The following is a 72,089-nucleotide window of genomic DNA, read 5'->3' on the forward strand; positions in this document are numbered from 1 at the left end:
ATATAGAAGTCCCAGTGTAAAAAAAAAAAATTATTATAGATAAGACTAATCTAGAAATGTCGAAAAAAAATCACGTCTGTACTTTAAAATGTGCACCTACCTGAACTACCGTGGGAACCAACTCAGGTCATTTATTATCTACACTTAATCGAAGTGGCCCGTTTACGAAGCTCGTTACACACTTTATTACTGTATTTGCTACATAAAAGAACCTCCACGTCACCAAGCGACATCAAACTTTACGACTGACGAAATAAAGTTGAAAGTGAGATGATTAAATTTTTAAGGTGTTCAACTTACTCTGTTCGCCCATTATGTACGATATCTTAATTAAATTGTCGTTGGATTAAGACACTTGTAATGGTTATTAGTCGAATAATTGACGTGCGATAATGTGAAGTGACAGCTAATAATGTGGTTTACTGTATTTTATTGCGTGATTTAAAAGTAATTAAGGTATATAATCAATAAATTACAAGTTTCGAATATCATTAATAAGGGAGATGTAAGGAGTACCCGTAATCGTCGAATATGCATGAAAAGAGTAATAAGTATGTAGGAAGCAAGAAATTCACAGTCTCTGCCTACCCCAACGGGAAACAGGCGTGATGGTATGTATGCATGAATAAGGGATCACGGTAAAGAGTAAGTTACGATTAGACAGCCTTTAAGAAATGATTTTATTTTTAAATAGGTATAAAATTAAAAAAAAAAACACGATAGCGACTAGTATCTGTATATTTGTAACCAGTTCATGTCATTTCATTTATTTTTCTTTTTTTAAAGAAGTCCATGATAGATACGTACATACTACGTAATGGTCAAGCCTATATCTCTTGTAAGACAGAGCCAAAAGTCTTGAATATACTAACAGGCCATGTTCATCTATTTGGCTTAATGATAGAATTGAGATTCAAAAAGTGACAGGTTGCTAGCCCATCGCCTAAAAAAGAATCCCAAGTTTGTAAGCCTAACCCTTAGTCGCCTTTTACGCCATCAAAGGGAAAGAGATTGTGTGATCCTATTCTGTTTTCTATGGGTGCCGGGAACCACACGGCACCCGGGAAGCACACGGCACGGCACTGCAATTATTCTTCCAAAGAAATGGTTATCTCAATTAGATAATATGGAAGAAATACTGTTACCAAAACCGCCTGAAGCAATTTTAATCTTTCCGTTCCGCTCCATTAAGAATTAATCGACACACCACCTATTTCAGATCAACCAATGTAAGAAGGCATCTGGCTTATTTAAACCTTGGTCGTGTTTTGCTGAAAATTAGTGTAGAAGGTAGTTCAAGATATACTGGATGTAAGTGTCACTGCTTCGTGTGTTATAAGGCTTTGATGGTATCTCTTTGATTCATAGTTCAGTCTTCAGCTGTATCGTTGATAAAGGTATTTAATTATTGTAGGAGCTAAGCTAAGTTTTGTACAGTTATTTCTAAAATTAAAATCACGTGAGTTCCCGCGGAAATTTCATGAAACCTTATTGTATCTTAGGGAATCACCCCTAGGCCAAGTAAGGGACAAACAAATATCTAGTCAATCAGTCAGTTACTCAATACAGGAACAATGTTACATTCATAGATAATATAGATTAAAATATTGTATATATATATATATATATATATATATATACGGGACAAATTACACGAATTGAGTTAGGCTTATTTTATCAAAAATACTTATATAGATAAACATTCAAAACCCAGGCCAATCAGAAAAAGTTCTCATCATGCCCTGGCCGGGATTCGTACCCGGGACCTCCGGTGTCACAGACAAGCGTACTACCGCTGCGCCACAGAGGCCGTCTATATAACAACGCCTTTAAAGCGCTGTTGCTTTTTCCCGCCTCTGCAGTGCATTTGCTATGTTCACTGAGGCACATACAGTAAGCTGCAACGTCCGCTGGCGATAAAAATCTACTACTAAAAGTGCGCAGGAGTAGCAACAGCATCCTGAAGGCCATTGCAAGCGACCCGCAGTGTTCGGTCATGTATTTCATTAAAAATAAAAAAAGTATTTAAATAAATATTCAATACTTTAGATTAAGTAGGTATTACTCATAATTTTGGACCTTATAGAAGTTGTCGTTAAAAATAATTTATACATATCTTTACTAATATTATAAAGCTGAAGAGTTTGTTTGTTTGAACGCGCTAATCTCAGGAACTACTGGTTCAAATTAAAAATTATTTTTGTGTTGAATAGACCATTTATCGAGGAAGGCTTTTGGCTATACTATAATATCACACATCAACTATTTCACGCAGACGAAGTCGCGGGCACAGCTTGTATAATTATAAAACTCAAAAAAAAGATTTAGAATTCTTCTTTCAAGGGCAGCTCAATGCGATCTTTAATGATGAGCTGACTGAAATAAAGAAGAATCTGCCAATTAATCCAACACAGAAGAAAATCAATCAACACGTGACGCGATTTGAGACTTATGTTATGATATGGGCCTTTCAAAATTCAAAACTCCTACAGCAGCTGAATTCCAGACAAATACATCACCAATATTCAAGCCCCGGAATGATATTGAAATCAGAAAAATGCACTGCTAATAACATATACTTAATTAACACTGTTATATTAAAAACAGGTTTTCACTCAGGGATTTCACCTTATTCCATTTGGATTCATATAACTAGCGGACGTGTCATATTTCGATTCAAATATTGCTTGTAAATTGGTAAGATCAGTCGATCTTCCATTACCTAGTGCCAGATATTATAATCGTGATTACCGAATCAAGTTTGGGTGATTAGTGGAAGTGTTAGAATGTATCGTTTGTTGATTATATTATTTGTTTATGTGGGTGAGTTTCATCTGTTTATAGGTTTTTGTACATACATACATATAATCACGTCTATATCCCTTGCGGGGTAGGCAGAGCCAACAGTCTTGAAAATACATATCTCAATACATATATCAATTATATATATATGTATATCAAATACATATAATAAAACAGTAAAAAATATTTGTCTCTACATTGAGTGTATTTTAAAAAAAAATAATTTATAACGATGAAGAAATAGTAACCGAACATGAATTTGAAAAAAGAGTCTGTCTGTTTGTATGTACGGTCGCGTTCATAATTGCAGTCATAGTTCGCAAAACTTTATAGCTTGCAGTCACCGCTGTCACTCACACATTCACACAAATAACACAATAAACAACAAGCGGTTAAGCGTTGGGTAACGCGCCATCAAGAAGAGGGTAGTGTAAAAAGTCGACCGCTCAGCGACCGTCGTCCGCTAATAAATCAACACAGCGACACGCCACACAGCGGAGATCCATGGTGGAACAGTACGAAAATAATGGCTTCATACCGACCAGAACATTTGCGGAACAGTTCGACACATCAGTGGTTACTGTTCGTCGAGTTTGCACCGTGAGGGACTATTCCACAGACAGCCAGCAAGAAAGCCGTATTTATCCGAAATAAATAAGCAAAAACATTTAGAATTTGCTCGGCAGTATTTGGATTTTGACTGGAACACGGCGATATTTACGGACAAAAAGTTCGTTTACGTCATCACAACACGGTAGGCTTCACTTATGGCGAAGAAATGCAACTCGGTATGAAGAAAAAAATATTGTGCCAAATATGGAGTCTGGACGCATATCTGTAAATATGTGGGGCTGGATGAGTGCTGCTGGACCTGGAGAACAGATGTGGATAGCAGGATGCGCTACAGCTGCTCATTATGTGCAAGTGCTGGAAGAAACCATGTTACCAACTGTGCGGTGTATTTATCCGATTGATGATATGCAATATTATTTGTGCAAGACAACTACCCTGTGTATCGAGTCCATATAGTGCGTGAAAGGTTCTGCCAGTTTATATTAAAACTACTACTTAGATAGTATTTTAAGGACAGCTTCAATATCTTTTCTTTATGAAAACGAATAATTAAGCTGTAACCTTAATAACAGGAGATAGGTAAATTAGTGTAATATGCTGTATGTATACCTTTATATAATCATCAATATGTAAACAAAACTATAGATGAACTGTTTCAATAAAATTTACTAATTTTAATTATTGAGTGTTTTATTTTGCTCCCTCTTGTTTAATATTTCTTGCTGATTTCCGTGTTTGAAGACACGGGTATCGTAATTCTTAGATATCAGTCAGTTAGTTAGCCAGTCAGTTACTTAGTTCAAATGGCACCTTGAAACATTAAAAATTGTCAGTAACAATATATATTTTTTTTAATAGACAGAAATTCCTTGAATAACTTCGGAATCCGCTAGTAACTAGAACAAGCGAGTGTGAGCAAGCGAGATTATCTAGTATATCTTAGATCTCACTTGCACAAACGAAGTAATAAAATTGCTACCCAATAACTTTCAAAGGAACCACTACCTATGTTAGGGTCGTGTGCAGACAAACTTTCAACTTTATTGAAATGACATAAGTCTGGCAGTCGCAGGCTTCCCTCTATAGGCAAATCTTATGCAAATAATGAGAGACGACGATATCTCGATCGACAATTATCGGGCCCAGTTCGGACATCGTTGATTACCCTCTCTTTCTGTTTTGTAATGTTATATGTCATAGAATAATAAACTGTTTTACTTAGTAATCATTGGTATTAAAGGCCGTATTCATTTGAAGGAATATTTATTCTTTTTAAATATGCATGTGTGTGTGTATCTAGTGGAACCACAGTGCACGCTATTTTAACCCGTAAGAATTTTAAAACTATGACTGCAGATATGAACGCGATCGTACACGCTAATCTCCGGAACTACTGAACGGATTTGAATGAAACTTTTTTTGTTGTATAGCTCTTATGCCTGGACAACATATAGGGTATAAAATTATTTTAGAATCTGGTACAGCTGATATCGAACTATCACAACTCAGCTCAACTTTAGGAATATCGTAAATATACAAATAAATATTTTCTTATTTCAGATAGACTGTCCCAATGTAATGGCATTACAAAACGAGTAAGTAAACAACATAATATGTCAAATTCTTGAAGTCAAGTTATTCTTAGATTTAACATCTTAGATTTATGGAACCAACTCAGTTTCATCGTTCAAACATGGTGAAAAAATTTCCGTGACAAATAAAAATTTACTTTAAACATAATATATTTTATTTTGTAGCAGGCTGAAGACCAAAGATGGGATTGGGGTTATGTCGATATTGACATACCAAACAAATCAGCACCCGACACCAATAATTTACTCGTAAGTTTTATATTTTTTCTATAAATCATTTTATTCATAATCATTTTATAAAAATTTGAATTTGAATTTGAAATTTGAATTTGAACTTTGCACAAAAACGTAGCCAGTTGTCATTTCATTTCTATTTTAGCTGATTTCTACTCATTATTTTTAATACTCGATTTTGCCCGCGTCTTCGTGCGCGTGGTTTCTTTTTCCACAATAAAAGCCAATACAACTCTATCTCTGTAACAATTTCATTAAAATCGGTTCAGTGGTTTAGTCGTAGAAGCGTCACATACAAGCATACAGAGTTATTTCCACATTTATTATATTAGAAGGGATATTGGTAAAGAATATTCGCAACATTTCTCTATTTGAATCTCAATTCTAACACTAAGCCATCGGTCTTTTCGAGATTATTGGCTCTGTCTACCCCGCGAGCGATGTAAACGTAATTATATGTATGTTTTTATCATTTTTATCTTACAGAATAACAATCAACAAAACAAAAGTGCAAACCTCGAAGTACCACCAACACGAACCACGATTGTAACAAAAGAACCCACTACCACCACAAGGAAACCTACACCATATTTCTGCTTGGCTTACAACGAAACCAAGCCCAATTTTAATACACCCGGCCGGAGAATTAGCGAAGCAAGTAAGCTTTTCCTTTCCAGAGAAATCACAATAAGCCGATTTATATTGCGGGGTAGACAGAGTTAACAGTCTTGAAGACGCCACATTCAGCTGTATGGTGAAATGATTGAATTGCGTTTCAAATAGTGACAGGTTGCTAGCACGTCGCCTAAAAGATGAATCCCAAGTTTATAAGCCTATCCCTTAGTCGCCTTTTACAACATGGGAAAGAGATAGAGTGGTACTATTATTTTTTCTATTAGTGCCGGAAACCACACGGCGCATCTATAACAATATTTAGCGCAGATATGTAAGTTCATAGGTATAGACTTAAATTAGTAAATAGTTGCTAGTCCGTCGTCTAAAAGAAAAATCCCAAGTTTATAAGCCTATCCCTTAGTCGCCTTCACCAACAATAATAACTATCTAACCACAATAAAATTGAACCGAAACGTTTCATTTCAGAATGCTACGATTACATGTGGGAACTGAACGTGAGGTTGGAATTGGACAGGCGTTTATTAAAATGTAAGTTAATTCCAACTTAAATAATATACATACATATTATCACGTCTATATCCCTTGCGGGGTAGACAGAGCCAACAGTCTTGAAAACAGTGATAGGCCACGTCCAGCTTTTTGGCTTGACGATAGAATTGAGATTCAAATAGTGACAGGTTGCTAGCCCATCGCCTAAAAAAAGAATCTCAAGTTTGTAAGCCTAAAAATAATATGCTACAAAAATTTTATAATGTGAAAGTAAGTTTGTTTGTGTTCTCTTCGCGTAACATCTATAGAATCAATCTTCTTGAAATTTTGTATTGCGTAGGTATACAAAATTAAGATTCTAGTGAAGGTCTTAGGGATCTTTTCGTCCAGATAAATACTAAAGATCCCCATGAAATTTGTGAAAGAATTTTTTTGTAGTGCCGTGTGGTTCCCGACACCAGTACAAAAGAGAATAGGACCACTCATCTCTTTCCTATGGATGTCGTAAAAGGCGACTAAGGGATAGGCTTACAAACTTGGGATCCTTTTTTTAAGCGATGGGCTAGCAACCTGTCTCTATTTGAATCATAATTCTATCATTGAACCAAATAGTTGCGCGTGGCCTATCAGTCTTTTCAAGACTGTTGGCTCTGTCTACCCCACAAGGGATATAGACGTGACCATATGTATGTATTCTTTTGTAGGTGGCGCTAAGAACGCGCGGGCGAAGCTACTTTAAGATAGATCGAAAACAACAGTAAAACTAACATCAAAATAACTGTAATTCCGCCCTTTGTTTAATATCTGCTGGATAATAAATTTGTTTAGCTAAATAGCTAAACGTGGCCATTCATTCATTTCAAGACTGTTGGCTCTGTCTACCCCGCAAGGGATATAGACGTGACCATATATATGTATGTATGTATGTAATAAATTAGTTATAACATTTTTTTTGTTATTAGAGTGAAACATTTGACATTTTCAGGTGTCGATTATAATGCTAAGAAGTATAATCAGTATGCTGCTATAGGGGGGCACGCTACTGGGCCCGGCGATTACCCTCACATGGTAATATACACGTATATATCCCTTGCGGGGTAGACAGAGCCAACAGCGTTGAAGAGACTGATCGGCCATGTTCAGCTGTTTGGCTTTTTGGTAGAATTGAGATTCAAATAGTGACAGGTTGCTAGCCCATCGCCTAAATGAAGAAGACCATGTTTGTAAGGCTATGCCTTAGTAGCCCTTTACGACGATGGGGATTATGGAGACGAGAGATGGTGCAGTCCCTTTTTATTGAATCGAACCAAGTTATTTAAGGATCGTGATAAAACAGATAACTCCTGCATATCACTCCGGGAAAGTTGTGTGTTAAAATATCAAGTTACTCAACTCTTTTCTTTTCTCAAGTCTTTTCAAGACTGTTGGCTTTGTCTACCCCACAAAAGATATTGACGTGACCATATATATTTGTATGTTACTCAACATCTTTTCCCCAGGGCGCTATAGGCTGGAAAGCATCAGTAGGGACATGGGTGTTCAAATGTGGCAGCTCTCTTATAAGCGAGAAATTCGTGTTGACTGCCGCCCACTGCGCAAGGGCATCGGCCAGAGATAGTACCATTGCTGATCCAGTGCCGAAGATAGTGAGGCTTGGTGATAAAAATATTATTGATGTTGTAAGTACTTCTGTTGAAAAAGAAAAGGAAAGAGTTGAGTAACTTTATATTTATGAATGTGGATGAAGCGAAGGAAGTATGCAGAGATCGTGGCAAGTGGAAAGAGGTAGTCTCTGCTTACCCCTCCGGGAAAGAGGCGTGATTTTATGTATGTATGTAAGTACTTCTTTATTCATAGATTTCGATAAAGGTTAAGTAGTTGATTTTCTAAAGTAAGTTAATGTCGGGTAGGAACAACTTGATTACATAGTTTTACATATTTTAAACACCTTAGAAAAACAGGACTTATCCTGGTTTAAGACATTTATCTGATAGTAAATAAGTGACTGAAAAAATATTTCTTTCAATTAAAGCAAAATGGCGGCGCTATAGAATCATAATTGCTATTAAATTTTTTCAGACTTACAATTTTTTACCACCGACAGATGTAAACATATCCAGAATCATTGTGCATCCCAGATATTTGGCTCCGAAGAAATACTTTGACATAGCATTGATGGAATTGGAGATGAAAGTGACATTTTCCAGGTTAATCCAACCTGCTTGCATCTGGAAGAGTTATTCTAGCAGTGAATTTGGAAATGGAGCTACATTAACTGGGTGGGGTGTGGTGGAAACAGGTATTATTTTTATTATTATTAGTGTTCGTGAAAGTAAAAGGTCGGATTGGGAAGACCTAGACGAAGGTATCTTGATCAAATTAAGGACGCCCTGGTAAAGGGTCAGGTCAAGAGTACCCGAAACCGCCGAGCTTGCATGAAGAGAGTTATGAATGTGGATGAAGCGAAGGAAGTGTGCAGAGATCTTCGTAAGGGGAAAGTGGTAGTCTCTGCCTACCCCTCCGGGTAAGAGGCGTAATTTTATGTATGTATGTATTAGTGTGCCTTTGATTCCTATATACCTGATGGGAGTATGATGAGGTATCAGGTGGTAAACGCTAGCTCAAAGAATGCATTTTAGTCCTGGCCTTGAAAATACCAAACCCATTTTGTGTGCGCTGCCTTTTAATTATGGATTTTCCTTTACATTTTGGTTGTTATAGTCCGCCATTGTACATATTCTTCTAAATCTAATGACTGTTTTGTAATTTGTTATATATATTTTTAGCACAGAAGGGATATTTTAATTAAAAAAAAATATATTTCGAGACTATTTAATAATAACAATTGAATTTATTTAATTTAATTAAATTATAAATCACAAGAACAAGAGCGAAAGCATAGAATAGGTATAAAACGGAAAAATATCACCAAGATGACGTGTTGACGGCTTGACGGTCGCGCGGCAAAAGAGGGCGAACCCTGTTGGCAAGCCCTTATATAGGCTACGAAAAATATATCTGCTAACACGGCCTCTCCTGACGTAGGTCGTCCTCGACCTCTTGTGCTTGGATACCTTGGGGACCCAAGTCATCACGTGAGGTTCCTGCTGGTGGATCAATCCTGTCGTCATCAATATCATTATCTGAAAGTAACGAACAGGATTTAGAAACTCTGTAACATTCAAGGCAACTATACATATAAGCATAGTAACAATGAAATAAATTGTAGTATTGTAGCACTGCACGAACTATAAAAACAAGCGGTCTCGTGATCCACGTAGCTCTACGTCTGATCACATAGTCGCCGAATCGTTTAGTAGGCAGTACCACAATAGCTAGGAAAATATATTAGCCCTGTGAACCACGTAGCTCTACGTCTGTTCACACGACCAGTTAGTTTTAGTTATGTAGACCTCGTAGCACTACGTCTGTCTACATAACTGATACTTTGGCAGACCACATAGCACTATGTCTGTAAGCCAAAGGGAAAATAACATTTGACCACGTAGCTCTACGTCTGTCAATGTCAAAGGACCACGTAACTCTACGTCTGTCCAGGACCACGTAACTCTACGTCTGTCCATATAGAGAAGAGAGGACCACGTAACTCTACGTCTGTCCATATAGAGAAGAGAGGACCACGTAACTCTACGTCTGTCCACAGGGAGAAGAAAGGACCACGTAACTCTACGTCTGTCCAGGACCACGTAACTCTACGTCTGTCCGTTAAGGCTCCCTTACTACCTGCTTTATTCCCACAATCATAACGTTATTCATCATACTTCTACAATTCATCAGTCAGTGTGTTTGTCAGTAAATTTGTCAAAAACTGAAAGGGAAAAATGTCATGACTTGCAAGAATTTAAAGGGAGTAAGTTAAAGGGACCCCAAAAGAACCTAATATGACAAAAACGGCTATGATTGCTTTGTAGGAAACAGGTATATTCTGTTGAACTCATTGTCAAAGAAGGCAGCACAAGATTCGGGGCACCACTCGCCTCGCCATGGCACCATATACTCTGCGGCAGCTTGGGTGGCTTTCCATACGACCCAGACAGAGTCGCAGCTCGTACCTTCCACCAGGTAGAACACGTGTCACTTTATAAGGACCACGCATTCCAGAGTCCATTTTGCCTGTTGACTGAGAACTTAATAAAAATTACAAGATAACGCGGTGAGCGTTTGTATTGTTTTGGCGCCTCTCTTTGACGGTTGACATAGGAATCCTGTCAGGCACGATGTGATTGAAGTAAATCATTAGCCTGAGACCTACTTAGTTCACGACGCGCTCCTCTATTTTTATTAGAGTCATTGTGCACGACGTCATATGATAATGACCTTATGACAGGAGTAACAGCCTCTATGCCTAAAAGTTAATTAAGCGCGGAAGTTTGCCTAGTTTTATGTTTTGTAATATTGAGAATGAGTTGTAACTTCCATACCATTTCTGACCACAGGTTCTTCCTGTAGTTCACTTCTATGCTCAGCAGGTTTAAGATTATGTGAGAATAGCGACAAGTTCCTTACGAACCACTTCTTGTTCAGCACCCCATTTAAATTAAACTCCTGACTGAGCTCACCTGATTAGTGTCGTTTTGGTAGGATAGTTATTAGTTAGTTATTGCCTGACTTGCTTCACAATTTCTGGAGTTGGCGAATCTATTAAAGCTTTGACTTTATTAGGGCTCGGTCTAACCTGACCTCGACTGATTCACAACCCAAGTACTCAACTTCAGTTGTCAAGGAGAAATACTTTTTAAGTTTAACAAAAACCTGCTTCCGTGTGAGTTTTCAAAACATCGCTAAGCAAATCCGGGGTATTACTGGTAAGGTTAATGTGTAACTTACCTGTAGTTACAGTTGTAGTAGCTGTACCAGTAATAAAAAGTTTGAATATGTTTTAATTACCTCCATTAGATAATCGCGAACATTACCTTGAAGGGGTGTATTTACTTGAGGTGTCTCACTAACCGCGGCCACGTATCTTCTCATGGATGAATGGGTTCGAGTCAAATATTGTCTATTCCGAGATCGTAATGTTATTCCATCTCTGTTCAAAACATCCGTCCGATAATAATAGTGGTATTCATACACGTCGACGGAACCACCACGAGATCAGCTTCTATAGAGATCTCATCAAATTCGGTAGTTAAAGTAACATACGCAGTTGCAGGTATTTCTTGGTTGCTAATACCTTTTAGTATACACTTGGTTGGTTTTAAGGCGCACGAAAAATATTTTAGTACTTGCGATATGGTAACAGATACGTTCATAGTTCCGCTGTCGATAAGTACATCTATAGGAATACCTTACACTGCCGAAACTAGGTACATCTTGCATTTTATTTGTTTCCAACGAACTTTGAGATAACTCTGAACAGAGATTGACATTTCGTTAATTGCATGACTCTGATCTTTCTTTAGCAAAACACTTATCTTGAGTATGACCGGGCTTTTTACAAAATGTACACGAAATGGCGGTAGATGTAGGTGAATCATTATCAAATTGACGCGGTTTCTTATAACACCGATAACTTTTATGTCCCGCCTGGCCACATAAACTACATTGGAAGGTTGAGAATTTATTGTTTGGATTGTCAGAATATTCACGTTTTCTATTAAATTGAGGCTTAGTATCTGGTTTACCGCGGCCAGGTTTCACGTAAATAGATAAAAACGAGACCAAATTTTCTGGACTCGGATTGGCGTTAGCCGCTGCAGCGCGCACTTGTGCATCAGTTATACCTCGAATGGTTATTTGTGTAATTAATTCTTCACTTAAACCTTTTACTATTCTTAATCTAAGCAAAGTGCAACGCGCATATTCGGCATACGTACTATACTTATCCGATGTAGTATTCATTATGTCAAATAAAATATTAGCGTAGTCTAATTTATTTGGACACAGAGATCGAAAATCTAGCTTGAAATTGGACCAGGACCGGTCATTTGAACCCCACTCGTTTAACCAGGCTTTTGCATCGCCTTTTAAACAACCGGCCACGCGCGATAAGCATTCACGATCATCCCAATTGTTAGCGAGTTTAGCCCGATCCACCTCTTCAAACCAAGACTCTATATCATGTATAGCAGGATCAAAATTCGATACGTAATAATGTGTACGTGGGGGGGCCAATGTTTTGATGGCGTCAACCAGCGCTTGCGCCGTCGACAGAGTGCTGTCGACATGTGACGTATTGTCGTCACAGTCAACCAGGGAAGAGTGTCGTTGTGTATCTACGGGGGCACTGCGCAAGTTAACACGGTCATAGCTATTGCCACGTGATTCGGATTCGTTAGAATTTACGACATTTTCTTTACAAGCGAGGGTAGTACGAGACGGATTATTATTTTCCAACGCATCCAACCGTGACATAATAACATTTAAACTTTGTTGTATTGCATTTAAACCATCACTACTGCTCGTCTCCGGCAAAGGTACATTTCGAGGAGGACTACGTGAAAGCCTCCGGCGCAACGAACGTGACCTACTTTTAGAACGTGACTTATGTCTACGCGACCTACTTTTTGAATGTTTACGTTTGGAGCCGGCCATAATTATTACGGTTTAACACAACTGACAAATAAAATCACTGAACACAAAATACACACAGTAAAAAGATACAAAACTGTAAAAATTATGCTTTCGTTCTTGTTAGCTAAAATAGACAGCTGTGGGCTAAAGGCCTATCCCACTTCTGATTTTAGCACAGAAGGGATATTTTAATTAAAAAAAAATATATTTCGAGACTATTTAATAATAACAATTGAATTTATTTAATTTAATTAAATTATAAATCACAAGAACAAGAGCGAAAGCATAGAATAGGTATAAAACGGAAAAATATCACCAAGATGACGTGTTGACGGCTTGACGGTCGCGCGGCAAAAGAGGGCGAACCCTGTTGGCAAGCCCTTATATAGGCTACGAAAAATATATCTGCTAACAATATTTTTATGTACAATAAAGAGTTTACAAACATAAAAACCAAACAAACAAACCATTTTATAGTATCCAAAAAACTATGATTTTGATGATCTTTTAAAAAAATATATTCCTACAATGCTTAAAATCGACCTGAACTACAGTTTCTCGAAGCAAAGCAAACAGTATCACTGTATGATATGCCTGTAGTGTGAAATAACTAACAGCGTTTTGTTTTTATTTTTTTGTACGTAAATGTAATTATCCTTATGGCAAAACAAAACGATAGATAATATAATTGATCTATCCTAATGTATATTCTGACAAAATTAAGATACTCAGCAAATTTATTGCCACACAAAATAAAGGCCCCAAAACCTTTTGAAAGCTAAACCTTTTCATGCGAAGATCGATTTCCGTACAAATTAAACCATTTGGTTTGACACACATTTTCTAAGGGGAAGAAAATCATTATCCCCTTTTCTCATTAAATGTAGCTAAGGAACATCTTCGAAAACAAGTGTTTTGAATTAAGGACATTATAAATTAATCATTTGATTTAATATATTAAGAACTCGCAAATTACGTCAAACTCATAACAGGTTTCTCTTTGATCAGCCTTGTCTTTCCTTAAATTCTTTTGACTTTATTCTTTTTTCTTTTTGACAGAATACATACATACATATAGTCATGTCTATATTCCTTGCGAAGTAGACAGAGTCTACAGTCTTGAAAAGACTGAAAGGCCATATTCAGCTGTGTGGCTTTATGGTCGGATTGAAATTCAAATAATAATAAGTTGCTAGCCCATCTCCTACAAGAGGAATCCCAAGTTTATAAGCCTATACCTTAGTTGCCTTTTACGATCCATGGGAAAGCTATGGAGTGGTTGTATCCTAAAAAAGTGCCAGAAATCACAAAAAAAAAAAAAAAAAATTCAAACTTACTTCACTTATAAAGAGGAGTATTAGATTAGTCCATCTTTCACATCTTTTTTTTCAAATGGCAATTTTGACAACATTGCACCTACATATCTATCGCACTGTCTTAATCTCAATTCCTTCTTTAAGCCATCCAGCTGAACGTGGCATAACAGTTCTCTTTTAGACTGTTGGCTCTGTCTACACCATGGTATAATATGTAATGGGACAAGACATACGTATATTTTGCAGGCTCCCTGAAAATCTCACCAGAACTTCAAGCGGCAACTGTCGATATCATCGATTCCCAAACATGTGATGATTTACTCAAGACCTCATGCAATAGAAATTGGTGTGGACTCCAAGACCATCAGATATGTGCTGGGAAATTAAAAGGAGGTGTTGATGCCTGTCAGGTAATTATTTTTTGTTATGTAGAAGATATAAGACATAATAATAATAAATAAATAATCTTTATTTTCTCCCATACAAAAAACAAGGTTTCACTTATAAGATATTCACATATACATATCGGGAGACTGGTGCCTAAGCTAGGCTAAAAGCCTGTGTTGTTGGGGTTTGATATGGCAAAAAAAGCATGACTCTCTGCGCTATCTCAAGTTGTAGTAATGTAGTCTTACATGCACCACCATACACACCTACACAATATTCAATAAGGGATTGAGCCAAGGCATAATAAACGGACATAAGTATTTTGTGACTAGCTATATTCCTCAAATTTCTAAAAACATAAATAATAGATACATAGGTAGATAGAATTCTATAAAATTAGACCACAACCTAAGACAGATTTATGATAGTAAAATGTCCCAAAGGAAAGGATTAAGCGAAGATTTTCCTCGCAATATAGACTAATCTCTATTAGATTCTCAGACAAAACCTTTAAAGTTAGACCACAGCTTTTAACCATTTACAGAAGCCTAATACGGAATTTAAACAAAAGAACCGGCCGATATCCAGCTGACATCAATTTGTCTCTGGAGAATTTGTATAGGTACATGATCATAAAAATTAATGACTTCTAATTAAAAAAAGGAATCATTTCTTTTCAGGGTGACTCCGGAGGGCCTCTCCAAGTGAAGATTCCTCAACGCTCAACCAGCCAAGGCCAAATGCACTACGTCTTCGGCATCATATCCTTCGGAGTAGGATGCGCTCACCCTAACTTACCCGGTATTTACACGAGGGTGTCCAGTTTTATAGACTGGATTGAAGATATTGTATGGGAAGGGGAGTCTGGTCAAAAATAAAAGTTTGCGAGTAAAAGTGTTATTATTTGCTTCCATGTGTGTGAAAAGTTGTGATACACTGCGGCTGCCTGCTCAACTCTTATGTTCCTGGGAATTAACGGTTTATTTCTAACGTCTTTGTTTTTTTTCCTTTTCGGCCAAAAGACACAGAGAATGTAGGCAACCTTCTTTGTTTACGCCATAGAAACGGTTGCCATGGTTGATTATTTCTCTCCTCTTTTCTCCCTCTGTCTTCTGTAGTGAATAATTAACTTTTGCAACTATACTTCCTACAGAAAACTTCTCTAAAAATGTACCAAATTCGATCTCGTTAATTTCAATTGTAAATTATTTTAAGATGATTCTTAAAGTTAGGGCGTGTTTTCAAGATTTTAAAGAAAGCATCAAAATTTTATTATAAGTGATGAAATCGATGATTTGAAATTAAGCAACGTTCAAAGTCATTACCAGTAACCGCTTAAATGTCAGTGTTATCATATTTTTCTAACAAACTTGTTTCTATTTAATGTCAGAAAATGGGTGTGTTTATGTTGTAGTTTACAATAAATACAATAAAATATGTTAATAATCGTGCTTTAAGGAAGACACGACAAAATTATGTTCTCTTGACGCCGAGGAAACAGGTTTATAACTTATTATTTAAAATCTAAGGTTAAAGAATGATTGTTCTTGTCAATTTGTGCGTCACTTTAGAATAGAACCTCTCCATATTTATCCCATGGATGTCTTTAAAAAAATCGAATCATACTAGTATGATCGATAATACAATTGTATATTATGGAAAAATCTAGCAAATTGATTAGAGCATCATTGTTAAGTACACACTGAACTCATCAAAACAAATAGTAAAGGTCATAATACACAGCGACTTGCCCCTTTTTTACTTTATTATCTAGATCCTTTGTTGCCGGTTGATTGGAAGAGATGGATACCTTCATGGGATAAGTCTGCCATTGCAAGTGATTTCATTGTAATTTTCTATTCAATAAAGATGTGACAAACAAAGGCGTTAATTATATTACTAGAGGACGCCCGCAGGATGGACGCACACATAATATGTATGTGTCAAATGCTTATATTTCGTGTGGTTCCCGGCACTTATAGAAAAAAGAATAGGACCACCCCATCTTTTTCCCATTAATGTCATACCTAAGAGGCGACTAAGGGATAGGCTTATAAAACTATGGGTTCTTCTTTTAGCGATGGGCTAGTAACCTGTCACTATTTGAAACAATATTCTAACACGAAGCCAAACAGCTGAACGTGGCCATTCAGTCTTATCAAGACTGCTCTGTCTGTACCTATGTATGTATGTATGTATGGTTCTGTTCTCGTGCAGATTGTAAATTAAAATCAAGAGAAAATTTATGTGCTGGCCTATCACAATTTTCAGTATAACTTTTATTTAAATGTGTACTTTGCAACTGTTCAATTGGCTTTGTCAACCTCGTAAGGGATAGAGATGTATCGATATGTCTTCCAGATACGTCTCCCAGACAGATGATCCCAAAATCGTACCTCTCCATAAATGAATTTGAGAAGAATACATTATGAAGAAGTGGCAAGACATTCAACCTTTTCAAGTAAGATGGTTATCACTCGACCGGTTTTTGTATACTTAAGAAAGTTCGTGACTTGAACACTTGACTTTTTAGGATTCCCTTGTTTAATAGGAATCCATAATATTTCACGGAGTCAGTTCGTGTCGCTATTACCAGTCGAATTTAGGTACCTATTATGGTCAAAAACCGCACCGCGGGTTCACCTCCATGTCTATCCCATGGACATCGTAAAAGGCGACTAAGGAATAACTTTACTTGGGATTCCTCTTCTAGGCGATTAGCAATCTATCGCTATTTCAATTTCAATTCCATCATGAATCCATACATCTAAAGCCATGATTATTACCACGGGTTCCTCTCCAGAAATGTTAGAACGTAACTCTGATCGCGCGCAAGGAAGAGAAAGAAGAGGAAGAAGAATCTTATAAAGAGACTGAGTAGGTCTTTCAATGTAAGATATGTACGCGATTTTAAATAAGAAACTGTATTTCCTCTCAGATGATTAGAGCACAAGAAAAAATTTGACGATTAAATAGTTTAGTCAACTAATGTAAATATCTTTTCAAGACTGCTAGTTCTGTATGTATGTATGTATGTACCTTATGTAAAAATATGCACTTGAAGTAAGACTATTGAAAATTGCTTACAATATAACGATAAATCTACATTCTTTCTTTACATTGAAAAGGGACAAAGAGGTGTCCAGTTTAAAAAAAAAAATTAAATACACTATAAGAAAAACAATAACATTGTCTACATGACAATGTTATTGCTTTTCTTTTATATGATATTTTTTCAAGAATAAAAACTTTTTTTACATATTCTTTCATTCATATCTTTTTAATTTTTTTAAGAGATCTATATTTGTAAATTGTCGTCCGGTGAAAATGCTGAAGTGTAGTTTATTCCGCCCCTTCTTCTACACATGCGCTTTGGAAGCGGTAGTAGTTATAATTATATTTAAGTGATGTGACGTCATTCTATTCTATTCTATGCGATTATGACCCAAAAATAATAAATTCAAAAGAACTACAGAACACTATGTTATTGTTCAAATCGCACTTTTCCAATTTTATTTACAACGGATCCTGGTAATGACACACCCGTTTTTGTCATACAAGCAAAAAAACATACATACATCATCGAGAATCATGTTTTATAGTAAGTATTTATCTTCAAGAACGTATGAAGAATAGTCGTGTAATCGTGTCATGATTTAAATTCTGTGTTTGTGTTTTGTGAAAACATTTCAAAGGATTATTATGCGCCGTGGATGTACTACAGTGTTACTAGTTTTAGGTAATGAATCTTATATCAATCTAAGAAATTACATACAAATGTTTTATAAATATATATATACCGGACAAATTACACAGATTGAATAAGCCTCGAAGTAAGTTCGAGACTTTTTTTACGATATCCTAACGCAACGATGCTATATTTTGTAATAAATACATATATAAATGAACATTTTTATATCCCTTGCGGGGTAGACAGAGCCAACAGTCTTAAAAAGACTGAACGGCCACGTTCAGCTATTTAGCTTTATGACAGAATTGAGATTCAAATAGTGACAAGTTTCTAACCCATCGCCTGAAAAACAATCCCAAGTTTTTAAGCATATCCCTTAGTCGCCTTTTACGACATCCACGGGAAAGAGATGGAGTGGTCCTATTCTCTAGGCACACTGTGCATCTCGCTGTTTTAGCCGGATGCCATATATATCTGCCTGCTGACGCAAATAAACAAAGTGTTTTATATAATTTATTAGTAATGTTTATGTTACAGCGGCTATAACAACAGCGCGAGTTGATCGAAGGTTGAAACGAGTAAGTGACTTGTTAATTTTCAATGTACTCACTTGATAATTATAATGACCGTAATTTATTGGTCAGTTAAATTTAATGATGGAATTGAGATGCAAATAGTGACAGGTTGCTAGCCCATCCCCTTAAAAAAAAGGATCGCAATTTTATAAGCCTATCCCTTAGTCGTCTTTTACGACATCCATGGTAAAGAGATGGAGTGGTCCTATTCTTTTTTGTATTGGTGCCGGGAACCACACGGCACAATAAAATATTAATATAATGAATATAATATAAATGTAAACGGGACAAATTACACGGATTGAGTTAGCCTCGAAATAAGATTGAAACTTACTTATATAGATAAACATCCAAGACTCAGGCTAATTAGAAAAAGTTAGTATGGCCGAGATTCGAACCCGGGACCTCCGGTGTCACAGACAAGCGCACTACCGCTGCGCAACAGAGGACGTCTAGTCAGAAATAGGTTTTGAAATAAGTTGATGTAAAAAAATCCATAAACGATTGATGATCAAATATTGTAACAAATAGCATATTACTTCGTTGACTTTGCGAAATACGATGACATGACTAGAAGACGATACAATAATATTTTGTAAATTAAAATGATTTCATGATATAATTAGCTATCAACAGTTATTGGACAAAACTTTGATAAATCTTAAACGCCTTAAAAGATTTATATAATACAAATCATTAATGCGATTTTCTTATGTACGGATAAAGTAACGTAATCGTAATTTAAAAAAAATATCTTAACACTTAACACGTACTCTTCTTATATGCTGTTTTAATAGCCGCTTGAATATTAAAATTAATTTGTAAATTGACGTCCGATGAAAATGCTGCAGTGTAGTTTGTTCCGCCGATTCTTCTAGATTTAAGTGATGTGACGTCAAAAAGTGATAAGTACCTGTATCCAATTTTGAAAATAAATCTATTTTATTCTATTCTATTAATACAAATGACAAATCTATGACAGATTATCAAAAGACAAAATGTCAGTGGCCATAAATGCACATATTTTCCTGGTCTGTCTGCAAAATGGGGCTTCACCCATTCCATAATACAACTCTCAGTAAAAAAAAGAAACAAAACACTATATATGTACTGCGTATCGCGCCTTTAAGGTCATTTTAATTGAAATATTGAACACCTTGAAATGTATACTGTAACTTGAACGACATAGAGTTTATATTGCAATGTTGGCGAGTCTCGTTGTAAAGGCTCTTGGTGCAATATGTTAGCACATTTTATTCAGAGTACAAAAGTATTGAACCTGCACGGATTTAGATTTGGTTTACATTTTTTTTTACACACATGTATTTGTATGTGTGTAACGTACCTTATGTATAAAAAGACATCCAATAAATAATATCTTGGTGAAGAAAAAAAAGAGAATTAGTGGTTTTTTTTTAAACACAGATTGAGTTAGCCTCGAAGTAAGTTCGAAACTTGTGTTACGAGATACTAACTCAACGATACTATATTTTATAATAAATACTTATATAGATAAACATCCATGACCCAGGCCAATTAGAGAAAGTTCGTAAAACGCAAAATACCGCACATTTATTCATTCCATTTCTCCATTTTTAACTTATTTATTATTCTGACGTCTAAACTATTTTACAGAAAATTTTCATGAAAATCCTGTCTTTAGTTTTTGTGTGAGAGTGTAAAAAACATACACACATCCTTACAAACTTATGCATTTATAACATTAGTTTGTATCCTATATGGCAGAGAATGCTTTGTGGCATCAAGTCCACCTGTTGTAGATTTTACATGCATTAAGTTTAAATAAAGTGCCGTGGGTTCCCGGCACCAATACAAAAAAGAATAGAACCACTCCATTTCTTTCCCATGGATGTCGTAAAAGGCGACTAAGGGATAGGCTCACAAACTTGGGATTCTTTTTAGGCGATAGGCTAGCAACCTGTCACTATTCGAATCTCAATTCTATAACTAAGCCAAATAGCTGAACGTGGCCATTCAGTCTTTTCCAGACTGTTAGCTCTGTCTACCCCGCAAGGGATATAGACGTGACCATATGTATGTATGTATGTTTAAATAAATATTCTCGATGAACCAAAAACCTTCTTATTTTCTAGCAAAATGACGAAGACAGATGGGAATGGGGCTATGTCATCGAATCGTCATCATCAATCCCAGATGTAAGTACAATAAGTTTATCAAATCATCATCTGGTATCTTAGAGTATACACTTACACACATACATGTAATAACGTCTATATTCCTTGCCTGATAGACAGAGCCAACAGTCTTGAAAAGACTGATAAGCCACGTTCAGATGTTTGGCTAAATGATAGAACTGAGATTCGAATAGTGACAGGTTGCCCGTCGCCTAAAAGAAGAATCTTAAGTAATTTCCAGTTAAAAAAAAAAATTAAGGGTGGACAACCCTTATCACTATGAAAAATAGATGTTGACCGATTCTCAGACCTACTCAATATGCTCACAAAATTTCATGAGAATCGGTAAAGCCGTTTCGGTAGAGTACGGGAACGAACATTGTCACACGTGAATTTTATATATTAGATTATACATATTTATCACTGAACGTACGTCTAAACATTGCTTTCTTTTAGGTTCTCTCGAAAATTACTATTATTTTTTTATCTACAGAGTAATGTAAGTCCCCGGGCAGAGTTGACGAATGCAACCACTTCGCCCCCGGAAACAGAAACTGAGCCCAGCTTCTGCCAGGAGTATAACCCACCTGTGCCTAATTTCAATACGCCTGGTCGAAGAATAAGCGAAGCAAGTATGTGGTGTTAGATAGTAAATTAATAACATAACATATAATGTGCCGTGTGGTTCCCGGCACCAATACAAAAAAAAGTAAAAGTCGTAAAAGGCGACTAAGGGATAGGCTTACAAACTTGAGATTATTTTTTAGGCGATGGGCTAGCAACCTGTCACTATTTGAATCTCAATTCTATCATTAAGCCAAATAGCTGAACGTGGCCATTCAGTCTTTTCAAGACGGCTCTGTCTAGCCCACAAGGTATATGGACGTGATTGCGTTTATGTCTCTCGCGGGGTAGAACTAACAGTCATCAAAAGACTATTCAGCTGTTTGACTTAGTGATAGAATTGGGATTCAAATAGTAACAGGTTGCTAGCCCATCGCCTAAATGAAGAAAGCCTGTCCCTTAGTCGCATTTTACGAAATCCATGGGAAAGAGATGGAGTGATCCTTTTCTTTTTTCCTTTGGTGCAGAGAACTACACGTCACCATAAATAAATACATTCCATAATAACCTGTAAATACATGCATAAGCATGATTTAATATAGATTAGGTAATTAGATTCCCCTAAAAAACCTGACTTAGTCTAAAAAAAAACAAAATTTTCTTTGAAAAGAAAGAAACTAAAAACTACTAGACCGATATTGATGACAAATAACCACAGCATGAAAAATTAAAAAGAGTGCCATTATTTTTTTTCTCAACTAAGATTTGAGAGCCTGTTATTGTTTAGTTATCTTGGTGCAACTCACACTTAGCATCCCTAAAGGTATGTTGTTCAAAAAGTCCCTCATTTTGTTCAGTTATTGATTTCTCTCTTTTTTCAGAATGCTACGAGTATATTTGGAAACTAAAGGTTCGTTTGGAAGAAGATAAACGCTTTGATGAATGTAAGTTACAGAATTTTCAGAATCCCACTTCAGCTATGTACCAATGACTATTTTCGAAGTTATTTACATTAGTTTTAATACTCACCGATGCTCTTACGGTGAGGGAAAACATCGTGAGGGAACCTGCACATTCAAGTAATTGGATGTGTAACTATGGTCGATCCAGTACAGGTTAGTTTTTACTTCGTGTAAAAACCTAACTCTCCCAATCCAGGATCCATGGTCAAAGGTAAACCCTGGTCTCCACTCCAGAGTGATGAAGATGCAACCAGGACTAAATCCAGGAGAAATAGAAAATAGACTAAGGCAACTTGTTAAATTTAAAAAGCCTATTATCCACATAATTTAATTCCAGGTTTAGCCTACAAACGAAAAAAGTACAATGTCCAATTCGCTGTAGGGGGACATCCTACTGGACCGGGTGACTACCCACATATGGTGAGGAATAGATAAGGTTGTTATTCGTACATAAAACACGCCTCCTTCCCGGAGGGGTAGGCAGAAATTTCATCTTTTAACTAACCACGATCCCTGCGTATTTCATTAGATTAATCCACTAGACTTAGGTTGTTATTATACCTAGTTTTCTTCATAGTAATGCTTTTGAATTGAATCCCCCGCGTCTATATGTCAATTATACTAAAGGACAACATACATATATACTAAAGAAAAACATAGGACAGTGTATAATAGGTTACTGGAATGTGTATTTTATGGGAACGAAGGGGTAAAAAACCTGAAAAGCAGACGTTTGTCCATTGTAACTATTAACATAAATTAGTCAGGTTACTCAGGTAAACTATAAAATACATACACATCGAAATAATGAGTCTTAGTCATTCCTTTCAATTGTAAGTTCGTTGTCAGTTTATACCATATCACGAGTACCAGTCTAAATTTTATTTTAGTGGTTTACATTTCATTTCTATTTCAGGGCGCTATTGGTTGGAAAGCATCAGTCGGAACTTGGGTGTTCAAATGTGGAAGCTCCCTCATAAGCGAGAAATTCGTATTAACTGCTGCCCACTGCGCAAGAGCATCTTCAAGAGACTCTTCTATTGCCGACCCGGTGCCGAAAATCGTCAGGCTTGGCGATAAGAACATTATTGATTCGGTGAGTGAAATATAAAATACTGTTTTATATATTTTTTATTTTATTTTTATGTTCAATAAAAAGTTTACAAACAGACAAACAAAAAACTTGCAAAACTTTAACGAGTGCTAAATTGACTGGTTTCTTTTGTTTTGTCTTCCTCTTTCATTTGTTTCTATTTCTCTCGTTGTAATTAATACTTATTGTATTGATGGCATTCTGAAATGTTGGCTTCAACACTTCAAAATGCAATCTGAATTTTACAAACGGCATGTAAGAGATTATTTTAATGAAATTAGACTTTGTTGACATATAGCTCGTTTTTCCACTAGCATTTTTCGACTTACAGAGACAAAATGTCGTAAGTATTTTAAATCACATATTGACTAGCATTTTTAAACTTGTTTTTTTTTTCAGTTCTACCACGGCATACCACCAACCGATAGAAATATATCGAGAATCATAGTGCATCCCCAATTTTCGCCACCAAAGAAGTATTTCGACATTGCACTGATGGAGTTAGACAAGGAAGTGACTTTCTCCAGGTTACTACAACCAGCCTGTCTTTGGGGTAATTTCGATACCAGAAATCTAGGTAATGATGCTACGTTAACAGGCTGGGGTGTCGTTAAATCGGGTAAGTTTTATAAGGATAAATGTTATACCATCACAGAATTTGTTATAATTTGAGCAGATGCTTAAAGTCAATCAAGGTCATCGCTTCCTTCTTCTTCCTGGCTTTGTCCCGGTTACATCCTCATTATTCATCCATGGTTACACATGCAGTTGCCTGAATCTGAAGGTTTCCCTCACCGTTAGAGCGTTGGTTACTATTCAAACTAATGTACATAACTTTGAAAATAGTTATTGGTACATACATGGCCGAAGTGGGATTTGAACATGTGCCTTTCTGAGCATCATGCATTTAAACTTGCCACTATATAAATCTCAATTCCATCGTTACAGTTTGTCAGCCTTTCGGTTACTGAACAGTTATAACTCATGGCTCTGTCTTCCTCGTGAGGAATAAAGATAGGTTTAATCACTAGAACCGAAGGCTACGTCAGGTAGTCGCTTAAAAGAAGAAGGCAAAATGTAAAATCATTTTCCTTGATCGACTTTTACATAGGCACGTGTTAAGAAAAGCATCCGGGAGACTACGTTTTACCCTGCTTACCAGATAGAATAGTTGGATGAATTCTAGAAAATTATTCCTAGGCATTCCCTTCAAATGAACAATTATGATTTTGATTACTAATAGTGATTAAAGATCAATAATACTTTTAGTGTTAAGTCCGTATATAATGCTATAAAATTGTAATAAATGTTGTTGAATATAAAGTATTAATGCGTAATGCATTTTGCTATTATTATTTTTTACGATGATTGTCTTAAAACAACAATGAAGGTAAGATGATATAATAGATGAACATCAATGATTCCATTTCATACATACTTATAATCCACACTTCCTTTTTAGAGGAGTATACAAAGACCGCATCATTTCATTTGCCACAATCTCTGCATACTTGGAAGAAATCCCAATTGTTATAAGTCCGCCATAGCACATATTCTTCTAAATCCAATGACTGTTTTGTAATTTGTTATATTTCTTATTATTTGCAATAAATAGTTTACAAACAAACAAACAAACAAACTTTTACTTTCATATGTACCGGAAAAATTTAAACGATTGTCACTATGGCGGGTTACTACTTTCAAATTAATAATAACTTAATAATTTTACAGAAATTTTACAGGCTAACGTTGAGATCAAGAGTACCTACTACAATTGTACTAACATAAATAGAGTTATAAATGTTCAAAGCGAAACAAGTACGCAGGGATCGTGACAAGTGGAAAGATGTAGTCTCTGGCTACCGCTCCGGGAAAGAGGCGTGATTTATGTGAAACTAACTTCCAGGATCCCTCAAGATATCTCCAGAACTCCAAGCGGCAACAGTGGACATCCTCGACTCCCAATTATGTGATGATCTGCTCAAAACTTCGTGCAACAGAAACTGGTGTGGGATGATGGATCATCAGATCTGCGCTGGCAAGTTGGCTGGTGGCGTGGATGCTTGCCAGGTATTATAGTAGATTTGTCTATCCATCCAGCCTTCTATAGACATAGGCCTATTTAATTAATTTATTTAATACCGTGCCGTGTGGTGTCCGGCACCAATGGAAAAGAAAAGAACCACTCCATCGCTTTCCCATGGATGTCGTAAAAGGCGACTAAGGGGTAGGCTTATAAACTTGAGATGCTTCTTTTAGGCGATGGGCTAGCAACCTGTCACTAATTGAATCACAATTCTACCTTAAAGCCAAATAGCTGAACGTGTACTATCAGTCTTTTCAAGACTGTTGGCTCTGTCTACCCTGCAAGGGATATAGACGTGACCATATGTATGTGTATGTAAGTATTTTTTTTTTCGTCAACCTTGTTGACCAACTAGAAGATAAGACAATTATTAAGTGAAGTTTAAAATGTCACATAAAAATAAATAAAAGTTTTCAATTTGTACAGAATAGAAATTATTTTAATGTCATCTTCTAAGGCTTAAACTAACATATTTACAGGGTGATTCTGGAGGACCCCTGCAAGTTAAGATCCCACTGCCCACAAATAAACAAGGACAAATGCACTACGTGTTTGGAGTCATATCCTTCGGGATAGGATGCGCTTATCCAAATTTACCCGGAATTTACACCAGGGTGTCCAGTTTTATAGATTGGATCGAAGATATTGTATGGAATAACACTTGAAATAAGATTGTATTAATAAATAAGTTTTTTTTATTTATTTATCCCTACCGAAAAATACTATATTCCTGGAAAATTCAACCAAATAAAACGTGAATCACAAAAGCATAATGCCGTATGGTTCCCGGTACCAATTGGAAAAAACATAGGACCTCTCCAGCTCTTTCCCATGGATGTCGTAAAAAGCGACTAGACTAGAAGCTTTTTAACTTGGGATCCTCTTTTAGGTAATGGGCTAGAAACATGTCGATATTTGAATCTCCGTTCTCCATCTCCATTAAGCCAAACATCTGAACTGTTGGCTCAGTCTACCCCGCAAGGGATATAGACGTGATTTATTTATGTACAAAAGCATACATATCATACATCACGCGTCTTGCCTGGAATGGTATGCAGAGACTACATCCAAGGTTCCTCTTTAATCAATACTTATGTGTTACAAAAGCTTTAAACATTTTAAAAACTTTATGGTGTACTTATTAAAACAAAGAGATCTACTCTTAAGCGCCGGGAACCGCACGGCGCTTAAGAATAAGTTATAATAATTAATACGTCTAAGTGACACTTTAAGTGTCACATCTAAAGACATGCGGTTTGCAATACCTCGGAAGGCGAAATTCAAGAAAGACCAGTTTTTGAGATATGAAGATAATTGTAAATAATAGGTATAAGAACCAGGTAGTGTTTACGAGAGTAGGACGTGTTTTTAGCGTAAAAATTGTGTGTCAGAAATGGGAAGCGTTAATAAAAAAAAACATATGATTACGATTTTTATAAGTGCCGGTAACTGTTTTTTATTGATTGTATTATTTTTTTTGGCTTCTGTTAACATAAATTTACACTTTATATCTGGTACATTAAATGCAAATTGGAATAGCTTTAAAAATTTAAATTTGGAACGTTGAAAAATAAAGAGTTTTCCTTATATGAATTTGAATGTTAAGTTTTGAATTGGCTGTGTTATATGATTGTGACTCATATTTCCCTTACTTTTAACAGTGGTGTTTGCGAATGTACAAGTACAGGCGGGTACAGGAAGAAAATTGATAAAAAGAGTAAGTATTATTTGATGAATGATATTATATTTTATCATGAGTAAGTCATATTCATAAATATGAGTAAGATTCTCAATTTAACATCATCATAAAAATCGCGATGTTTTCCGTAAATAAAAAAACTGCTTACTTGCAAAATCTATACATCCATACGAATTAATGTGAGTGTGTTTGTTTGTCTGTCTTTCAAGTCGAAACCATTGAACTTTATTTTGCAAACATATAGTGTCGATTACGTAGAAAAAAGGAACTTATCCACGCGGGTGGACCCACGGGCGAAAGCTAGTTAAATAATAATTTTTAAATCATGATGAGACACAAACTCCTCATAAGCACCTAATATTCTATATTTGATCTAATCGGGAATCGAACTCAGGACCATTTTGATTCAAAAACGAGAATCAGGCCGTCGAATTAAAAGTACTTCTTCATATAAAATATTCATAACTAGCTGTGCCCGCGACTTCGTCCGCGTGGAATAGTTATTTTGGGCATCATATTTATTTTTGCAAACATCCTCCTCAGGCGGTCCGGCGGTCACGCGTATTAGAAAGAACGCTGGTTCGCCGTATTAAATGTTTCGCTGCAAATTGCTTATAACGACTATATCTCAAAACCTATTCGTCTGATTTATATACTGTAAATGGCAATATTAGTCTACATGAAATGCCGAAAGTAATAAACATATTTATTTGGATAAGGATTAATACTGAATTAAAGAAAATTGGTTTCAAAATAACTTATGTTTATAATGAAAAAATAATCTTAAAAAATGAACATAAAAGTGGTTATTGTAAATAAACCTTAAGAGATAGATATATGCTCTCGCGGACTTTTTTGTGGCAAAAAATGAGTACTTCACATCTTTAGTACATTGTTTTACTATATCTTTGTTGGTTTGCGCAGCGTTCGTGTGGAAAGCTCGCAGATGGCCGACTCATTCAACTTTCACCTGCATTGTTGACGTTTCCCGTAGGAAATCCGGGATAAAATGCCTATAGCCTTCCTCGATAAATAGACTATCTAACAGTGAAAGAATTATTCAAATCGGTTCAGTAGTTTCTGAGATTAGCGCGTTTAAACAAACAAACAAACAAACAAAAAAAACAAACTCTTCAGCTTTATAATATTAGTATAGATTCAAGTGTTTTAGCTGTTGCAGTCATCAAGTTGTAATAACATCATTTTCCTGTTCACAGAACGTCTCACTGACCTATTAGGTATAAAAAAATATTGTCTTGATTTTCCTTCATGCAATGACTCTTTCTTGCTTCACACGGAATTAGCTAATTTGCTATGTTATTTTACCATAGATACATATATACATATTATCACGTCTATATCACTTGAATGATGCCCAAATAACTATTCCACGCGGACGAAGTCGCGGGCACAGTTAGTTATCAAATAATTCGCTTTGATTTTAGCAAACCGATGCATGGTCGTGGGGATATGCAGATGCAACTACTTCTGAAAATGTAAGTAACTTAAAAGTAGTTTTATATATAAGATGTTATTTATAAAATTCTCGTGTCACAATGTTCGTTCCCGTACTCCTCCGAAACGGCTTGACCGATTCTCATAAAAATTTTTTGAGCATATTCAGTAAGCCTGAAAATCGGCCAACATCTATTTTTCATACCCCTCAGTGATAAGGGTTGTCCACCCTTAACATTTTTTTAAATCAGAAATTAATTATAAATTATTTTATGGCAAAACAACGGTTTTAATTTGGTAAAAATTTTTCTACTGCGGTTTTTATTCAACAGGGACAAACTTTCAATCTTGTCTTTTCCAGAACGGCCTGAGCCCAAGGCAACCCTTCGAATCCACGACTCTTAAACAAACAACAACAACAACAGAAACTTCTACAAAAGCAGTAGTAACAACACCTCTTACTTCCACTACTACTACCGAAAAACAACCAACAACTACCCCTGTATTCTGCTCGTCATCATATGAACCACCAGAAAAACCTAATTATAAGGTGCCTGGACGTAGAATAAGTGAAGCCAGTAAGTGGAATCCAAACATACATATATACATACATATGGTCACGTCTATATCCCTTGTGGGGTAGTCTGTCTACCCCACAAGGGATATAGACAAGTCAAGTAAGTCAAGACATAATGGTCAAGCCTATATCCCTAGCGGGGTAGACAGAGCCAACAGTCTTGAAAGACTGATAGGCCACGCTCAGCTATTTGGCTTTATGATAGAATTGAGATTCAAATAGTGACAGGTTGCTAGCCCATCGCCTAAAAAAGAATCTCAGGTTTGTAAGCCTATCCCTTAGTCGCCTTTTACGACATCCATGGGAAAGAGATGGAGTGGTCCTATTCTTTTTTGTACTGGTGCCGGGAACCACACGGCACGGAATCCAAACTAATATTATAAATGCGAAAGTTTGTTTATTTGTTTGTTACCTCATCACGCGTTATCTAGTGAACCAATACAACCAGAAATGTTACGTAGGTATGTATAATTAAGAGTCAGGAAAAGGACGTAACATACTGTTCATCTCGGTGAAAACTATAGTTCCTGTGGGATTTGCGAAAAATATATATTTTTTGTCAGTGGCGCAAAATTCGCACGGGCGAAGCTGCGGGTAATAGCTAGTATTGCTATGTTTTGTATAAAAAAAATATTATTTTATTTATAACATTTTGAATAAATCAGAGGTTGAGGCCGAAGTAAACTTGACTGGACTTGAATAAACAGTAAACTTGACTGGACTTCGATAAACAGTAAACTTGACTGGACTACCTCGACAATCGGACTACCCGTTTATCGAAGTCCAGTCAAGGTTATTTGTAACAGATACTGCAGACTGAATAAATTGGAAAGAAATAATGTCGGGATGAAAGCCCCACGTACCTTAGTAAAACAACGTAGGGTGCAACTAAAGATAAGAGAAATAAAACTTTAAAAGGATAACCTAAGCAGAATCACTGATTAGACTTACATAACGTACATTAGTTTGATGGCCAACAACGTAACCGAAACGACATAACCGACACCAATACTTTCAACTTCAAAAGTTTATAAAATATCATATTACTTTCCTATACTATATATACCAAAATTTTGCAAAAATTTTATGAATTGATTCATTTTGACAAAAATGAAATTTCATTTCTTTTTGAATATTTATTGCTTTTCAGAATGCTACGAGTACGTTTGGGAGTTGAAAAAGCGCAAACAAGACAAAGATGAAGCAGCCATATGTAAGTTTGTGGTACTATTTTGTAATTTTAATTTAATTATTCTATGCAATTACGAGTATTTTAATAAAGCGATTTTTTTAACAGTGAATCATTTTGTATGATGAATTATGATTGAGTTTGAACTATAAAGTGGCACTTAAAGGTTAGATGACCCAATAATGTGCCGTGTGGTTCCCGGCACCAATTTAAAAAAAAAAGAATAGGACCGCTCCATCTCGTTCCCATGGATATCGTAAAAGGCGACTAAGGGAGAGGCTTATAAACTAAGGATTCTTCTTTTAGGCGATGGGCTGACGACCTATCACTATTTGAAACTCAATTCTATCATCCAGCCATAAAGCTTAATGTGACCTATCAGTCTTTTCAGGACTGTTGGCTCTGTCTACCCTGCGAGGGATATAGACGTGACTATTCGTTTGTATGTATGACCCAAAAGAGATCCAAAGCTTGACTGGAAAAGATTGCATTAGCCAAAAATCCGCCTTTGTACCATCTCTGTCTCCTTTGTGCTGTTTTGTATGTATTACTCTTATGGTGCAAAAAAGTGTTAATCTATCTTAAATTCTTTAAAAAAAATACACATTTTACAGGTAAAAAATATAAGAAAAGGAAATGGGGCGGATCTCATGGTGTTGGTGGTCGTCCGACGAAGCCAGGAGAATTTCCCCACATGGTTATTTAGACTCAGATTATTCATTTCTCAACATAGGAGACTAAGGAGTAATGCGTGTGGGAACACAAGTTCAAATTCTACCTCGCCCATGACTTTTTTCTGAGTTCTGCACATTAGTTTGTGTGCTAACTGACGCTCTTACGGTGAGGGAAAATATCGTGAGGAAATCTGCACGTTCAGGCAAATGAATGTGTTACTTTGTTCCACTACAAAGTTTGCAGATACCGAACGGGAGTGTAAAAACCTGACTCACCCAATCCAGGATCCACGGTCAAGAGGGTTCTGAAGACGACTCCCCTTCAGAATGGTGATGATGTAACCGGAATTTACGCCAGCGGGAAGAAGATTCGAAACAATCTAAGTATCACTCTTGCCAAATCAAGGGATGAGATGATTTCCCACGTAATATCTTCTTAGTGTATAGTGGAGAGGGATTGAATTATGCAATCAAAAAGTCACATTTAAATCGAAATATTCAAAAATGTACACTGATTGACGGATTGACCAATTGACCAACATTTCAATGTGTGTGGGTGATATTCTAGCTGCACTGTAAAGGGATTCCCCAAAATTCCGCAGGCAAGGATATATGCTGGATAGTTTGTAACACGCGTTTTATTCAAAATTTCTGATTTCAGGGTGCCTTAGGTTGGAAAGCAGTCATTGGAACATGGGTGTTCAAATGTGGTAGCTCTCTCATCAGCGATAAATTCGCCCTCACTGCTGCTCACTGCGCTAAAGGATCACCCAGAGACCCCACCATTGCTGAAGTGGATCCTAAAATTTTGAGAATAGGTGACAAGAACATCATAGATAAAGTGGTATGTTTTCATAATCCTATTAGAAATTCTACAACATTCAATGGTTAATTAAATGGCTGTTTAGCTAAACTAGCTAAAGAAATAAATGATGCCATGGGACACTTTAAAGGTAAATAAGAAAATTTTGCTAAAGATAATAAAAGTACCTACTTTTGATAACAAACCGAAAACATATTTGTAACCTTAACAAAGTTCCTACTACATTTTGTTAAAGCTTTCACATTATTTAGCACCTAGAATTATTAGGTAATAGTAGGACCTAAGCTTCAAAGGCCTGGTCTCACTTCAAACCAGATGGATAATAAAACAAATCTAGATCATTGACTCACGATATATTAATCATTATTATTTGACAGGGTTACAAGAGTCCACCAAAGAAAGATGCGGCGATTGCCAGAATCATAGTGCATCCTCAGTTTAAGGCACCAACACAGTACTTTGATATTGCTCTCATAGAATTAGATGAAGTCGTGACGTTTTCGAGATACGTCCAGCCTGCTTGTCTTTGGAACAGTTTATCTATCAGTAAATTAGGAACTCAAGCTATTGGAACTGGATGGGGTGTTATAGAATCGGGTAAGTAATATAAACCTTCTCATTCTATGGAGCCACAACAAGACGAACGATACAATGAACGAGAGACTGCAAACAAAGGAAATTATATCCAAAATCTCTCAGAACTTTGAGTAACTTCAATCCAAAATTCATAAAAAATTTGGAAAAAGCGGACTTACGAATTTATATAAGTTTAAATATGGCAAATAACTGCGTTATCATTTACATTAATAATGATGATTAGAATAGGCATAAGGCTAAAATTAGTAAATATTACAAAACTGACGTTCATTTGTTTAGGTTCCCTTCAAATCTCGCCAGAACTCCAAGCGGTAACAGTCGATGTATTAGAAACAAGTCTTTGTGATCAGCTGCTAAAGAACTATCACAACAGGAACTGGCAAGGGTTCCAAGAACATCAATTGTGCGCTGGAAAATTGGCGGGCGGAGTCGACTCTTGTCAGGTAATATGACAGTTAATCACAATTTTAACATAATTGAATTGCAGCTACTATGATTGCTAGAAATTAGGGGTTGACTTAAGCCCGGGATTAAGCACTGGTCTTATCATCTCTGTGCTAGATTTTATCGAAATTGGTCGTTAAGATTTAAAGATTTTTTCTTAGATTCAAATCTTGCCTTTTAAAGACAAAGATCTAAAGAAATAACATGACATTATTACAGACCTGCTTTTAAAATCTACAAACCTAAAAAAGTCTTATGTTTAGTAACCTCAGAAGAAAACTAGATAACGATAATATATTACAAAATGACAAATTTCTATTTCAGGGTGACTCTGGGGGTCCACTACAAATAAAGATGCCTCTACCTACTGACGTCACCGACTCGGAAGGCTCCATGCATTTCGTCATCGGCATCATACCATTCGGTGTCGGCTGCGCTCATCCCAACTTGCCAGGAGTCTACACCAGAGTATCCAGCTTCATTGATTGGATTGAGCAAAATGTGTGGCCTGATGAATAAATTAATTTTGAATTTACGTTTTCGTTTAATTTTATTTATCAAACATTAATTAAAAATGATACTACTCAAACTTAGTGGCTACGAGCCAAAAATTTCCATAGTTTGTCCTATAGGTATATAAACCAGGCATAGTCCTATCCTATAAAATATAATCCTATGATATAAAAGTCAATTTAAATATTTACCTATGCAGAAGTTCCTTAAAAGCTAAATATTTGCATGGATTTAAGTCTCCATTGTAATTAGATTGTGAAAAGTTCCCATCTATTCCATCTATTTCATTTTTAATTCAAGGTCAAAGTTCAGCTTTTCTTCAACTAATAAATATCTTCTGGTTTTATACTGTTCATGAGAGTGTAAAATTGCGAAATAGATAATATTACAAAATGCGAAGCTTTGGCTATGAAGCCACCTTTACAAATTTTCAGCAATGTTTTTTTTTAAAGATGTAGGCTCTCTTGACGACATAGTATTTGTTGTTCACACTTTAAGTTTTTTTAATAGTGGTATGATGATTATTGCTCTAGTCATATAACTCGGAAGGTATTCATAGGTCAATTGAGGATAAATATAGGTAATAAATTTTAATTTAAAAGACTCAAAAACATGGGCGTCAAAACAAGTTATACGGGAACGTAAAGTTGGGTAGAGGACCATTATTATTCAAAAACACGTGAGGATGAGAAGTGTTCTTGTTATATTGTTGCTATGTTCAGGTAATTCTTATTCTACCTTGTTATTATTTTACTTAATAAAATTTAAGATACTTTTTGGATTCTGCATAATTAGAAAAATAAGTCTTTGGTTTGAAATTGTTGATACAATGTCAGTTATGAAATAATTCTACCATATTCAGTAAAATTTAGAAATAGGTAAAACAAACAGTTTACGGAGGTGCGAGTAGATTTCAAGTAAGACGTATTTGAGGTTAAGTAGTTTAATTTTGTTTCAGTGGTTGATAATTATGTATTTTCAAAAGAAATCACGAGACATAAACGGGTAAGAGCTTTGAGTTTGAATTTCAATACTGTTCTCTCAGAGATCAGTTGTCTTTACAATTTAGGTCTGCTTTTGGCGAAAGAAAACTTTTTGTCGTAACCTGTATATAGGCAACTAGGTTCTCCTGCAAACATACCTACTTAAGTATATATTTTTAATTAAAATCGTCTTTAATAAGCCAAGACAGAGCCATGATGATAATAATCGCTAAGTATAAGGAAACATTTTTTTGGAAAAATCCAACAAATATTCGTAATATAATTTCATTGTTAACTTGTTGTTGTTATCATACATTGACAGAATAATATCGATCTTGAAGATAGGTGGACATGGGGCTACTTTGAAGAATCATTTCCCATCATAAAGGTAAGTAATTATATTAATCTTAACATTTACTTATGCTTTTGTTTATTTAAACATTTATTTATTAACAAATTATTCACAGAAATATACAAACTTTTCCTTTTCCCTGAACTTTATGGCTGTGCCTGAAATAACAATCACTTCTGGAACACAAGCAGAGGCATCTTTACAACCAATTACTACAATAATAACAAGCAAACCTGCAGCTGCCGCAGAAACTTCTCCAACTATTTTGCAAGAGATAAAACATACTGAACAATCAACGGATCCAACAACAGTTACTGAACCTTCGACTATTTCTACAAACGTAGTAAAATCTACCGAATCTCCAACTTCTTCGACAACGCAAGTAATATCACCTGCTATAACAACCACAGAAAGTAAATTACAGGAACCAATTCTAGCAAAAACTGGAGATTCATTATTATCTGAAATAAGATTAGCAAATTCAACCCAAGAGACGCCTACTGCTACAGAAAACGACACAAAAATTGTAGAAATGCAACCTACAACGCAAGCTCCCAAAAAGGAAAGAGATATCTGCGATCCACTTCCAGAAAAACCAGATTTCAGTGCACCTGGTAGGAGGATTAACGAAGCGCGTAAGATATTTATTACAACTATACTATTAAAATCTTCATATTGTAGATTATTAATTTGTTTTATTGCACAGGCTTATCTTTTTCAGAATGTATGGGATACGTCTGGGAGTTGAAAAACAGAATAAAACAAACAAAATGGAATCTTACATGTAAGTTATTGTTGATAATTAATAATTCTTGTTCTGCATTGTTACAGTTTTGTATTTCTATATAATTTTTTGTATTTTCAGGTCTTAAAAGGCTGTACGTAATCCACGCTGTAGGAGGTAGGAAAACTGAAATTGGGGAATTTCCGCACATGGTAATTATTTTAATCACACCATAATTATTAAGTGTAATTATTTTCCTGCGTTTACATTGTCAATTTTTTAATGTCAAATTTTCTAAATACGATATAAGTAACATTATATTAGCTAGAGAAATAAATATTGTGCCTAACATTAGTCCTACTTAAGACTAACTGATCTTCATACAGGGCGCAATAGGATGGAAAGCAGCTATTGGAACATGGGTGTTCAAATGTGGTAGTTCACTGATCAGTCCTAATTTTGTACTTACCGCTGCTCACTGCGCCAAGGCATCAGACAAAGACTCTTCAATAGCTGACCCAACACCCAAAATTGTTAGGCTGGGTGACAAAAATATTGTGGATCGAAAAGTAAGTCATTTTAAAATTTGACTTTTCAAATAATTTATTCGTTTTGAGTTTCAAATTACACATATAATCACGTCTATATCCGTTGCGGGGTAGACAGAGCCAACAGTCTTAAAAAGACTGATAGGCCACGTTCAGCTTTTTGGCTTGATGATAGAATTGAGATTGTGACAAATTGCTAGCCCATCGCCTAAAGGAAGAATCCTAAGTTTATAAGCCTATCCCTTAGTCGCCTTTAACGACATCAATGGGAAAGAGATGGAGTGATCCTTTTTTTCTATTGGTGCCAGGAACCACCCGGTACAAATTTTAAAACTTCAAATTATAAACTGACATTTTTCAAAATTACATATAATTTCAAACGGATTGGAGTTACAATAGCTCCAATGAAATTTCTCAGAGAGAAGACACTTATGTTCTTATACATTTCAGACTCTGTTTACATATCCGACGGATGCAAACATCTCCAGAATTATAGTACATCCTGATTACAAATCTCCATTGAAATATTATGACATAGCTCTCATGGAGTTGGAAGAGCCTGTGGAATTTACGCGGTTCATTCAACCTGCCTGTTTGTGGAACAGTTTTTCAACTGGCAAGCCTAACATGAAGCAACTCTAACTGGATGGGGAGTGATAGAATCAGGTAACTTAATAAAGTTCTAATAGCTACGATATTTCGAGTCAGCCTGATTATCGACCGATGTCCAAAACAATAGGCTCCTTGAAGAATCTATTTTGTCTCTTGGTACAGTTATGATAGCTTTTTTATTATGACAAAGAAAAGATAAAACAGTCTTACCCTATTACAACCGTGTGGTTCCCACTCCATCTCTTTCCCGTGGATGTCGTAAAAGCCTACTAAAGGATAGGCTTAAAAACTTGGGATTATTTTTTTAGCCGATGGGCTAGCAACCTGTCACTATTTGAATCTCAATTCTTTCATTAAGGCAGATAGCTGAACTTGGCCGATCAGTCTTTTCATGACTATTGGCTCTGTCTACCCCACAAGGGATATAGACGTGACCTAATGTATGTATGTATGTAAAAATTTCAGGTTCTCGTGAATTTTCACCAGAACTGCAGGCCGCTACAGTTAATGTTTTAGACACTGCACAATGTGATGCACTACTCAAAGATTCTCACAACAGAAACTGGAAAGGGTTTCAGGAACATCAGCTGTGCGCTGGCAAGTTGGCTGGCGGAGTTGACTCCTGTCAGGTAATTGGATACTTTTCTTAGATTAGCTCAGCTTATACTTGTGAATGTTATTGAAATATAGTACTCGTAAAACAACGGCGAAGCGAATCAGATTTTTCGAGAAATTTTGAAAATATGTAGGTTATCAAACTTAACAACAGAAACGCAGATAAAATTATTGAACCTGAACAAAAAAAACAACGAAATTGGGATAACAAATCTTAAATAAAAATTCTTTCGTAAGATCGATGATGACAGAATATAACACAAATATAAATAAACTAGAGGCCGCCCGCGACTTCGTCCGCATGGAAACCCTATCAATCCCGCGGGAACTCTGGGATAAAAAGTAGCCTATGTGTTATTCTGGGTCTTCAGCTACCTACATACCAAATTTCATGGTAATCGGTTCAGTAGTTTTTGCGTGAAAGAGTAACAAACATCCATACATCCATACAAACTTTCGCCTTTATAATAGTAGTAGGATAAATACACGGGAAATACGGGACAAATTACACAGATTGAGTTAGCCTCGAAGTAAGTTCGAGACTTGTGTTACGAGATCCTAACCTTACATATATAGATAAACAACCAAGACCCAGGCCAATCAGAAAAAGTTCTTTTAGTCATATTATTATATAGTCGCACAGACACACACGCCACAGAGGCCGTCAAATACAATATGTGGCGCAACGGTAATGCGCTTGACTGTGTCACCGGAGGTCCCGGGTTCGAATCCCGGCCAGGGCATGATGAGAAACGAACTTTCTCTGATAGTATTTATTATAAAATATAGTATTGTTGAGTTAGTATCTCGTAAAATAAGTTTCGAACTTACGAGGCTAACCCAATCTGTGTAATTCGTTCCTTATATATTTATTTATTTATACACCCGAGTTAAACTAAATCTTCATTATCACTCAAAATTCAACATTTTTATTCATTATTATAAGATACTTCATATCGCTTAATAATTGTCAAAACGTTTGGTTTCACAACATTGGTTGACGTCAAAAATTATTTCAATACTTCTAGGGTGACTCCGGTGGCCCTTTACAAATGAAAATGTCCCTGCCTGACGACATCACTCAGCAAGAGGGACACATGCACTACGTCATCGGTATTATATCATTCGGCGTAGGATGCGCACACGCAAATCTTCCAGGTGTTTATACCAGGGTATCTTCCTTCATTGATTGGATCGAAGACAATGTTTGGAAGAATGGTCACAATAGAACTTACGTGAAGCCACCAACAACAAACTTCTTTAACTTACCACTAAATGAGATAACGATTGGCTAAGTATGTATTGAACAATATGTAGTCAGTCGTATAGTATCAGCAATTCTAAAACAATAAGGACCCCTTCGTCATTTCGTATAGATATCCTGCAAATGTGGTTGAGTGGAAGGAATCTTATGAAGGCAATTTAATGAATTTATTTGTCATACGAATACACAGATATTCACTTATTGTACTTTTAAATGTAGTATTAACTAATAACATACATACTACATATGATCACGTCTATATCCCTTGCGGGGTAGACAGAGCCAACAGTCTTGAAAAGACTGAATGGCCACGTTCAGCTATTTGGCTTAATGATAGAACCGAGATTCAAATAGTGACAGGTTGCTAGCCCATCGCCTAAAAGAGGAATCCTAAGTTTATAAGCCTATCCCTTAGTCGCCTAATAAGATAATATATATTCTTTACTTATATTCTTTCTTTTAATAGTGTGCAATATAAAAGGTGAGATAATTCATTCATTTATTATATTATCCCCTCCCTTACCACGAAGCATTATTCCATTTTGCACTACGAGGTTTCAACGTTGTTGTCAAATGTTTAGTTTTGAAAGTACCTATGCGCAGTTCAGGCATTCTCTTGGACCAGTACCTCCGTGAATGTCATAGGGTGTAACTTACCTAAAAATATTACCTTACAATAAGTGGATCGAAGATTTTTATAATATAAAGTGTCAAAATTTTTAAGCTTTGACTCACACCGCCACAAATAAAACCAGTCTTATTCAGAAGCCTGTAGTTTTATTATAAATCTGGGTATTATTACATGAAAAGTGTAGTTTTGAAGCGAGCTTAGTTGTGATATCAAAAAACAACTAAGGTCAATACGAGGTGTGGACATAAACACCGAATGTGTTATTGTCCAAATTTAAATTTCTTTATTTTTCTCTACACAAACTTAAATTAAAATACATACATTCGTACATATGGGCACGTCTATATCCCTTGCGGGGTAGACAAAGCCAATAGTCTTGAAAAGACTGAATGGCCACGTTCAGCTATTTGGCTTAATGATAGAATTGAGATTAAAATATTTACAGAAAAGTTTACTATAACTATACAAAGTAAGTTTGTGAGAGACTGGTGTCTGTACTAAGCAGGGCTTGTATCTCAGTGCACAAGACTCTCCCCACACAAGAAGTACGTATAAAACTAGCGAATATGAATAGAATAAACATATAACAGCGGAATGAAAAAAAAGAGAAAATTTTAACTTATAATAACAAAACAACAAAAGGTTTTTTTTATCCAGACAGTTTTCTTTACATTTTGGTTATTATTTAAATATAATTATCTCAAAGGACTCATATAAGGGGCGGTATGTAGTTTCTGCTAAGATTTAATTCTGTTTTAATTGTATCTACATTTGTTTCATTCTTCCAAACAATACCTTCAATCCAGTCGACGAAAGAGGACACTCTTGTATAAATCCCGGGAAGGTTCGGATGCGCACAACCTACACCGAATGATATGACACCGATGATATAGTGCATGGAACCTTGTTTATCTGTAAGCTCTTTAGGTATCGGTATCTTCATTTGTAGAGGTCCCCCGGAATCACCCTGGAAGTATTAAAATAATAATAATAAACTTGGAAACATTCTGGTTAAAAGTCAAATCAAAATTACCCATAACTGACAAGCTTGCGTTAAAATATTGATAAATCTGTGTAATTCAAATTCTATCATCAAGCCAAACAGCTGAACGTGACCTATCAGTATTTTTAAAACTGTTGGCTTTGTCTTCCCCGCAAGGGATATAGACGTGACTGTGTAAATCAAAAATATGCAGAGAATAAAGCAAGTGGTAAGGCGTCATCTCTGACTACACCTTCAAAAAAAAGGCGTGGTTACCGAAAATATTAATTGATTCTTCTATTGAAGGGATGACTGAAATAGCTATAGTCTATGTGCAAAAAAATAATAAATACTCGTGATTCACGTTTTGGGATTCTTCTTTTAGGCGACAGGCTAGCCACCTGTCACTTTTTTTAATCTCAATTCTAACATTAAGTCAAAAATGAACGTGGCCTATCATTTTTTTAAGACTGTTGGCTCTGTCTACCTCGCAAGGGATATAAACGAGATTATATGTAGGTATGTAATTCACGTCTTCATTCGTCAAATATATCAACGATAGTAGCTTAATCTAACCAACCTGACAAGAATCAACTCCGCCCTCTAACTTCCCAGCACACAGCTGATGTTCCTGAAACCCTCTCCAGTTCCGATTTTGTGAATTCTTTAGAAGTTCATCGCATTGTGCCGTATCTAAGACATTAACCGTAGCTGCCTGTAGTTCTGGTGAAATGTCGAGGGATCCTGTAAATAATGTTTTAACAGAATAATCAAATTAAAGAAGATTTACATAACATAACAAAGTCACGCCTTTATCCCGGAGGGGTAAGCAGAGACCACATCTTTCCACTTGCCACGATCTCTGCATACTTCCATCGCTTCGTCCACATTCATAACTCTCTTCATGCAAGCTCGGCGTTTTCGGGCACTCTTGACCTGACAAAGGGTCAGGACGACCTTAATTTACAACCACATATTAATTACAAGAAGATTTACAACTATTAATTTTAATAATTGCTTCAGCATATAGATACTACTTTACGGCTTGCTGAAAGCGGCATGAACAAAGGCGTATATCTTGACTAAATAATTACACCAATGATGCCCCTATTAGTAAAAGCTGCAGGAGTGAATATTTTCATGATTCACTACAACTTACCAGATTTAACAACTCCCCAACCAGTCAGAGTTGCTAGATGTCCTGCATCGCCAGTATAGAAACTGTTCCACAAGCAAGCTGGTTGGATGAGCCTCGTGAATTGTACTGGTTTTTCCAATTGCATTAGTGCTATATCGTAGTACTTAACAGGAGAAACGTATTGGGGATGCACTATGATCCTGGAAATGTTTGCGTCTGTTGGGAATCTGAAATGATTCTGGAACACGAACAGAATTTGTGTTTGAGTGGATTTGGTAGCATTTAAGAGTATCATCTTAATGATTAAGCAATTTGGTGCCGTGTGGTTCCCGGCACTTGGCCATTCCATTTCTTTCCCATGGATGTCGTAAAAGGTGACTAAGAGAAAGGCTAATAAACTTCTTCTTATTGGCAGTGGGCTAGCATTCCATCTTAAGCCATACAGCTGAACGTGGCCTTTCAGTCTTTTAAAGACTGTTGACCCTGTCTACCCTACAAAGATATAGTCGTGACTATATGGTTGTGTCATTACATTCGATATAAATTTAAAAGGTATGTTCTTACTTTTACGTCAACGATAATTTTGTCACCCAATCTTACAATTTTCGGTATAGGATCAGCTAAAGAAGAGTCTCTAGAAGATGCTTTTGCACAGTGAGCCGCGGTCAGAACAAAATTATGACTGATGAGTGAGCTACCACATTTGAAGATCCACGTTCCCACCACTGCTTTCCAACCTAAAGCACCCTGGAATTATTAAAATTATTACAATTCTTCAAACCTTAAGTTCGATGTATGGAATTTAACTATTTGTTTATTAATATATTCGTTCATTCGCTTTTAATTAATTCACTTTTCATTCATTCACTCTTCACTTCTCACTCTTCCACTCTTCACACTAATTCACTCATTTATTCGTTCATTTATTTGGTCTACCATTCTATGCTACACTGATACATGATACACAATGCATACATGCAATTATGCATAAATTTCAACTAATTTTTTTAATATATATTTTTTGTACCATTATTAAACAGTGTATTTATTCTATTTACCATATGGGGGAATTCTCCAGTTTCCGTTAGTCGACCTCCAATTGCGTGATTGATGTTCCATAATTTACGCGGGTTACCTGAACATTTTATACTGATTATATAGATATTTACAATACGAGTACAATGAGATATAATTTGATAAGCCATATATATACAAAAACTTACATATTTCATCTTGTTGTTGCATTTTAATTCTATTTTGTAACTCCCAAATGTAACCCATACATTCTGGAAAAAAGTACTTTCGCTTTGAGCACACAGCTTAATTTAAAACAGTTTTAATAATTCTATCATTAAGCTAAATAGCTGAACGTGGCCATTCAGGCTTTTCAAGACTGTTGGCTCTGTCTACCCCGCAGGGGATATAGACGTGGCCATGTGTATGTATGTATGTATGTTTAATAATTGGACACGGAACCATATTTCCACACAAAACGCTATTATAAACATTTGCAAAAAAAGTGCTGTGTAGTTCCCGGTACCAATATAAAAATTAATAGGAAAGAGATGGAGGGGCCATCTCTTTCTAATGGGTATTGTAAAAGGCGACTAAGGGATAAGCTTATAAACTTGGGATTCTTCTTATAGGTGATGGGCTTACAACCTGTCACTATTTGAATCTCATTTCTATCATTAAGCCTAACAGCTGAACGTGGCTCTGTCTAACCCGTGATATAGACGTGATTATATATATGTATTATATTTTTGATAGTGGCATCACAATATATTCCATAGATCTAATACAATCTTACTTTCCTCGTTGACTCTTAGACCTGGCCCCTTAAAATCCGGCTTCGGGATTGGATCACAAAAATTACGTGTAGTCGTTTCAGGAGAAGAAGTAGAAGTAGGCGTTGAATTAATTTGCGTTGTTATAGTTGTGTCTTGTCTTAATTGTTCTAAAGGCGCCTTTGTAGCTTTAAGAAAAGATGCCTCTGTAGAAGTACTGATTATCTTAGCTTTATTTTCCTGTAAACAATAAAAAAAACATCATAATTTAAAATTTGCTCGACTAAATTAATTTTAAAATCAAGTAAACAAATATCGAAATTGATCAAGAAAATAATTCACCTTCGAAATAGGAGTGTTATTTTCATAATAACCCCAAACCCAATTTTCCTCAACTTCAAGGATTTGCTAGAAGAAAATAAAATGTATAAGAGATCTTTGTACAACAACAACAACATTTAGAGACATTGTGAAAACAGCAGAGCCACTTCAGAAAAGACATAGTCTGCATGAAGCTGGAACTATCAGGAATGCCATATAGGGCTGGCGTCCGTAAAAAACTCTCCAAATTTTTTACATGCAAATTCATTCCCTCATATTGTCACGTCTATAACCCTTGCGGGGTAGACAGAACCAAAAGTCTTAAAGAGACTAATAATTCGGTAGTAGTTACCTTATATTCCGTCTTATTCTCTTGGCTTATTAAGATAAATGTTCCTACTAATATTATAAATGCGAAAGTTTGTGGGTATGTCAGTATGGATGTTTGTTACTCTTTCACGCAAAAACTACTGAACCGATTACGATGAAATTTGGTATGTAGGTAGCTGAAGACCCAGAATAACATATAGGTACGGTACTTTTTATCCCGGAGTTACCGTGGGATTGATAGGGTTTCCATACAGATGAAGTCGCGGGCGGCCTCTAATACTTCATAAAATAAATAAATAAATGTAATAAATATATACGGGACAAATTACACAGATTGAGTTAGCCTCGAAGTAAGTTCGCGACTTGTGTTACGAGATACTAACTCAACGATACTATATTTTATAATAAATACTTATATAGATAAACATCTAAGACCCAGGCCAATCAGAAAAAGTTCTTTTCTCATCATGCCCTGGCCAGGATTCGAACCCGGGACCTCTGGTGTCACAGACAAGCGTACTACCGCTGCGCCACAGAGGCCGTCAAAATAGAGCGTCGGTGGTCGAATTGGTAAGGTGCCTGGTTAAAATGCGTGATGCGCAGAAAGGCACAGGTTTGAATCCCACCACGGCCATGTACCAATGATTACTTTCGAAGTTATTAATATTAGTTTGAATACTTACCGATGCTCTTTATAGCAATAATATTAATGACAACGTAAAAAAATATTTATTTGTAAATGTTGAATCATTGTAGAGTCAATGTACGAGACGAGTATCTTAAACCACAAAAAGTTTATATTTTCCTCAAGCAAAAATTGAATATCGCCAACAGTTATATGATACCTACCTAATTTATAAATGCCAAAGGTATTTTCAATTTTTTTTTATGGCGCAATTATTTTGGATGGTAGGTATAGCGTTTTCTGATGTTTATACGTCTAATTGATGAATTCCACATTTATTATAAAGGGGCGTTGAACAAAACTGTTTAATTCATATAAGTATTTTTGATTATTGTTATCATAAGCTCAGTCGAGATAAGGCTCGACAAATAATATCACTGGAATCTGAAGATTATGAGAAACCAAATATAATACGTTTCATCAACAAACGCTTAATATCAGCGGTGGTCCCAATTAAAATTATCGCCTTTGTAGTTTAATTTTTTAATTAAATTTTCTGTCGTTCAACATTCCCAATTACACTTTAGGTGACTAGCTTGAGATTTTCTAATGACAGCATATAAATGAGTGATACGTTGCATGCATCACTTACTGTGCCGTGTGGTTACCGGCACCAATATAAAAAAAATAATAGGACCACTCCATCTCATTTCTTATGTGTCGTAGAAACGACTAAGATAGGCCTATAAACTTGGCATTCTTCTTTTAGGCGATGGGCTAGCAACCTGTCACTATTTGAATCTCAATTCTATTGTTAAGCCATACAGCTGAACGTGGCATATCAGTCTTTTTCAAGGCTGTTGGCTCTGTCCACCCCGCAAGGGATATAGACGTGATTATATGTAAATGTATGTATGCAAAATTAATATCTTAATATCTCACCCGTTTGGTTCTTGCAATATCTCTTAAAGAAATACCATTTATGTTTACTGTAAATAAAAGAAATGCAGTAGTATTGTTACATTTCATTAACACACAGACACAAATAAATTAAAAAATAAATATAATTTATTATAACATCAGAAAATTCACATGAATACGTCCCCCCTCTCCAGAGAGGGGAGGATGCAACCGGGACTAAAGCCAGGAGGGAGAAGACCAAATTATAAATTCGAAAATCAGTGCCGTATGGTTCCCGGCACCAGTACAAAAAAGAATAGGACCACTCACATCTCTTTCCTATGGATGTCGTAAGAGGCGACTAAGGGATAGTCTTACAAATTATTTTTTTAAGCAACCTGTCACTATTTGAATCTCAATTCTATCATTAAGCCAAATAACTGAGCGTGGCTCATCAGTATTTTCAAGACTGTTGGCTCTGTCTATCCCACAAGGGATATAGACGTGACCATATGTATGTATGTATGAAAATTCAATTTCATCTACTAAACAATAACATGAAAGATAACTTACCGAAACATATAATAATTATTACATTAATTGTAATACACATCGTCACGTTATATTTGTTAAATACAAGTAATGCGTCTGTTCTGAAATCTCAGACTGGGACAACTCGTTTAATCCTAAAATACAATAAAGTACTAATAATTATGTGCCTAAAGTCTACATGCCGCGATAAACAATACGAAAATAACTGTCCGACTGTTAGTTAAACTGGACTATATTTAGCGCAATAATAACAGAAGTAGGTAAACATAGATTGAACCGTGGAAATCCCTGTTTATAATAACAAAGAATAACATTGCTAATAAACTTGGGATACTCTTCGTAGGCGATGGGCCAGCAACCTGTCACTATTTGAATCTCAATTCCTTAATGAAGCCATTCAGCTAATAGATGCCTTTCAGTCTTCAAGAATGTTGGATCTGTCTTCTCCGCGAGGAATATGGACGTGACTATATGTATATATAGAGATTGTGAGTTAATTCGTTACATAAAAATACAAATCTGTTCTCTTTATTATTAGTGAATTCTTATATATATAGTTCAACAATATCAGTTTTGTCTATCTGTACATATGTAGCCTAGGTCTTGATACAAACTCTAATTTAATATATCTAGGTAAGGTTTATTGCCGTTATAATGTCATATAACCTGATTATTAATATGAAACCAGTGAAGCATGATCAATTTAATCAAGAAGAATTGAGCCATTACTGCTATATAGCTATCATTAATATTAGGCAACTGGTCTATTTCATCATTACTCCGAACAAGATAAGTTAGATTATTGAATTAAAAATGTCGCCTGGTATTCACGACTTTGGATGGAGCGAAAGATAAATGCAGGGGTCGGTGGCAAGAGGAAAGATATTATAGTATCTGTCTACCCCTCCGGGTAAGAGGCGTGATTTTATGTTTGGATGCAGTTAAAGCCGACAGTCTTGACTGATAGGCGATGTTCAGCTTTGGCTTAAATTGCCGTGTGGTTCCCGGCACCAATACAAAAAAGAATAGAACCACTCCCATCTCTTTCCCATGGATGTCGTAAAACGCGACTAAGGGATAGGCTTACAAACTTAGTATTTTTTTAGGCGATGGGTTAGCAACCTGTTACTATTTGAATCTCAATTCTATCATTAAGCCAAATAGCTGAACGTGGCCGTTCAGTCTTTTCAAGACTGTTGGCTGTGTCTACCCCGCAAGGGATATAGACGTGACCATATGTATAGAATTGAGATTAAAATAGAGATAGGTTGCTAGCCCATCGCCTTAAAGAAGAATCTCAAATTTATAACCCTATCCATTAGCCCCTTTAACGACATCTTTCCCTGTTCTATTCTAAAGTGCTGGAAACCACACGGCACATGTCTGTGGCTTCTGTAATTATTGTCCCCATAAATTTTACATACATACGTAAAGACTCGTACATACATACATACATATGATCACGTCTATATCCCTAGCGGGGTAGACAGAGCCACCAATCTTGAAAAGACTGATAGGCCACGCTCAGCTGTTTGGCTTAGTGATAGAATTGAGATTCAAATAGTGACAGGTTGCTAGCCCATCGCCTAAAAGAGGACTCCTAAGTTTATAAGCCTATCCCTTAGTCGCCTTTTACGACATCCGTGGGAAAGAGATGGAGTGGTCCTATTCTTTTTTGCAATGGTGCCGGGAACCACACGGCACTAGCCTCGTTGACGTCGTTAAAGACTCGTTGCTAGCCTAAACCCCTAAAAGGGGAATCCCAAGTTTATTATCCGCTTACACCTATTTAATTTAATCTAAACATTCGGATCTTAACATGGAATTGTGAACGGACGTGCGAAATTAACAGGAAAACAGGACGAGGGTGGTACCCGTGTCAGGCGCGAGCACAATATTGCCCTCACGTTCATTTGAGCACGCTCTAAGAATTTGCTCACTCTAATAAGGAAACTGGACAATCAGTATTAAAGATAATATACTATTGTTATTGGTGCCGTGTGGTTCCCGGCACCAATACAAAAAAGAATAGGTCCACTCCATCTCTTACCCATGGATGTCGTAAAAGGCGACTAAGGGTTAGGCTTATAAACTTGGGATTCTTTTTGAGGCGATGGGCTAGCAACCTGTCACTATTTGAATCTCAATTCTATCATTAAGCCAAATAGCTGAACGTGGCCGTTCAGTCTATTCGAGACTGTTGGCTCTGTCTACCCCGCAAGGGATATGGACGTGACCATATGCATGTATGTAATAAGGAAACTGGACAATCAGTATTAAAGATAATATACTATTGTTCATACTTAGAGCGTTGGTGCTCGAATTGGTAAGGTTAAAATAAAAAAATATAAATATATACGGAACAAATTACACAGATTGAGTTAGCCTCGAAGTAAGTTCGAAACTTGTGTTACGAGATACTAACTCAACGATACTATATTTTATAATAAATACGTATATAGATAAACATCCAAGACCCAGGCCAATCAGAGAAAGTTCGTTTCTCATCATGCCCTGGCCGGGATTCGAACCCGGGACCTCCGGTGACACAGACAAGCGCACTACCGCTGCGCCACAGAGGCCGTCAAAATGCATGATGTGCATAAAAGGTACACGTTTGAATCCCAACTTGACCATGTAACAATGACTATTTTCATAGTTATGTACATTAGTTTGAATACAGACCGATGCTTTCAAGGCGAGGGAAAAATCGTGAGGAAACATTCAGGTGTCTGAATGTGTAACCTTGATCGACCCAATACGGGTTAAGTTCCCCTGCAAAGGTTGCGAAGATCAGATGGAAGTCTTCGTGTAAAGAACCTGACTCACCCAATCCAGGATCCATGGTCAAAGGCATACCCCAGGCTCCCCTCTAAAGTGGTGAGCATATAACCGGGACTAAAGCAAGTTGAAGCCTGTGCCTTTTTTGCGCACCTTACCTATTCGACTACTCGCTCTTTTGTTTAAGGGGATAAAAGTGCTCATCCCTAAATCATTTTCTGAAGTGGGCGGATCTATTCCACAGACGCGAACAGTACTCCATGCAGGAGCAGACCTGAGATGTAAAGAAAAGGAGAGAATCTATGTCTAGCCTTTAATCTCGTGTCTAATGATTCAACCATCGATTCCCGAGGTCAAAATCTCATTATCAAAGGTCATCTATCAATTCCATCAAATAAGTACAATATAAATACTCTCATACCGTTCCGTTTCGTAATTTGTATTTTATCTGGGATCATTTATCACTCCCGAGAAAAGTTTTCCATATTAATGTTATCTACCATTTTTCACGGAGCCCTGTGATTGGACAGAATGTCAGGTGACGTCATAATACTGACTTCAGTCGTTCGTTATTTTGGACGAAAATTAATACGCCTTCCAAAATTAAAACAAAGAAGGTACAATGTTAGATTAAAAAATCAGATACTATACAAAAAAATTTAACATTCCCTTTATAGTATTCAATATGGCTATCCAAAATTAGATCAATTTGAAAAGATCATTTTTCATCTTGACCCACTCAGGGGTCCAAGTCGCCCATTATAAGAACCTTTCCAAACCCAAGTCACAGAGGTCTCAAGAATTCACAAACGCAGTTTTTTTGTTTAACTACCATTTAAATACGAACCCAAACTGAGTTTCAACTTTAATTTGTGTAAGCTGCCGGGAACAAAAGAAGCTATTTTAGTTTTTAAATACTTCGCGAAACTTCCGCCTTAGCTCACAAACTTGTGAGAGACATTTTGTGTAAAAAAACAAACATAATTACGTTTAATTTCAACGTGGAAACAATTTTCCTTAAAAACGTATGTACTTTACTTCAGTTTTGCATGCGCTAAATATTGTTATTTTTCTCAATTCTATATCAAAATGTTATGTATGAAGAATTAAAGAGTCAAAATATATTATTTTCAGCCATAACCATCTCATTGGTGTAGTCACTTTCCCAATACCTACCTATACTATTTTTTATGTTATATACATTACTTTGAATACTAACCGTTGCTTTTACGGTTAGAGGAAACATCGTGATTAAAACCTGCACATTCAGGCAAATAGATCTATAAACATGATCTAATACGGGTTAGGTTCATCTGCAAAGGTTGCAGAGATCAGATGACTTCGCTTAGTGTAATAATCCATGGTCAAAGGTGTACCCCGGGTCTCTAGAATGGTAAGGATGCTTACAGAAGAAAGAAGGAACTGGTTACAGAACACCAAGTATGTTCCTTTTCGATAGCCCTCTGTTACATGCATAAAATCACTAGGTTTATAGACTTTACAAATTTTAGTACCGTAAGAACTTTTACGCCTAAAGCGGAATAAATAAGCGTCAATCTATAGAAAGGTACTCCATTAATTCCCCTTCAATTCCCAATAAAATTTATCCCGATACGCACGTTAAGAAATTGAGTATAAAGAGTCTATTCACATCAAAAGATATCGACCTATAGTGTCAATCGAATGGACCACCTCACGCCTATCACTCCACATAATCTTGTTTCTCAGCTGAAAGGTCGGCACAAAACAGTCGCTCACTAAGTGCATTTTATTCCGTTAGACCCTTTGAAAGACCAAGGGTGTCACGACCACTCACATTGACCCCTCAAAGTATAAAGTGATCATAGAAACTTCTCTTCTTTTATATGAAACACGCCAGGGTTAGGAGGTCAAGTTACGCTGGTTTGGTATTACTAGACAGAAGTCCGCGAGAATTGGTTAAAATTCAATTATTCTCTGCCATTATTCGTCCTCCAAGTTTGAAGTGAGGGCACACCACTTAGAGCGTTCATTCAAGTCGAGGACTCCCACTGATTCGGTCTAATCTAACTTTAATACAGGCTTGTAGGTTGTGTTGTATCTTTGACGTATTGTTAGTTTGTTAAGAGATAAAGTATGTTAATTTTGAAATTTTTTAAGACTAATTTGTTTAGTTTTCAAACCAATGAACTTCTAGTTTCTACTAAATTCCCTAAAGGCTTCATTAAATAAAGAATACAAAAAATATATATATGGTGGTATTTCACAGATTGAATTAGCAAGGCTTGTGTTAAGAGATACTAACCCAACGATACTATATTTCATAATAAACACTTTTAAAGAAATATATTCAAGAAAATATTATATTTTATAATAAATACCTTTAAAGAAATTAATGCCTGGGATTAACAGAAACATCACAAGAAAGGTTTTTATCAATTCAAATTCACATTAAATCGTATCTTCGTACAATTATACTTTTATAAATTTCGTTCTACCGAGAGCGTTGAGTCTTAGTACACAAAACAAAGTACTCTTACTTTATGTCCGAAATTCAGATCTTAAAGTCTGTCGCAGTTAAGGCTTTGTTTTGTGCCATTACAAGCAACACCCGTTATTCTTTGAGTGAACTACGAAGTTTACATCAAGAAGCTATTGTCTCGTGTAGTTTTAGACCAAAATACAGCATTTATTATAAAGGATGCTATACACTATCTTAAATTTACAACTGCTTTTTAATTCATTGGCTTATAAACTTGGGATTCCTCTTGTAGGCGATGAGCTAGCGACCTGACACTATTAGGTAGATATTTAATTCAATCATAAAGCAATACACTTTAACGTGGCCTTTCAGTCTTTTCAAGATTGGTGGCTCAGTCTTTCCCGCAAGGGATATAGATGTGACTATACGTATGTATGCATGTATTAAATTCACAAATCTTTTGCATTTAAGTAGTCAAGTCAATTCAAGTCTATGCCGAGGTGGACTCTAAACTATCCAAAGAATGGGTCGGTTTCCCATCTTATATAAACAACTTTTTTCAACAACTTATATTGTGACAGAAGATAATAATACAACACTATAAAAGGCATGATGACTTATTTTTGTTGTGGTGTTCAATTATTTAGATTTAGTTCCACAACAACTAAAACATTTGTGAAATAAAGACATCAATAAAGGAAACACTGCTTGAAATATAGCGAAGTGCAAATTTATTGGGCGTGTCCGAAACACTATTTAAAAATTATAACTAAGTTTTTTTCGCTTTTCCAATAATTATCACTGATACTTATTCTTAAATAATTTTTGAAATGAACTTTCCCACCGTATTTTGAATGAATTTAAAACATTTAGGGCGTCAAAATTATAACTAAAATTCAGATTATGTATTAAGTTTCGTGCATTCTATCATTTTATTATTAACTAATTTATATTGTTTTACGATCTTGTGATCATTCGTTGTAAATATACACAACCCGTTCCTTAACAAGCTCTAAAATCACAAAATGCTGCGCACGAATGCCTTATTAGTTTTAGCGGCAAGTGAACTCCTTGTGGAGCACCACAACTTATACAAAGCGAATCCAACTTACATCCAAACAGATCTTAACGTCTAGCGCAGCCCGCGGCTTTGTCTGAAAAACTACGAGAAGGAAATTTATAATAGCTCTGAATTAGTTTTAAGCTTATACAATATAAAATATTACAGACTGTGTGTCAAAATAAACACTGCGATTTTGTGTTTTAATTTTTTATTTTAATTAACCTGATTTCTAGCGGCAAGTGAACTCCTTGTTAACTTATACAGAGCGAATCGGACCACTCCATCTCGTTCCCATGGATTTTGTAAAAGGCGACTAAGGGATAGGCTTGTAAACTTGGGATTCTTCTTTTAGACGATGGGCTAGCAACCTGTCACTATTTGAATCTCAATTCCATCATAAAGCCAAACAGCTGAACGTGGCCTATCAGTCTTTTCAAGACTGTTGGCTCTGTCGAGCCCGCAAGGGATATAGACGTGATTATACTTAGGTATAACTTAATAACAATTTCGAATAAGTTTTTAGCTTGTACAAGTTTAAATAGTAATGATTGTGTATCAAGCCAAAACGAATATAATCATTAATCCACGGTGTTCATTACCCAAATTTTATGACAAAGTATTAATATTTACTTTCAATCAAACCGAGCTATAAATCCACCGATATGGAAATAAATACAGTAACTAGGTACCGTTGTATCCGATTGGTGGATCTCTGTTGTTATTTTACCGGGGCCGGCGCAGCGCTGATCTTGCAGATTTACCTTACAATGCATTATTTTTATTATCCGCCTGTCACACCGACCTGGGCGAAATATGAAGTTATTTATAATTTATGCCGTGTCGTACCCGGCACCAATAGAAAAAAGGAATAGGACCACTCCACATCCATGGGAGAGAGATCTCTCCAATGGATGTCGTAAAAGGCGACTAAGAGGTAGGTCTATAAACTTGGGATTCTTCTTTTAGGCGATGGGCTAGCAACCTGTCACTATTTGAATCTCAATTCTATCTTAAAGCCAAATAGCTGAACGTGGCCTATCAGTCTTTTCAAGACTGTTGGCTCTGTTTACCCCGCAAGGGATATAGACGTGATCATATGTATGTATTATGGATATTGAAACAACTTGTATATTTACAGACCGATCACTTTGACTCATCTCATCAAATTGACTTATTGTTTCAGTCATAATATATTCTATGTACAAAAAACTTTCCTATTGTCGAATGATTTCATCTTAACAAAACTAAGTGCTGCACATATGGACAGACTTGCATTATTATTATATTCTTTCTAATAACACAGTCGTCGGCTCTGTCTACCCCGCAAGGGATATGGACGTGATTATACATATGTTATGCGTAAATTTATGTAAAATAAAGATATAACAAACCAACAAACGAAATATGGACACGGTGTAACAGTCAGACAGGTTTGTGTACCTGTCGGCTCTGTCTACCCCGCAAGTGATATGAACGTGATTATATAAAGATATACGAACAAATAAACTAAATATCGACACGGTGTAACAGTCAGACAGGCTTGTGTACTGACCCAGAGCAAAATAACTTTCCATCTGACAAACAACACGATCATTGGGCTGTAATATCGGAAAAAGGCAACTGTGCATGTTCTAATAGTTACGAACAAAATAGTTGATTCTCTGTTTACATACATTTTCAAACAAAAAGGTTAACCGACTTTTGAAAACGGAACGTTATTATTTATTTGGTTTTGACTCTATGTACATACTTTTGACGATGTGATTTTGTTTTGATTGTTTTAAAAAAAGGAGGTTTTTAATTATACTATGCGGAGTGATAATACAAGAGAGATATAAAAGTTAGCATTCAGAGATTGTGGCAAGTGGGAATATGTAGTCTCTGCCTACCCCTCCGGGAAATGGCGTGATTTAATGTATGTATACTGTGTCATTCTAAGACTGTTTGCTTTCAAATTGTGTTGGTACATAAATTAAATGATATTGTCACTAACTTTATTATATGCAGTGTGGTTCCCGGCACTAATTAAAAAGAATTGGACCACTACATCCTTTTCTAAAATATTAGAATAGATTCTTCTTTTAGGCGATAGGCTAACAACCTGTCACTATTTGAATTTCAATTCTATTAAGCCTAACAGCTGAACGTGGCCTATCAGTCTTTTCAAAACTGTTGGCTCAGTCTACCCCGCAAGGGATGAATATATGTATGTATGTTTGTAATATGTGACAAATATTTCCTCACATCGACATCTATTTCAAAGCTTAGAAATACTCAACATAACACTTGTGCTTCTGAATTATTGTTTTAAATTATATTAGCTCTGTCTACCCCTATGTGACGCATAACAACATCATGCGTAAAATAAAAAATCTTCTTTATACCCACAGACAGACAAACAGGAGTGGATTTTAGAACAAAAACTCCACTAAAGCATGCGAGATAACAACTTGGTCCTGGATATCAAAAAGAGCCCAGGCGTCATAGACATAATATAGAATTAAGAGGCTGGATTTTCGGTAATTAATACTATTTATAATTGCTATAATTGCACTAGTAAAGAAGATAGAATAAGTAAGTAAGCCAAACAGCTGAACGTGGCCTATCAGTATTTTCAAGACTTTGTCTACCCCGCAAGGGATATAGACGTGATTATATGTATGTAAAGAGGATACAACTGGAACCAGAGGGATTGTGATAATAATTTTGGTAAAATAACGCATGAATCTTGTATTTTCTTTTAACATAACATGTTATATTATCACTATCAAAATTCAAAAATTAATCACTATATACATAAATTAACCCGGTTTTTTTTCTACATCCGTCCTTAAATCCGTGTTAAAACGATCTAACGTCACATCTATTACATATTAGAAGTCTTAGCGGAGCCCCATAGTCCTCTCGAGGGAATTATTTCTCAATCGTGCCTCCTCATGAATACGTAAAGGTATTTCTCTCATCAAAAATGAATTTGTATTTTTCGCCTTGTACGCTCACAATGTGTATCGATTTAACGACTACACTCTTGTCTACTTCGTGTCTTTTATTTTTTCAAGTTGTCTTTTGTTTAGTAAACTTCTTTTGTCTGTCTTTTCTCTAGTTTTGTACTATTACTTTTTACCGCTTTAAAAAAGAAAGTGCCATGTGGTTCCCGGCACCAATAGAAAAAAGAATAGGACCACTCCATCTCTCTCCCATGGATGTCGTAAGGCGACTAAAGGATAGGCTTATATACTTGGGATTCTTCTTTTAGGCGATGGGTTAGCAACCTGTCACTATTTGAATCTCAATTCTATGATCAAACCAAACAGCGAAACGTGGTGTTTCAGTCTTTTGAAGACTGTTGGCTCTGTCTACCCCGTAAGAGATATAGACGTGATTAAATGGTATTTATGCTTTGTTTAAACGTAGTCCAACGCATTACCCTCACGGCGTCCAGAAATGCCGACAAATTCTTTACGACCACCATTTAAAGCTTCCATCGCTTAAAGCACGAAAATACAGCGCGTTCATGCTTTATTTCTACGCAGGGTTATCCCCAAATTCTCTGTACAATTTCGCCGCTTCAGAACTGGCGTCTCCCATGTATGGAAACAAACGGTTCGTACGTGTTTTGCTTACAGTTTCGACGTACGAATGTTTGGATGAGGTATTGTTGGTAGGTATAGTATATCGTAAATCGTAACCATTCTGCCGTGTGGTTTTAGCGAGCGCCTTCGATTTTCATGAAAAGAATTCTTCTTTTGGCTCTGTCTACCCCGTAAGTGATATAAACGTGATTTTAGCATGTGTGCATGTAAGTTATGTATTACAACTATAATGAATGAAATAATTGACCGAGAGAGGGACTTTACTTGGGACGAATTAACATTTTTTATATCTATGAGTATACATACATATAAACACGTCCTTATCCCTTGCGGGGTAAACAAAGCCAACAGTCGTATGTATGTTTAACTCGATAACTTTCGAACCGTAGATCTGATTATGATGAAATTTAAATTATAAATAAAATAGAATATATCAATAGAATTTTTAAGTACTTACATGGTGCATAAAAACTGATAGAACAACTATGGGACGTTTCATATTGTGATTATTAACTAAGTTTTTAGCAAGGCCTTTTTTGTTATAGGCCCTTTTCGTCTTGGGTTATTCAAAGCTTATTATTATTTATATAAAGCTACTAATACTATATAATCCTTTGTTGTTTTTTTTTAATTTATTTTGTTGTCATATCCACATTTCTCTGCTCCCAGTTCTCGGGCGACCAAGTAAGTTGATCGCACACGCAAACCCAAGAGCTTGTTTAGACTATTGCATGTAACAACCTATTTATAACTCGCCTCTTAAGAATTCAACGCAGGCTCACCAAATTTTATAACGCAAAAACGCGCAAGTGGAATAATTTTTCACAATATGAAAAAATGGCGGCGTGATTTAACGTTTTATTTTCCTTTGTTTTGTATCTACTTTATTTGATTATGTATTTTTTTATGCATATGCGCATAAAATTGTTAAAAAAATGGTTTTTTTTTTATTAATTTATAATCTATTCTTTGATTGAATTGTGAATGAGAGATCTTTCTAAGAGGCTTACAGATATCTGAGTCTTAGCCTAATTCTAACAGTGAATGTTACTAAAATAATGTTAAATGTAGTATTATGTACGTAATGGATGTGTTTTACTAAGAATATTGTAACTTATTAAGCTTATTTTGAATTCTTCGCGTACAGAAATAATCCAAACAAAGTTATCGTTCATTTTATCAACGAGTGCATCTTTTTATTTATGGCGTGCCAAGTTCCAAAACATGAAGTTTAAAACTAAGAAATATTATTTTAAAAACTCGCCACGTTCCAAGTTTGAACTAAGAAATCAAAATGTTCTAAAAATATGGGAGCAAATTTAAAAATATTCTTCGAAATATATTCATAAAATCCAGCCAGTGTATCACCTCGGTAGCGGGCTGAACAATTTAACTTTTTAATGGTGCTGTAAATCGCCCGGAACCAACATCGTGACGGACGAGTTTTCGAACATGCAGTTTGTATACTGACATACTCTAAGATTGCTTGGGAACTGATGAAAGTAGTATGTATGAGACCTTATATTGTCAGTGATTTCGTAAAATCAGCAAAGATTTTCAATAGCGCAACCAATCGCGGCCAAAGTTCGCGTTATTTTCAGAGTTAGTGTTTGGAGACTATTTGAGGCACTACAAAGTTGAAACATAGTAGATTATTTTGTTAACGAAAAATATAATTTTAAAACAAATTGCATGTCCCCATGTCCCGTACATATTTACTTCTAGAAATGTTGGCTTCATAGGAGCTAAGTTCCACGCTAAGATAAAATATGAAAAAACACTACGGCCATTCTAAATTCAAATTTCACGAAAACGACAATTTGAAAGTGACGTGAGAAGGTAAGTTCTCATTTGTCAGAACATCCCACGTTCGCGTTACCAAATTTGTAATCAAAGTTTACCGTAGAGTTCGTTAGAGGTGGCGAACCCTTGCAATTTAACGGGAGCAGGTGACAAATGTACGAGATGATGGCCGAGACACATGTGGGAAGCGGGGAATACTTTCATATTTACATATCTCTCTCTCTCTCTCATCTTTGCGCATTTCGCTTGTACCCTCTACCATACCATAGTAGGTCCGCTTTCCAACATATACCTATCTTTCTTTGTCCGGTCTTCAGTTTTCAGATCTTTGGCACACGTAATATCATCTTTGAGGACGTCAAGCCTGGGTTGCCATTCAAATTTACATTATATAGGCCTAGACTAATGTGTCTTGATGAAATTAAGGACGTCCTGGCAAAGGTTCAAAGGTCAAGAGTACCCGAAACCGCCGAGCTTCCATGAAGAAAGTTATGAATGGGGATGATGCGAAAGAAGCATGCCGAGATCATGGCAAGTGGAAAGATGTAGTCTCTGCCTACCCCTCCGGGAAAAAGGCGTGATTTTATGTATACCTATGTGTATATATTTATACTTATCTTGAACTCTGAAAATCAAAGCTTCCATCATAAAACTCATCAATATCTACTTATAAGCGTTAAGAACAGAGAGGGATATAGGGTACTTTTCACGCGGACGAAGCGGCAAGTTGCAACTTAACTTCCAAAGGTACTTAGTCTGTCTGTTTATGTATTGATTTTGATAGAGATTTATATGAATGTACTTTAGATACTTTGACGTCTGTTGTGATAATTTACACGGGAACAGGAATAATGGGAATTTTATTTCAACACGCGTCACACGTCGTCTAAGATCCGCTTTATCCGCAGTTCGCGGATAAAGCGGATCGTTAAGGTTAAGGTTTAGGTTAAGGTTCAAATTTTTTGCTAAACAAAATAATTATTTTATTTCCAAATATTCTATTTCAAATGTACCATTTCTTTTTTTTTTGGGGGGAGGGGGGGGGGGAAACTCAGTAATAACTATAATCCTTTGTTCACTTGTGACTTGCGCCGTCTCAACTGACTTGGCAGACTGCAAACAGGTGGCTGTAATACAAAGCCTCAACACTGTTTTGGATGCAACAATTGCATTGAAATAAGCTTTCAACGGTCTGTTTATGTTACCACGAATAAGATAAAGTCCTTGTTATAAATTCTCCACCTACCCTTCCGGGAAAGAGGCGTGATTAATGTATGTATGTATTTCATATATGTATGTATGTATTTCATGTATGTATGTATGTATGTATTTCATATATGTATGTATGTATTTTATGTATGTATGTATGTATTTCATATATGTATGTATGTATTTCATATACATACGTATGTATGTATTTCATTACTATCCATCCCCCTCAACTTCACAGGCATGAGTATTAAGAGTATATTGATATTGACGTGCCGCTCCATCTCTTTCCCGTGAATGTCGTGAAAGGGGACTAAGGGATAGGCTTAAAACTTAGGATTCTTCTTTTAGGCGGTAGGCTAGGCTAGCAACCTGTCACTATTTGAATCTCATTTCTATTATATTAATAATGGAAATGAGATTCAATTGGATTGCTATTTATTGGATTACCAAACAACTAAACGTGGCCTATGGATATCTCGTAACATAAGTTTCAGGCTATCTTAATCTGTACAATTTGTCTCGTATATATATATTTATTTCATGCCATCACAAAATGCTCATCAGGATGGACTATTCTGCTAAGGTTCTTCCATATTTCCTATTATTTAGCTGGTCAATACAGGTTCTTTATCAGGTATTCTAGTTGCCAATATTAATTGAACTGAAAATCTGAACCAATATATATGATTGGTGCCGTGCGGTTCCCGGCACCAATACAAAAAACAATAGGACCACTCCATCTCTTTCCCATGGCTATCGTAAAAGGCCACTAAGGGATAGGCTTACAAACTTGGGATTCTTTTGTAGGCGATGGGCTAGCAACCTGTCACTATTTGAATCTCAATTCAATCATCAAGCCAAATAGCTGAACGCGGCCATTCAATCTTTTCAAGACTATTGGCTCTGTCTACCCCGCAAGGGATATATACGTGACCATATGTATGTATGTATGTATATATATGAAGTCGAAACGTCATTCAATTGCTGAATTGTTTTCCCCTTTGACTCATTACTCCACTCTTAATTTTCAACTCATTGGTTTGTTTCCAATGAAAATAATTAATTAATTGCGCTTGAATTACTTTTGCTACCAATCCAATACATTTTAACGGTATGCCCGCAATTCTGAATGTAAGTTTTAATATTATTTCAATCTCGATTGTCTGACAGAAAACAAAAAGCTTGGTCACTGCACTCCACTTGATTTGCATTAAACACGAAGAATAAGTGAAAGTGTAGAAGTTAAATTAATTTCGTGTAACAACTAGTTTTTATCCGCTTCGCTACATTTAGCACCATCTATAAAAAAATACCAATAACACCAACTAACAGAAATGCGACAAAATTTGCAAGTTCTAAAAGCATAAGTACCAAGTGTTAGTATCAAGTGTAAGTACTAAGTGTATGTACCAGGTGTAAGTACCAAGTGTAAGTACCATGTGTAAGTACCAAGTGTAAGTACCAAGTGTAAGTACCATGTGTAAGTACCAAGTGTAAGTACCAAGTGTAAGTATCAAGTGTAAGTACCAAGTGTAAGTACCAAGTGTAAGTACCAAGCGTAAGTACCAAATATGAGTATTAATTGTAAGTACCTAGTGTGTAGCTGAACGTGGCCTTTCAGTCTTTTCAAGACTGTTGGCTCTGTCTACCCCGCAAGGGATAAAGACGTGACCATATTTATGTATGTACCTAGTGTAAGTACGTTCAGCGGTATGGCTTTATGATGGAATTGATATGAAAATCCTTTACAAAAATAAATAAATTAGAAAAAAAAGAGAACCTTAGTTTTATACTATCTCTTTATCGTACATTAATCCGTTCTCAGCAAAATGTCCGGAAATTCTACAAAATGCGGGCGCACTATTGTCAGGATTTATGTGTCTGAAACAATTAAGTAGTAATTTGCTAATTTTAACTATGAACATGGAATTTATTTGGTGCTCTCTACTGTTTAACGTTTATTTAGTTTCGGTACTATGTAATCAATGTTTATATAGCGAACATATACATACATATAAAATATATTTTTTAAACATTTTGACGAAGCATGTTGTAGATATTTTTTGTCTGTAATTTTTTGACAAAGCGTGTTGCTGATGAATATCTGTTGGTATTTGACGAAACATGATTCTGATAATACCTATTGTACTGTTTTTAAAGTATTTATTAACAAGTACTTACTTTAATATTTTTAATAATAATAAAAAAAGAGAAAAAAAATCGTTATTATTTATAAATTGTGTAGCCCCTGGAAATCGTTTGCCAGCGGCAATGTGCCCAGAAAGCTGTTGCATTCCCATGAGCACATACATACATATAGGTATCACTTATGTCAATATAGCCAACAGTCTCGATATGACTAAGGTTCTAAGGTGACTTGCATAATGGCGGAATTGAGATTCAGCAAATGACAGTTTACTAGCCCTTGACGAAAAGAAAATTCTGAAATGATTATGTGAGAGAAATATTAGAACGTTTATTAATTTATTTAAAACTTTATTGCACAAAATAAATGTACATTAGGTTTTTATACATACATACATACATACCGTCACGTCTATATCCCTTGCGGGGTAGACAGAGCCAACAGTCCTGAAAAGACTGAATGGCCACGTTCAGCTATTTGGCTTAACGATAGAATTGAGATTCAACTAGTGACAGGTTGCTAGCCCATCGCCTAAAAAAAGAATCCCAAGTTTGTAAGCCTATCCCTAGGTTTTTATTGCCGCGAAAATTCAGCCAACAAATCCTTAACCACGGCCGCATCCTAAATATACAATTTTAACAAACATTACTTGTTAATTAGAAAAGTATATAACATCCATTATTAATCACTAATCGAACCCAAGACCATGATGCAAGATTAACCACCATGCCACAAGAGTCGACAATAAAAGCACCTTTTCAAAAAAGAGGGTACATGTAATGTGTACCTTCTTAAATGGTTTCTGAGTATCAGCGCAAATATATCAGGGCAAGCTTTTAGGGTATTTGAATAAAGGCAGGGCGAGACTAGGTATAGGATACGATGTACATCTATGATAAAAAGAAGATAAAAATCTTGTTTTTTTTTATTTCCTACACAAACACAAAAAACTACCATCTAGGTAGTTTTTTTGTGCGAATTTTGTGTATTATATTAATCTCATTATGTTCTGTAAACGCAAATGCATAATTATTTATTTATTAATTGAAAACCAGTCATATTTACTTAATCTAATTTATTTTAAGAAAATTTGTGACTTTAAACATTTTCTATTAAATTTTCTATATTAAAATAAAATAAAATTCTACTGCCCTACAGAAATGAGTAAGCGTAAATACTGAACAAGAAAACAATACACTTTTTAGCTTTCTCGACTAAACACAATTTCGTTTTTCATCAACGCCCGAAATGTATTGACCCGAATAGTTTTACACCAAACTAAAGAGATAACTAATTCCAAAAGTGGGTAAATGCAAGTCACCGGCTAATACACCGACACAGGCTAAATTCTTAACGGTCGCCATCTTGGAACGCCTAATTACAAAACTGTCATGGCGGCGAAGACCCGCATTCCGCCGCTCACAAGATTTAAACTGAATGCCTGGATGCCACCCTGTGTCTTAAACGTCAGGGGGCAATCCGCCTTTTGAGGTGACGCATCCGAGGAATTTGCTGAAGCATTTTGTCTTTTTTATTTTAATTACATTGTATAAAGTTTATAATTTTTTATACAATTATTTTATAGCATAATCGATACCCACTTTTATTTTCCCCTGTAACATACATAAGTGCGTAGTGACCTAGTTGGTCTCTTTTCTGTAATGTCTAAGAAAAGAAATAGAAAATCACTTTATGATCAAGCGATTCCCTTATATTAGACCAAAACCTAATCAATATATTTTGAATCCACGGGACAGATTACACAGATTGAGTTAGTCTCGAAGTAAGTTCGAGACCTGTGTTCAACCCAACGTTACTATAATAATATATAAAACAATTCTTATCAATACAAAAAGCCAAGTCAGCCAGTCAGTCAGAGAAAATTCATTACTCATATGTCCTGACCGGGATTCCAACCCGGGACCTCCGATGTCACAGACAAGCGCACGACCACTGCGCATCAGAGGCCGTTATTGTTATACAAAATGAAAGTGCTTACTCTTTTAGTCAACTTCTTACTAGAGTAAATGTGCTTACCTATTTCCTTAATCGCCTTTGTACAAATGCACAAAAAAAGTATGTCAATAAAATAGAAAAAGTATGACACACACAAAAAAAGTATGACAATAAAAGTCGAGCACACTTTAAAGTGGCGAAAACCTTACGGCGCCTTTGCTCTGCGTTTACGAGTATAAATCAGAAATCAAACGGGGCCGAATCTTTATTTTTTCACATCATCCAAATGCGATGTGCATTACTGAAATTGCATCGGATTGAAGCAATTCACTCGAATTTCACAAATGTACCGGTATTTAATAAAAACGGACAAGCCCGAGTCGTAATTTTGGCTTAATTTCCTTTTTGAAATTTTTCGTTATTTATTCTATTTTTTATTTGAAACTTTGTTCGCGTAGATATTGCAGAAACACTCTTATGTCTCGTAATTATTTATTATAACTATAAAAAAGAAGGAAATGTCAAAAATAAGACGTGTAATCGGAAATATGATACTGGCTCGATCGCCACAAAGGGAAGATCTTCCACCAGGCTAGGTGTGGGAACCGCGGCTCTGACGGTGTTGAGTGTGAAGTTGCATTTTATCTCCAATCCGTGAAATCTTGCTTGCGCGATTTAGCTTTAGAGCCGCGCCGTTTTAGGCTCGGAGCGTGTGACATTTGATGAAATCTTTGCTATTGGTTGAGCCCTCGTAGTACCAACGTGCTACGAACTGCTACGATTTTTGCTATTAGAACACATTTGAAAAATGGCAATATTATATCTTTCTGAGGTAAAATATTGTTTATGTTTCTTTTTTAACACAGTATTTTTTATTCACCACTGTCCTAAGGTCCAGTGGTTAAGGTGTGGCTTACTTACTAGGTCGGAGATTCAAATTTTTTCCATATTATTTTGATTTTAATTAAATTCGTTTCCCATATAGCCTCACTGGAAAACATCCAAAATTTAAACGTGAGGTGATTGCACAGCATTATTTAAAGTCAGTTCATTGTTATTCAGAGAAATAGACTGCTTACTGAAATTTACGATTTTCGATACTACGAAAACTACTCCCGTCTGACCTTCTAATTTGACCACGGCTTAGATTATCGATGGTCGCATTGGCAAAAGTATTAAAGTTATTGTAACATACATAACATAACATAACATATAATCACGTATATATCCCCTGCGGGGTAGACAGAGCCACCACTCATTAAAAGATTGATTTATTTAAAATTATTGCCCTTGTATGCAGAGATCGTGGCAAGTGGAAAGATGTAGTATCTGCCTACCCCTCTGGGGAAAAAGGCGTGATATTATGTATGTAGTCGTTGTCACAACATCCACGGGAAAGACATGGGCTGGTCCTATTACATACCTACATACGATGACGCTTCTTTCTTAGAGAGAGACAGAGACAATATCTCTCCCACATCCTATAGTCCCCGCATACTCATTTTTTTCATCTAAATTCATTAACATTGCTTCAAAGTTTGTCGGGTAACAAATAAAAAACAAATTGAATACCAGCTGCTCTTTACATGCAGATTGTAAAAAAATCAATCAAGAAAAATGCAAATAAACTTGGGATTCTTCTTGAGCTAGCAATCTGTCACTATTTACACCTAAATTCAGTCTTCTGTCTACGTGTTAGGAATAATATATATATATATATATAGAATATAAGAATAAAAAGAATGTATATATATAGATGTATGTATATAATTACATTCTTTTTATTCTTACCTTGACCTGAACGATAGATAGATAAAACTAAGACAAACTAACCATAAGAGTAAAACATGCAAAATAGCACAAAACAGATAGAGATGGTACAAAGGCGGACTTATCGCTAATGCAATCTCTTCGAGTCAACCTTTGGGTCTAGAAAGTAGAAGATCCTACTCTTATTTTGCAATTAAATACCGTTATAATTAAATCGATAAAAAATACTTATACCGTTATAAGTCCATCGATAAAATTTTTAAGACAAAAGATATTCATTAAAAGCTTATTCGATAGTTTGCCTCTGTACTTGTAACATATATATTATTTCCAATTTAATGTAATTTTGCATTTTAGATAGTTTGGCTCTCTTGTGGCATGTTATTAGATTTGATTAATGGCTTTAAAATACTTCCTCATTTATAAATAAGCTTAGTTTTGTTTCTGTATTTTTTTAAGTTTATAATTTCCAAAAAAATAAAAAGGTTGTTCTGATTCTCTATTCTCTAAACTTTGCCTTTCAGTCTTTTCAAGACTGTAGGCTCTGTCTACGCCGCAAGGGATGTAGACGGCGACTATACGTATGTATGAATGTTTTAAACAAGTCAATAAAAAAGTAGACAGTTAATAGATTCTACTTATAAGTATTCTTGTGCGTCATAAAAAATCCAAAATTTTTTGTAGTCTAATAAATAAATTATTTGCAAAATACAAAACATACATACATACATACATACATAAAATCACGCCTCTTTCCCGGAGGGGTAGGCAGAGACTACCTCTTTCCACTTGCCACGATCTCTGCATACTTCTTTCGCTTCGTCCACATTCATAACTCTCTTCATACAAGCTCGGCGGTTTCGGGTACTTTTGACCTGACCCTTTACCAGGACGTCCTTAATTTGATCAAGATACGTTCGTCTAGGTCTTCCCACTCCGACCTTTCCCTCCACACTCTCCTTGTATATCTGCTTAGTCAACCTGCTTTCATTCATCCTCTCCACATGACCGAACCATCTTAACATACCCTTTTCTATTCCTGTAACTACATCTTCTTTCACATCACAACATTCCCTTATCACGCTGTTCCTTATCCTGTCACTCAATTTCACACCCATCATACTCCTTAACGCTCTCATTTCCACTGCATTTATTCTGCTTTCATGCTTCTTTTGCCATACCCAACTTTCACTCCCATACATTAATGTCGGGACCAACACGCCCCTGTGCACAGCCAGTCGAGCCTTTTTGGATAGTTTCTGACTGCTCATAAAGGCATGCAAAGCTCCATTCACCATGTTCCCCGCGTTCACTCTCCTTTCAATATCACTATCATACTTGCCATCTGATGTAAACTTTGATCCTAGATATACAAACTCTTTCACTTGCTCCACTTTTTCTCCTCCAATCAAAATATTACATGCTGTCATTTCTTTCTCCATTTCAAAAACCAGTGTTTTAGTTTTACTTACGTTCACTTTCATTCCTTTCTCTTTTAAAGCTTCATGCATACAGTTTACCATCTCCTGTAACTCCTCCGCTGATGACGCCAGTATAACCTGATCGTCGGCATAGAGCAGACATTTGACGAGTAACTCATTCATCCTTAATCCACTTTTAGACTCTTTCAAATCTGTCAAACAGCTATCCATAAATAGGTTGAACAGCCACGGTGACGCAACACATCCTTGCCTAACGCCTTTCTCAATCTTAAACCACTCAGTGTGCGCTCCGTTTATCCTGACACAAGCACTCGAATCCTCATATAAGGATTTCAGTGCTCGTATTAAGAGACTGCTCACCCCATGCATAGAAAGTGCTGACCACAATTCATTCCTCTCAACTCTGTCATAGGCCTTTTCCAGATCTACGAATGTGCAATAGACTTTTTGACTCTTGGCCAAAAACTTTTCGGCTATGCACCGCAAGGAAAAGACCTGATCAGTACATCCCATTCCCTTTCGAAATCCCGCTTGAGCATCCCATATTTTGTCATCAGTTTCATTCCTGACTCTATTAATCAATACCTTAGCATACAATTTGCCGACGACGCTAAGCAGGCTTATACCACGATAATTTTTGCAGTCCAGCTGTGACCCTTTTCCTTTGTAAAGTGGCACGATAACAGCCTTACACCAATCTTTTGGTACTCGGCCGCTTCTCCAACACAAATTGAAAAGGCAGTACAACTGACTAGCTACTACGCCTTTTCCTGCTTTAAGCATCTCGACCGACACTCTATCACACCCAGCAGCCTTTCCCGCTTTCATACTCTTAAGTGCTTCCACAATTTCGAACATTTCAATTTCGCCTTCCATCTCATTCTCTTTTTCTTCGCTATAGCAGAAATCTTTCTTATTTCCTTCCTTTTTTTCAAATAAACTTTCAAAATAGTCCTTCCATATCTTTAGTACACATTCTTCTCCTTTCACAACGCTACCATCCTGGCATCTGATCCTAGTCAGCTCTCTGGTTATAGTATTTCCTCGGGCTGACCTTACGGATTTCCAGAATACTTTCAGATTTGACTGAAAGTCTTCTGATAGCCTTTTATCAAAATCCTCTTTATACTCTTCTTTCTTTCTAATCACAGCTTTCTTAACCAAATCTTTCATTTTCTTATATTCCTTACGTGCTTCATTCACATCTTCATCTATAACCTCTTGCATTCTTAAGTTAGCTTTTGCTGCTAACAAATCCAGCCATGCTTTCTTCTTTAATCGCACAAGTTCTTGCACATCTTTACTCATCCACGCATTTTTGTGATTTTTTCCTTTCCTTCTTCTACTTACACCACACACTTCAACAGCTACTTTCACAATTCTTTCTTTAAATTCCTTCCATCCATCTTCAATATCGCTCATTTCCTCTAAATCTTCAAATTCATCCTTCAGTCTATTAATATACTTCTTACCTACATCCATATCTTGCAAATTTTCTACTTTTACTCTTTCCAAAGCGCTGGTTTGCTCCCTTACCCTGTGCCGCCAGCGATTGAAGATACCCCTTCTTATCCGGGATATCACCAGTAAATGGTCCGAGTCAATGCCAGCACCGCGATATGCACGGGTATCCAGCACTTTGTTCTTCAATCTTTCATCTACAATCACAAAGTCTATCATACTTTTTAAAATACCTTCCACTCTTGTGTAGGTGTGGATCTCTTTATGTTGAAACATTGAGTTCGACACAAAAAGATCCCACTCTAGACAAATTTCTAATACACTTCTTCCATTATCATTCACCTTTTCGTCACCAAACGCACCAAGCACCTTTTCATATCCATCACGCTTTACACCCACCCATCCATTAAAATCACCTAACATAATATACAAAACATAATTTCAACATAATATACAAAACATAATTTCAAAAAATAAAAACCCCAAAATAATTTCAATTTAGACAAATTGGATCTCATCTATTTTATCTAAATAACATACATACATAAAATTATTCCCTTTTTCCGGAGGGGTAGGCAGAGACTACATCTTTCCACTTGCACTTGCAGAGGACGTCTCTGCATACTTCTTTCGCTTCATCCACATTCATAACTCTCTTCATGCAAGCTCGTTATCTAAATTTATGATGGTTAATTATGTTGAATGAAAATTTAGGCTTAGGTCCTTAACTTACAGCTGAAAATGCAATCGAGAATCTTAAATGTTCGAGAAACCTAATACTTCCAATTTTAAAATAAACTAATTATGAACGAGATACCTAATACTTCCAATTTTAAAATAAACTAATTATGAACTAACACTCCAGAATTGCTACTCATCCCTGATCCCTACCAAGGTTTACTAACAGCTATCATACCAGCACTGGCCATTAAAACAATAACTATTAAACTTTAAAATTCGAACATTCCAGATGCTGTGTTGCCAGTGTAGGGTCGGATACTGCTAAATAATAAATGTTAACCCCACGATTCCCGAGTCGTTAAGTCCAGCCGTGGTGACCCCTGGAAACGTGACATTCTGTGGGTAAATAAATTATGTCTGGAATATAAAGTGAAGCTTTTTCCGTACAATATTTAGGCGAAGCTGCGTTTATTGCCTTCTTAAGGTTTTGCGACAGCGTAAATAATAAAAGAGGGTGTGGATGACGGATTTTCGTGTCGAAAGTTTCCCGCGTATTTTGTAATCATACTCATTTTTTACCGCCATGTTTTATTACGGTTATTTGGCAACTTCACTAACGTCCACATATACGCCATCAACCAATCATAGTCTGAATACGACGGGCTCAACCAATGGCAAAGATTTCACGAATTGGAGCATAAATACAACCTCCGAGTCAACATCGTCGGAGCAGAGGTTCCCTATGCTTAACACCAGCTTGGCGGAAGATCTTCCCTTTGTGGCGGTCGCCCCGTTCTATTGCTCTCGCTAAGGTTACATACATACATACATACATAAAATCACGCCTCTTTCCCGGATGGGTAGGCAGAGACTACCTCTTTCTACTTGCCACGATCTCTGCATACTTCCTTATAATCTTATACTCTCTCTAAGGTTACATTTTGAGCTTATTTAAGTATAGGTACATACATACATATCATCACATCTTTATTCCTTACGGGGTAGACAGAGTCAACAGTCTCATAATGACTGAAAGGCCACGTGTAAATGAAAGAATTGAGATTTATATAGTAAAATTAAATGAGATACGTCGTTCAATCGGAAAAGATACATACATACATATAATCACGTCTATATCCCTTTCGGGGTAGACAGAGCCAACAGACTTGAAAAGACAGATAGGCCACGTTTAGCTGTTTGGCTATCGTTATCGTATCGTTATATACATATACGTTTATCGGAAAAGATATTTTCTCATAAAGATATTAAGGACACTTCGAGGTCAGCAATATAGTAGTAAGCTGCGTACAATATATTGTCCAATTTCGGGCCTAACGAGTGGTCAGACCACTTGCTATTCCGAACGCGGAGTTTCATTTTATGCGGTCTATTGTATCGGAATGTGCGGGAAATTTCGTAAGGTTATCCCTTAGATTGTATTAGTGGAGGTATGATCGTGTTTGTGTTGTTTACTAACTGCTGTACATGGTTTTGCTTTAGTGGGAATCTTGGGGTATAGAGTCCGAAGTGCCTAATATTGTACTTCTATGTTTCTAAGCGAGTGCCTTAGTATTTTAAAGGTTAAGTGTGAATTAATTAGTATTTTTTTTTCTTTATTTTTAGACAGCGCCCAGGAATGGTAAGTTGTTTATGCCTACGATTGTGTTAAATGTCAGAAAAGTTCAAAATCTTTACAAAATTATAAAGTACCTACTTACTTACATGAAATACTTGAGTATTTGTTTATTTAATGATTTATATGTTTATATGTTGAAAAGGGAAAATTTATATGTTGATAAATTCTTATTATTATTATCGACATCTTACTTCATTTGAAAATTTCATACGATCATATCTAATGACAAAAAGAGAAAATTTCTAATTAAAAAAAAACGATGTCATTTTGACCTACATTAGCTCTCAGAAGACCGGCACGGTAATTAATATTATCTAAGAACATAATAGAATAATACAATCTTAATCCTAAAAGCCATTAATATAACAAAGCCGCTACAGAAATGATATCAAAACAAACTCCAAACATTTAGATCCTACGAATTAAGATGCAGTAAACATAGGATCAGATAATTAAGATGACTAACAAAAATTTGAGATAACTTCGGTAGCAGACGACGGGAGAACAAACAATGCTTATTTAAAGTTAGGACTGAGATATAGGGAGCGGGTATAGCTGTGCCGTGTGGTTCCCGACATCAATAGAAAAAAATAATAGAACCACTCCATCTATTTCCCATGAATGTCGTAAAAGGTGACTGCGAGATAGGATTATATGCTTAGGATTCTTCTTTTAGGCGATGAGCTAGCAACCTGTCACTATTTGAATCTCAATTCTATCATTACGTCAAACAGCTGAACGTGGCCTTTCAGTCTTTTAAAGACTGTTGGCTCCGTCTACCCCCAAGGGATATAGACATTATATGACAGTATATGTTGTATAACTTGAATGATTTAAGGATTTTTTAAGGAAATTTATCAATCATTTAAAAACTTTTGTTTTATTTGAAAAACACACAATACGCATCCTTTGTGAAATAAACCAAATAAGGTAAAAGCACCTATTACGGAGGTATTTCGCAACATTTGAAAGTAAGAAGCAAAAATAAGCATAAGTAAGTATTTTTAAAGGTTCCAAACAAAATTATTATCTAAAATGGAATTTAAATTTTGTATTGCTGTTGAGTCTAAGTATCCTTTTATGCGATTTCTTATTTAAAAAAAATATTTAAAAAGGCAGGTCGATTTTCCCTAATACGGAGGTATGATTTTGGTCAGAGCCTATTACTGCGGTAGACGGCTCCTAATACGGAGGGTCAGGAAGTACATTAATTTAGGTTCCGGACAAATAATATGTATAACAATAATAGAAATGTGTAAGTACCTTTATTGTAAGTTTTTCGTTCATTGACTATTTAATTACATTATTTCACTTTAATGAAATTAAAGACGACTTTGAATTTAAAGTATATTATTTATTTAAAGTATATATATGTATATATTATTATTTAGTGTTTTCTACACGCGTGTGTACAGCTTTCACGGATTTAACAATATTAAAAATGCAGGTTCATTTAGGAATTAAGTTTTATTTTTTATTACAATTAGTTACTTTGGCTAAGAAATAATGACGAACAATAACAATCATCTAAAATCTTTCAAAAATCAACACTTCGTAGAGGAACAAAAAGTAACAATAATGAAATATTTATAACATCAGTCTTTCAAAAACTAACACTCCGCAGAGGATAGTAAACTGTAACTAAAAGTTTTACATATTAAAAATAATCACTTTAGTAATGGTAAGTGAACTTAATATAAGATACCTAAGTAAAGCTTAGGGTCAATTCAGGCTGCAGTTACAGTGGTCGACAGCAGCCCGAAGAGCATTTACAGCTTCGGAAGAATTTTAAACGTTCGCTACTAGACTAGCTTCGCTTCAAAACTGCTGGCTGTCGTCAGCAACCGACGCCGCATCAGTCACCAACAGTTTTATTTTTTAGAGCGATTACTGGTCTATAAAATAATGAAAATAAAGTTTAAAACTCTTTTAAAACTTGCGTCAATGCTGCCCGCTGCCACTGCTGCCTGAATTGAGCTATGAAAAAATGAAAAGAACACTTACGTAGATTGCATTAATTGATATTTAAATATTTAATTTTTTCAATGTTTTTGATTTT

At 35.9% G+C, this 72,089-nt stretch overlaps 4 protein-coding genes and 1 pseudogene across 4 annotated transcripts; 4 read left to right on the forward strand and 1 right to left on the reverse strand.

The window, feature by feature from the left end:
• The first annotated feature begins 2,651 nt into the window (after nucleotides 1-2,651).
• Nucleotides 2,652-15,534, forward strand: LOC106143278 (serine protease snake). The gene is made up of 10 exons (XM_013345325.2): nucleotides 2,652-2,823; nucleotides 4,936-4,970; nucleotides 5,133-5,216; nucleotides 5,688-5,859; nucleotides 6,303-6,365; nucleotides 7,312-7,394; nucleotides 7,826-8,005; nucleotides 8,406-8,625; nucleotides 14,423-14,586; nucleotides 15,244-15,534. Exons 1-10 carry the CDS (start codon nucleotides 2,787-2,789, stop codon nucleotides 15,439-15,441), a joined length of 1,236 nt encoding a protein of 411 aa, XP_013200779.2. The 5' UTR covers nucleotides 2,652-2,786; the 3' UTR covers nucleotides 15,442-15,534.
• Nucleotides 15,535-18,170: 2,636 nt separating this feature from the next.
• On the forward strand, nucleotides 18,171-26,355 carry LOC106143319 (testisin). The gene is made up of 10 exons (XM_013345371.2): nucleotides 18,171-18,302; nucleotides 18,792-18,832; nucleotides 20,944-21,006; nucleotides 21,479-21,617; nucleotides 22,431-22,493; nucleotides 22,849-22,931; nucleotides 23,428-23,607; nucleotides 24,004-24,223; nucleotides 25,511-25,674; nucleotides 26,170-26,355. Exons 1-10 carry the CDS (start codon nucleotides 18,266-18,268, stop codon nucleotides 26,353-26,355), a joined length of 1,176 nt encoding a protein of 391 aa, XP_013200825.2. The 5' UTR covers nucleotides 18,171-18,265.
• A 675-nt stretch (nucleotides 26,356-27,030) lies between these two features.
• Nucleotides 27,031-33,667, forward strand: LOC106143277 (transmembrane protease serine 9-like). The gene is made up of 10 exons (XM_060948505.1): nucleotides 27,031-27,135; nucleotides 27,352-27,407; nucleotides 28,835-28,885; nucleotides 29,206-29,422; nucleotides 30,572-30,634; nucleotides 31,225-31,307; nucleotides 31,946-32,128; nucleotides 32,485-32,704; nucleotides 32,984-33,147; nucleotides 33,473-33,667. The coding sequence occupies exons 1-10, from the start codon at nucleotides 27,084-27,086 to the stop codon at nucleotides 33,665-33,667; spliced, it is 1,284 nt and encodes a 427-aa protein (XP_060804488.1). The 5' UTR covers nucleotides 27,031-27,083.
• A 1,861-nt stretch (nucleotides 33,668-35,528) lies between these two features.
• Nucleotides 35,529-38,824, forward strand: LOC132901767 (serine protease Hayan-like; annotated as a pseudogene).
• A 711-nt stretch (nucleotides 38,825-39,535) lies between these two features.
• Nucleotides 39,536-46,159, reverse strand: LOC106143296 (serine protease persephone). The gene is made up of 10 exons (XM_013345343.2): nucleotides 46,047-46,159; nucleotides 45,516-45,562; nucleotides 43,640-43,705; nucleotides 43,321-43,537; nucleotides 42,734-42,796; nucleotides 42,569-42,645; nucleotides 42,075-42,257; nucleotides 41,532-41,748; nucleotides 40,953-41,116; nucleotides 39,536-40,357 (listed from the first exon to the last, which is right to left on the reverse strand). The coding sequence occupies exons 1-10, from the start codon at nucleotides 46,084-46,086 to the stop codon at nucleotides 40,100-40,102; spliced, it is 1,332 nt and encodes a 443-aa protein (XP_013200797.2). The 5' UTR covers nucleotides 46,087-46,159; the 3' UTR covers nucleotides 39,536-40,099.
• Nucleotides 46,160-72,089: the final 25,930 nt, after the last annotated feature.

The sequence above is a fragment of the Amyelois transitella genome, chromosome 16 (assembly GCF_032362555.1).
Source record: "Amyelois transitella isolate CPQ chromosome 16, ilAmyTran1.1, whole genome shotgun sequence".
Lineage (NCBI taxonomy): Eukaryota > Metazoa > Arthropoda > Insecta > Lepidoptera > Pyralidae > Amyelois > Amyelois transitella.

Coding starts and splice junctions, on each gene's coding strand:
- LOC106143278 (XM_013345325.2), top strand. CDS start 2,787: ATGTATCGTTTGTTGATTATATTATTTGTTTATGTGG. Junction 2,824..4,935: donor TATATTATTTGTTTATGTGG/GTGAGTTTCATC, acceptor TTCTTATTTCAG/ATAGACTGTCCCAATGTAAT. Junction 7,395..7,825: donor CCGGCGATTACCCTCACATG/GTAATATACACG, acceptor TCTTTTCCCCAG/GGCGCTATAGGCTGGAAAGC.
- LOC106143319 (XM_013345371.2), top strand. CDS start 18,266: ATGCGCCGTGGATGTACTACAGTGTTACTAGTTTTAG. Junction 21,007..21,478: donor CGTCATCATCAATCCCAGAT/GTAAGTACAATA, acceptor TTTTATCTACAG/AGTAATGTAAGTCCCCGGGC. Junction 21,618..22,430: donor TCGAAGAATAAGCGAAGCAA/GTATGTGGTGTT, acceptor CTCTTTTTTCAG/AATGCTACGAGTATATTTGG.
- LOC106143277 (XM_060948505.1), top strand. CDS start 27,084: ATGGGAAGCGTTAATAAAAAAAAACATATGATTACGATTTTTATAAGT. Junction 27,136..27,351: donor TACGATTTTTATAAGTGCCG/GTAACTGTTTTT, acceptor TACTTTTAACAG/TGGTGTTTGCGAATGTACAA. Junction 33,148..33,472: donor GCGGAGTCGACTCTTGTCAG/GTAATATGACAG, acceptor TTTCTATTTCAG/GGTGACTCTGGGGGTCCACT.
- LOC106143296 (XM_013345343.2), bottom strand. CDS start 46,086: ATGTGTATTACAATTAATGTAATAATTATTATATGTTTCG. Junction 41,749..42,074: donor AAATTATCGTTGACGTAAAA/GTAAGAACATAC, acceptor TTCGTGTTCCAG/AATCATTTCAGATTCCCAAC. Junction 41,117..41,531: donor TTGGGGAGTTGTTAAATCTG/GTAAGTTGTAGT, acceptor CATTATTTACAG/GATCCCTCGACATTTCACCA.